This window comes from Coregonus lavaretus (assembly GCF_964263955.1).
Source record: "Coregonus lavaretus genome assembly, contig: HAP1_SCAFFOLD_3187, whole genome shotgun sequence".
NCBI lineage: Eukaryota > Metazoa > Chordata > Actinopteri > Salmoniformes > Salmonidae > Coregonus > Coregonus lavaretus.
The window spans coordinates 1-67,294 of NW_028165344.1; the positions used below are offsets into that span (position 1 = coordinate 1).

Sequence of the window (67,294 nt, forward strand, 5' to 3'; positions counted from 1 at the left end):
AGACCATCAATTTCCAATGATATTAAAGTACAATTCTGAACATTACTGATATACTGAGTGGCAAGTCAAGATATCTGCTGGGTTTTTATTGTTTGGTTAATAGCACCACCTGCTGGACAGGTTTAATGTTGCTTGACTGAGCAGGATGGGAGAATAAAAGATGCCAAACTTAGGGTCGGTTTCCCGGACATCTCCATTGAACATGCTTTTTACTCTAGGACTAGGCTTCATCTGTGTCCGGGAAACCGGCCCATATAGTTCAATTAGCAAGTAAGTAACACTACCTGTTCCATGATACTGAGGAAAATGACATTGAGACAGAGAACCAATTGAGAAAAAAAATCAATGGTTCTGAATGACAACCAACATACATTAACAGCATACATCATGATTAATGTGAATATATAAGATTAAAACATTGCACTTAAAAAAATATGAATGCATTGAATTGTAATTCACAACATCTTCTGAAGATCAAATCAATCAAATCATTGTACATAAAAACAGAGCAGAATGAATCATCACATCTGGGGACCATCACCATCAGCATGACTAGTATCTATGTGGACCCTACTACAGTTTAACCAGCTCAGCTATAGACTACACCAGCATGACTAGTATCTATGTGGACCCTACTACAGTTTAACCAGCTCAGCTATAGACTACACCAGCATGACTAGTATCTATGTGGACCCTACTACAGTTTAACCAGCTCAGCTATAGACTACACCAGCATGACTAGTATCTATGTGGACCCTACTACAGTTTAACCAGCTCAGCTATAGACTACACCAGCATGACTAGTATCTATGTGGACCCTACTACAGTTTAACCAGCTCAGCTATAGACTACACCAGCATGACTAGTATCTATGTGGACCCTACTACAGTTTAACCAGCTCAGCTATAGACTACACCAGCATGACTAGTATCTATGTGGACCCTACTACAGTTTAACCAGCTCAGCTATAGACTACACCAGCATGACTAGTATCTATGTGGACCCTACTACAGTTTAACCAGCTCAGCTATAGACTACACCAGCATGACTAGTATCTATGTGGACCCTACTACAGTTTAACCAGCTCAGCTATAGACTACACCAGCATGACTAGTATCTATGTGGACCCTACTACAGTTTAACCAGCTCAGCTATAGACTACACCAGCATGACTAGTATCTATGTGGACCCTACTACAGTTTAACCAGCTCAGCTATAGACTACACCAGCATGACTAGTATCTATGTGGACCCTACTACAGTTTAACCAGCTCAGCTATAGACTACACCAGCATGACTAGTATCTATGTGGACCCTACTACAGTTTAACCAGCTCAGCTATAGACTACACCAGCATGACTAGTATCTATGTGGACCCTACTACAGTTTAACCAGCTCAGCTATAGACTACACCAGCATGACTAGTATCTATGTGGACCCTACTACAGTTTAACCAGCTCAGCAGTACCATTGAGAGAAAACCCAGGATAGAGGGGCTGAGTGAATGTGGTCTGGACTCTGTGGAGGAGGGTCATTGTGTCAGAGACACTGTAGAAGGACAGAGTACCTGCCTTGTGATCCAGGTACACTCCTACTCTGGAGGACTGAGGGCCTGATACTTTAGTCCCAACATTATTGTGTCTGAACCAATAACTACCACTATAACACTGTAAACAGCAGGACTTGTTATTATCTCCAAATCCACCATCTGTCCCTGTTCTGCTGATGTCTTTATATGAGACTGCTGTAACAACCCACTCCCCACTCCACTCCACCTCCCAGTAACAGCGTCCAGACAGACCCTCTCTACACAGAACATGATAGTAGTTGTTGAATCTGTCTGGATGAACAGGATATGGTTGGACTTGGCCTGTATAGGTCACCTTTCTGTTCCCTTCAGACAGAGAGAGGCGTGTGTGTGCTGTGTTTGGGTCCAGTGTGAGCTGACAGGAATCTGGGAGAAGAGCAGAGCAGAGACCAATGAGGGGAGTTAGAACAATAAGTTAAGTCAGATACTGTATCTACCCTGTCTTTGATTAGAGCACAGCAGAGATCAAATCAGAGAAATATGAGGAGTCAGATAGATACCCAGTCTTTGATTAGATCTACTATTGCTATATATTTCTAGAGGGATTGTTAGGAGTGTCAGTAAAAAGAGACTGTTAGTTACTTCAGAATAAAGAGACTCACATTGTAAGAACTGTTCTCTGGTCTTGGGCTCTGGAGGCAGTACAACATCCACTATATTCACTACAGACACACAAACACATTCACAGAGAGAGGGAATGTTATCATCATACCAAATTCCACATGTATATGACTAGTAGGGAACTTTCAATGGTCTAAAGTTGATGATCTTATTATTTTCAACACACCTGTAGTGGAGATCTTGGTCCATTCTCCTTTAAGGACGTCTTCTAGTTTCTCTCTCAGTTCAGACACAGTCTTACTCACATCTCCAAAGTACTGAAGAGGACGGACAACGATGCTGGGTAAGTCTGAAGATACACTGGTACCGGAGAGAGACTGATAACTCTGGAGAGAGAGAGAGAGAGAGAGAGAGAGAGAGAGAGAGAGAGCAGAACCAAATGATTGAGAGTTTTAATTTCATATCACATGTATCAAGGCAGTTGAGTTACCTGGAGGAAATGGATGTGATCCTCTGTGTGTGAGAGCTGCTCCAGCTCAGTGCTTCTCTTCCTCAGCTCAGCTATCTCCTGCTCCAGTTGCTCCAGGAGTCCTTCAGCTTGACTCACTTGAGCCTTCTCTTGGGCTCTGATCAGCTCCTTCACCTCAGAGCGCCTTCTCTCAATGGAGCGGATCAGCTCAGTAAAGATCTTATCACTGTCCTCCACTGCTGCCTGTGCAGAGCTCTGTTAAGAGAGAGAGAGAGAGAGAGAGAGAGAGAGAGAGAGAGAGAGAGAGAGACTGACTTGTCTTACTTTAATGAGCCATCCTCATTACACTAACACCCCCACCCCTAAAAGCACATAGCGTGCCACCACAACCTCCACACAATCACATTATCCAGTACCCAACACCACAGTACAATACACCAACCAGCACCACATTCCAACCGTCCATCCAACCCCTCCTCTCCAGCCGTACAGACAGCCCCCCTGAGCCCCCATACCTCCTGAAACATCTCCACACTGTTGATCATTTTGTACAACTCAAACTCAACCCTAAGGCGTCAACAGTAATGGCATTACCCTGGCAACACAGAAAAAACATGATGAACAGTCTGTCATTGCAGAAAACGGACACCCCTCCCCAACTCCCAGGTCAACCCGAGCCAACCAGCTATTGGTGTCCAGGGCTCCATGTAATACCCTCCACTGGACGACCCCTGACCTTTCCAGCACTGGGAGCTTATAGAGCCCCTCCACCTATACCCTGCCATGCTCTCAGCCCCCACAACCCCCTGCCACTGATGCCCCTTCACTCCCACTAAGCTCAGAGTGTTAAAAGTCAGTAAGTCCTCCAGACTCTCCTGCCAGTCCCCAGTCTCTGCTGTCACTTGCAGTGGTGGAAACGGTGGTGGCCCCTCCTCAGGCTGCTCCAGCCCTCAGTACTGCAGCATAGAAATCAGAGACCCCTGCTGTATTGAGTCTCTCCTGCCGCATGATGAAGATCTGCTGATCCAGCCCCAAACCACCAGCCCTCCTCAACAGAGCACATGCTGGTTCCCTCCAGCCCACCTCCGTACGGTACAGTATCCTCTGCTCCGCTTTGAGTCAGAACGATGGAACTGTCCCTGGTGAATGCCCCTCCCTACCCAGACTGGCCTACTGAGCCCTCCCCACACCTTGACCATACATGAAGCCCCAGCGTACAACATTTGAACACAGGCCACAAAATTCTCCCCACAACCAAAACTACACATTGAACAGATATTCATGGTCCACCCTATCAAAGGCTTTCTCCTGATTATGAACCGATTGTCTGTGATTAGGGGTCCTGATACACAGTTTCCCGTCCATCTTATAGTCCAAACAGAGCAATGCCACAGGCCTCCAGTTCTTTATGTCGCTCAAATCCCCTATTTTGGGCAGGAGAGTCAAAGCCTCCCGTCTACAGCTTAGCGACAGCTCCCCCACCCCGACGCACTCACACAACACACGTTCTGTCCAATAATTCCCCAGAACTTTTTATAAAGATCCACAGGCAGACCGTCTGAGAGACGGCAGCTGAGAGTTTGTGAAAGGCCAGGGAAATGTCTATTTGATTTATCTGTGACAGAGAGAGTTTGGAAAGGTCTGTGAGCAGAACCTGAGAACACCCAGGATCACAGAGTTATGCCCTCTATAAATCAGAGTACAACTCCACAGCCGCAGCCTCATCTCCCCACAACAGAAGTTACCCACCCATCAGGCTCCCTCATCTCCCCACAACAGAAGTTACCCACCCATCAGGCTCCCTCATCTCCCCACAACAGAAGTTACCCACCCATCAGGCTCCCTCATCTCCCCACAACAGAAGTTACCCACCCATCAGGCTCCCTCATCTCCCCCACAACAGAAGTTACCCACCCATCAGGCTCCCTCATCTCCCCACAACAGAAGTTACCCACCCATCAGGCTCCCTCATCTCCCCACAACAGAAGTTACCCACCCATCAGGCTCCCTCATCTCCCCCACAACAGAAGTTACCCACCCATCAGACTCCCTCATCTCCCCACAACAGAAGTTACCCACCCATCAGGCTCCCTCATCTCCCCACAACAGAAGTTACCCACCCATCAGGCTCCCTCATCTCCCCACAACAGAAGTTACCCACCCACCAGGCTCCCTCATCTCCCCACAACAGAAGTTACCCACCCATCAGGCTCCCTCATCTCCCCCACAACAGAAGTTACCCACCCATCAGGCTCCCTCATCTCCCCCACAACAGAAGTTACCCACCCATCAGACAAACGTAAAACAAGGGATTTTCTTGGTTTCCCCACTCTGTTTTTCCAACCCCTCTGGTGAAACAGAGAACTGAGCCCTGTACTATAATATAATATAATGTGCCATTTTGCAGACACTTTTATCCAAAGCGACTTACAGTCATGCGTGCATATATATATATATTATTTTTTTTGTGTATGGGTGGTCCCGGGGATCGAACCCACTACCCTGGCGTTACAAGCGCCGTGCTCTACCAGCTGAGCTACAGAGGACCAGGTGCAGACACATTTATGAAAGCAAAGACAAGGTCATTATTTGGGCTCTAAACACTAACAACCTACCCTTACACACCTCTTTTGCTACCCCTGCACTAAGATTTCTGCCATGGCATTTAAATGTTTTTGGTTGACATATTCCCCCAGTCTTTGCCGCCGTTCATGTTAAGGAAGTCTAACCGTGAAATCTCCATAAGAGGTGGGAGGGAAATCACCACAATCAGAAACCAGTAGAGAAGCCCATAAAGCCGCCATGCCAGAAAAAAACATCAATTTAAGCAGATTCTGAAGACATGCCCTTAAGAACCCATGACACATTTTCTCAGCCTATACCGCTTCCTGGGTGAGAGGACACTAAACCCCTCATTCTTCATCACGTGTTGTACTGACCTTACAAACCTTCCAGGATCAATCAAATAAGACTCCAGCAGAACCTTCTTTTTCCCCTTTAGTCTCCATCAGGAACCTAGAAAGTTCTCTCACCGTATATACTGGGCCCTCAGCCTGACTGGCTGTCAGCTCTGGATCCAATGAGCCGTCTGAAAACGAGACGCCTTGTCCTCCGCTCCCACAGACTCACCTCCCCCCTCTTCCTCCTCCTCCATTGGCACGGTACCGTCCTCCTCCTCCCCAGTCTCTGCCCCCCTGCACTTCCCCCCTGATCAGAGCATCTTCCCCAATGACAGGCAATATTTCCTGGGATGAGCCCACCAAGCCTTCGCCCACCGGAGTCTCTGTTACTACAGAAACCTGCCTCAGCTCATGTAGCCCAGCTGCAACCCTCCCCACCACCGCTTTCTCCACGGCCTGCGCACCACCACTTGGCCATGCACTACTACCGTGTAGCTCAGTTGGTAGAGCATGGCGCTTGCAACACCAGGGTTGTGGGTTCGTTTCACAGGAAAACTCCTCCTGCCTGAGCTTTTTACTGTCCCTTTCCACACTGCTAACGCAAGAGGAAGGACTGAAAAAGCATTTAACACATTACTGTGAAGTAATATAATGATGAGTCATGTTTATTATTACCTGTTTTTATGGTAATGTTTAGAAATTATACTTAATTACTATAATGATTATCAATACGCCTGAACATTAATTCAGTCACCTCTGGTCGACAAAAACGTATTTTCCTAGTATATTAATTGTCAAATTCATCAACCAGCATCGAGCACTCTGCCTTCTCAGGCAAGCGAGGGGCATGTTGAGGTAAATATGCTAACCGCAACGGTTGCATTATGTCATTTATTGGTGGGCTGGAAGATGCAGTGTTTTTTCTTTTCTATTCAGAGGCTATTTACTCCCAATATGAGATAATTTTATATAGAAGGTTTTTATAATGCATGTTTACTAGGGTTGAGGTTAGCGCATCTGAGTAGGGATTATTTGGGTTCAATACCTGTCCTACCTATCAATCATATTGCTGCTTGTAGCCTATAACTGATGATCCCCACACTAGAAACACCCAAAACTATCTGTGCTAGCAAACCCTGCGTTCCACCCCTCCCCTGTGTAACCTTGACGTTTGTTAAGAAACAAATACTTGTCTACGAAAAGAGACATGTTTAACGGATTCCGCTTGGCACCCAGCCGAGAGCACACGGAAACCACTTGCAAATTTACCAAAACTAACCAACTACTTGCGGTCTGTTCGGAAGCAATAAACGGAGGCAGATTAGCCACCACAACTCTTATCGAAAGAGGCGACATCTGCACCAACACACCCCTCACAACAAGACAAACCTTTTTCATTAACACAACCACCGCCTGGTTCATTCTGGATGCAGAGTCCAGATGTTCCGCTCCAACCTGTTCGCCGACCATGAGCAAAACTTCCTCCACACCTTTCTCCGGAACGGACCCGAAGCGACAGCGTTTCTTCTCCACTCGGTTGAGGCCATCACGCCGCCCTAACAAACTACCCCTACTCCCCCCTCAACTCTAAACGATAAACAGTGGAAACCAATAAACAAACCCTCCACCATGAGAAAATACATTCAGAAAATACGCAAGAACCAAAAGAAAAAAGAATAGTAGCCATCCTCAAGAAACACAAATCTCTCACACAAACAACTTCTTCTTCTATGATATAATGGCGGTCCACAAACCAACGTTAAAGGTGCATGCCGCCACCTACTGTGCTGGAGTGTGTGGTCAATCACGGTTTCCAACATTTCTGAATCCTCCTACCTAACTCAGTACTTCTGAGAAAATAAAGAAGAGCCCTACTAACTTCTAATAGACCCTCCACCATCCCCAAAATCCCTTCCAACCCCCCCAACCTCAAACCGTTACAATACTGTACATAGACATAATGTAACGGTTCTTCTTCTTTGGTGTTTAACGGCGGTTGGCATCCAATATGTTGCATTACCGCCCCCAACTGGACTATAATATAAATCCATTATACTTTGTGACACAAAATGGGAAAAGGGGAAATTATAATAATAATAAAAAAACACCCTTCCAACTAACCCTACACTCATTAAATACCCACTACCCCATTCCACTACTTTGACCCTATCTGCTCCTGCACCATGCCAACGGCCTGGGAGGACGGGACACCACCACTCAACACACCCTGTAACTCTTCTGAAGTCTAATCTTGTATGCCCAAATACTACTCTGCAGCTGCCACCACAACATCTATTTTCTGTGATTTACGTTCCATTTCTACGGTACAGTTGATAACCATTGCTATGAATGCTAAGAAGCTAACTTTACTGAAGCATATATCACTCGTTGGCCTATCCCTCTGTGCTGGCACAGATCTACTACTCACAGGGATCCTCTCAGGATCTCTCACCCTTGACCCATCCTCCTCTACTTCCTTCACTGCCTCAGCATACGACACCTTCTGCACTACTCTGACTCTAGCCACCTCAACCTGCCTCTCTCGCACCGGACACTTCAGATCCCCAGCAACATGGGCATCCCAACAGTTGACACACACAACTTTATCGACCGAAACTACACAATCCTCTATCCCATGCCCTCCTGCACACTTCCCACATCTTGGAATCTCCCTCCTACAAACTGCTGCAACATGACCATAAACGTTGCACCTGAATCAGCACAGTGGATTCGCCACAAAAGCTCTTTCAGGATAACTGATATATCCTAACATTACTTTGTCGGGTAAAGACTCAAAACTCAAAAGGACTGACAGTGACTCCTCTGTTTCACCACGCTCACCACCGGGTCTGCGTCCCACCAAACGAAACACAAACAAATATCACTACAGGTTACCTTCACTGATTCAACTGCACCCAACTCCTTTCCCACCCACCCTGAAACCACAAACGGATCTGCCAAAAGGTATGGATCCACTTTGTCCAACAATGTATCTCCTACTGCACCAGATTCTTCTTTATCATGTCCATTGATGCCAGGCTCTGGTTCTGAGCTCTTCACCACACCTTCTACCTCACTTAACTCTCCCTCATTCATTTCCATTTCACCTCCAGAACTCAGTCTGGCGAATGGCTCACTCTGTTTGCACTTGAGTTATAACATTTGAAAGTCTCTATTCCATTGAAACTTTTGTGAGTGTAATGTTTACTGTTAATTTCTGGTTGTTTATTTCACTTTTGTTTATTATTTATTTCACTTGCTGTGGCAATGTAAACATATGTTTCCCATGCCAATAAAGCCCTTTGAATTCAATTCAATTCAATTGAGAGAGAGAGAGAGAGAGAGAGAGAGAGAGAGAGAGAGAGAGAGAGAGAGAGAGAGAGAGAGAGAGAGAGAGAGAGAGAGAGAGCTCCATGTTAATGTATAGGGGACATGAGTCGGTCATGGTTACTCATGGTTATGTGATGAGGTGGCCCCGCCTTCGACTTCAAAATCAGTGTCGGCCCTCAGCCCAATAGGGAATGTCCTCTTGGTGAAACGGTCAAGATGTTGGTTTCTCCCTCAGTAGACCCGGGTTCATATTCCGCCGGTTACATTAAGCAGTCTATTCTCTGAAAGGGGTCCAGACAGCCTGTTCCCAACAGTGGAGCCAGTGGGATTGGATAGGGGCATCTCTCTCTCTCTCTCTGACTGGAGGAGAGAAGTGAAATGCTGTGTCTCCTCTGGTCAACAATACTCACCTTGAGACACTCCACAGCCTGTTGGAGCTCCTTCAGCTCCTTCTCTCTCTCCTGGAATCTCTGCTGGACTTTCTGCTGACTCATCCCCAGCTGCCTCTGTGGAGAATCACTCTTCAATGAGCTATCAAGCTTTATTTGTCCAGTAGATCAATAGTATAGTAATGGGACATAGGGCACATTGAAGATAGGGATTAAAATGTTGAGGAAGTGTCTGTGTGAAATTATATTATTAAGTTGTTATGTGAATGATTATAGTTTTAACAGTGCACAAAACACGGGAGCTGATTGGGTGTTTGATAACGAATGATAATGGTGTTTGACTTTAGAAAATGGTGATACATTTGGAGAATCTGGGTTAGCATATCTATATAATCAAGGTTTGTGTTCATATTTGTTCTGCCGTGGATCGATATCACTTGAATGATCTCATATTCAAACAACCTTAATTCCTACTGTATCTTTAATTATTTGTTTATCAGACAGTCACCAACAAGTAGTTCTGGTCTTACCTGTTTCTCAGTCCTCTCTGCTGCAGCTGACACTGTTTCATGGCCTTTATGTTCATCCATCACACACAGCAGACAGATACACTGCTGATCGGTACGACAGAAAACCTCCAGCAGTTTGTCATGATCAGAGCAGATCTTCTCCTGTAGTTGTGCGGTGGCTTTGACCAGCTTGTGCTTCTTCAAAGCAGGAGATTCATAGTGAGATTGGAGGTGAGTCTCACAGTAAGAGGCCAGACACGCCAGACAGGACATGAGGGCTTTCTGATTTCTGGTCCCAGTGCAGACATCACACGCCACATCTCCAGGTCCAGCATAGCACAAAGCAGGAGGGGGAGCAGCCTGGAGTCCTGTCTTCTTCAGTTTCTCCACCAACTCAGCCAACATTTTATTTTTCCTCAGATTAGGCCTTGGAGTGAAGGTCTCTCTGCACTGAGGACAGCTATAGACCCCTTTCAGAACATCCTGATCCCAGCAGCCCTCAATACAGCTTCTACAGTAACTGTGTCCACAGGGAATAGCCACTGGCTCCTTCAGTAGATCCAGACAGACAGAACAACAGAACTGGTCCTGGTCCAGCAAAACTCCCTGCTGAGCCATTTGGACGGTTGTTCACTCTCACACAGACAGACGACACAGAGAATCAGATAAGTTTCGTTTCCACAGAAGAGAGTTTGTGAGAGGGGGAGGGACTTCCTGGTTCTACCAGAGGGGTGGGGTTAGAGGGAGGGAGGGGTTAGAGGGAGAGTGAGAGAGAGAGAGAGAGAGAGAGAGAGAGAGAGAGAGAGAGAGAGAGAGAGAGAGAGAGAGAGAGAGAGAGAGAGAGAGAGGGAGAGAACTGTACACAATGTTAATAGAGACAAAGATTTGTGTTCCTAGGTTAGAGCCCTTAATATGGAATACATTAAATAGAGTGGTTAGAATACATAAAGGGTAACAGTTTCTATGAAGTACATTTGTATAATGCTTTTAATTAATTTTGTAATGCCTTAAACTTGTGCTATGACACTAACTATAACCATCCATAATAACTAATACGTGGTTGTAAAACTGTACAATGTGTTATAGATAATTAGCTACAATGGGGGAGGGGGGACTTGAAATGGATACAATGTACTGTAGCTGAAATGAATACCGTATGTATTGACTGATCATTGAGAATGATGTAACACTTTACATTACAGTGTGTTTATTGGTGTGTAATTATTCCTGTTAGTCCAGTGGTGTAAAAGTACTGTGATGCCTCATTCTTCCACTGTACTAGCAGCAGTAACCCTAGCCAGTAATAAGGCTACTGGAATGGAAAGTGTTACAGGAAATATAAAGGAAGGATTTATACACGTCATCTATGATATACTCTATGTAATGATATGTCTATGTCTTCTATATGGTGTTCTATACTGTATGTAATGATATGTCTATGTATTCTATATGGTGTTCTATACTGTATGTAATGATATGTCTATATCTTCTAGATGGTGTTCTATACTGTATGTAATGATATGTCTATGTCTTCTAGATGGTGTTCTATACTGTATGTAATGATATGTATATGTCTTCTATATGGTTTTCTATACTGTATGTAATGATATGTCTATGTTTTCTATATGGTGTTCTATACTCTATGTAATGATATGTCTATGTCTTCTATATGGTGTTCTATACTGTATGTAATGATATGTCTATGTCTTCTATATGGTGTTCTATACTGTATGTAATGATATGTCTATGTCTTCTATATGGTGTTCTATACTCTATGTAATGATATGTCTATATCTTCTAGATGGTGTTCTATACTGTATGTAATGATATGTCTATGTCTTCTAGATGGTGTTCTATACTGTATGTAATGATATGTATATGTCTTCTATATGGTTTTCTATACTGTATGTAATGATATGTCTATGTCTTCTATATGGTGTTCTATACTGTATGTAATGATATGTCTATGTCTTCTAGATGGTGTTCTATACTGTATGTAATGATATGTCTATGTCTTCTATATGGTGTTCTATACTGTATGTAATGATATGTCTATGTCTTCTAGATGGTGTTCTATACTGTATGAATTCTGAGGATTTTAAATGTGAATCTATAATCATGCTTCCCTTTCAATGTCAATGTGTATTTGTAACATTCTAACCCTGTTTACAATAGTGCTTTGACGAAGAAGCTTTCTCCAAAACGTGTCAGCAAGTAATATCACTGAAGGGAATTAATCTGCCGTCCTGCACCTTATTTTACAAACAGTGAGCAGGAGAGGGTGGTGACCTGGGGGATCTGAGGTACTGGAATGCATAAAAATATATATATCCTTTATGATAAAGCATTGCATTCATATCATCACATTTGGGTAGTGGCATAGAGCAGTAGAGTAGAGGCACTTCCAGAAGTTGGACACATGGGGGACATTTTTAGTAGCTTAATGGCCGAGAAAATGTTGGCCTTTTAGAAACGCATTTCATGCAATTCTATGTGATTTTACATGACGAGACTTTGGAGTATTTGTTAATACCACACAAATGATGGAAATGGCAGGCTACACTGACAAACTGAGAATCAGAGATCAATAAAAACGACCTTGTCTTGAATCCATCAATAGCCGAGGCCTAGGTGTGTGGAGACACATATTGTAGGCTACAATATGAGGAGGAAATTATAGTCCTAAAAATGCTTTCCATTTTCACTGACTCACCCAACGATGCACAGCTCCCTCACTGGTGATGGCCGATGCACTCGTGCCAAAAGCCTATCTCTCTCTCTCTCTCTTTTGTAAAACAATATTTGGAAGTTGATCCAATATTTTGGTGGCCTCCAGCATAGAGTCTAAATAAATGATGAAGTGCAACGCTTGAGAGATGAGAGTTCAGGCTCCTGTCTATCAGAGCAGAGAGGGAGAGAGATCATAGAAAGTGAATCTCATTCTAGTTATGTGAGAGATACAGGCGTGCTTCTCACACAGCCACTGTCACGCGTCGGCCACGCGTTTGTCTCCAACATATACTATGCCCACATACTCAAGTGTAGCTGTGGGGCTTACAAGTCTGAATTTCTTACAGCCTAATTTTCAAGACATCAATGTACAGCAACATTTTTAGGTGTCACTGCAGAACACCCTCCATATGCATATGAACAGATACTCAGAGGTGGGGCTTACAAGACTCACATTTCATATACTCAGAGGTGGGGCTTACAATACTCACATTTCATATACTCAGAGGTGGGGCTTACAATACTCACATTTCATATACTTTTCAAGACATCACTGTAGGACAAACATTTGATTTGATATCAGAATATACTTCAAATAAAATAAATCAATGTATGCTACAGCAGAACACATATTATAGTATATAGGCCTCCTGCCTATCTGATAATATGAAGCGCATATTCAGATTAACTTCACAGGACAGAACAAGTTTGTAAAGTTTTCCAGAACCTTCCACAACACGGCCATTTCCTGGTGCGTCTTCTCCTCCCTATCTCTTGTTTTGCTCCTGGTGTCTGTGACACATCTGGGTCCTTTAGCAATCCATGACCTCACATAGGGGACTGGGTTGAATTTGGTCAGGGGTGGGCCAACAAGGTTCAGAAAGAGTAGCCCTGATATGGTGGAGGTATGCAGAGAGGCGCGGGTTGAGGTGCAAATCAGATTCATTTGAGAAAATCCCTGCTGGCCTTCTGCACTGGAGATGGGGATGGTGCTGACCACCATCAACATCTCTTTAAGTCCATCTGGAGATGGGGATGGTGCTGACCTCCATCAACATCTCTTTAAGTCCATCTGGAGATGGGGATGGTGCTGACCTCCATCAACATCTCTTTAAGTCCATCTGGAGATGGGGATGGTGCTGACCTCCATCAACATCTCTTTAAGTCCATCTGGAGATGGGGATGGTACTGACCTCCATCAACATCTCTTTAAGTCCATCTGGAGATGGGGATGGTGCTGACCTCCATCAACATCTCTTTAAGTCCATCTGGAAAGTCTCCTTTATCATTACCATCAGTGTCCCTGTACTGCCTGTAGGCCCGTATGACCGTACGTGGACTGCCAATGCCAAACCTCTGGCAGAGAGATTCTATCACTGTTTCTCCATACAGTGCTCCTGCATCCTCTGGCCAGTATTGAGCATAAAGCACCTTCAGCTCCTCTATGAACTGGCTGTATCCTGTATTGTCCACTGGTGACTGCCCTGTGTGCAGTAATAACACCATCACTTCCCTGGTGACTGCCCTGTGTGCAGTAATAACACCCTCACTTCCCTGGTGACTGCCCTGTGTGCAGTAATAACACCCTCACTTCCCTGGTGACTGCCCTGTGTGCAGTAATAACACCATCACTTCCCTGGTGACTGCCCTGTGTGCAGTAATAACACCCTCACTTCCCTGGTGACTGCCCTGTGTGCAGTAATAACACCCTCACTTCCCTGGTGACTGCCCTGTGTGCAGTAATAACACCATCACTTCCCTGGTGACTGCCCTGTGTGCAGTAATAACACCCTCACTTCCCTGGTGACTGCCCTGTGTGCAGTAATAACACCCTCACTTCCCTGGTGACTGCCCTGTGTGCAGTAATAACACCCTCACTTCCCTGGTGACTGCCCTGTGTGCAGTAATAACACCATCACTTCCCTGGTGACTGCCCTGTGTGCAGTAATAACACCATCACTTCCCTGGTGACTGCCCTGTGTGCAGTAATAACACCCTCACTTCCCTGGTGACTGCCCTGTGTGCAGTAATAACACCATTACTTCCCTGGTGACTGCCCTGTGTGCAGTAATAACACCATCACTTCCCTGGTGACTGCCCTGTGTGCAGTAATAACACCCTCACTTCCCTGGTGACTGCCCTGTGTGCAGTAATAACACCCTCACTTCCCTGGTGACTGCCCTGTGTGCAGTAATAACACCCTCACTTCCCTGGTGACTGCCCTGTGTGCAGTAATAACACCCTCACTTCCCTGGTGACTGCCCTGTGTGCAGTAATAACACCATCACTTCCCTGGTGACTGCCCTGTGTGCAGTAATAACACCCTCACTTCCCTGGTGACTGCCCTGTGTGCAGTAATAACACCCTCACTTCCCTGGTGACTGCCCTGTGTGCAGTAATAACACCCTCACTTCCCTGGTGAAAGTCCTGTGTGCAGTAATAACACCATCACTAATAGTAATAATTGTGTAGTCTCTCTTTTGGAGCTCGAGTGACAATTCAGATAGTTGTTGAAGTGCATAGTTCCCCATACTGACCAATCCCCTGTCTACAACACACAGACTCCCTCTGTTCTATGGGGTGTCCCTCTAAAACGGCTCCCTCTGAAACTGAATAAACATCCTCTCAGGTTCCACTTGAAAACATTAGCAAAGTCATAATTCATCATACACTACAAAGTGCTTGTGAAGAGCCGGGTAATTTCTCATTTTTTGGGCCATTGTTTGGGCATGTTCAAAACCCTTTATTCTGAGGGCTCTTTGTTGGTTTTTTACCTCTGAAGCAGAACATGTTACTGTACATTCCACCCACTCCTTTGCTAGTTTCAACCCTCCAGTCTTTTCTGGGCCCAAGCTCCCTACCTTTTTGCATGTTGTACAGCCCAGCTTTGAATTTTGCATAAATTTGCTTGGTCTTGAACTGAGCCTCTGTCCAAATTGCACCTGCTCCGGGCACTGCCACCCCCCCCCCCCCCCCCCCTGCACTTCGTCGGTGGATGGACATATGTAGAAATAAGAGAGCAGGTCTGAAATCAGTGGGGAAGGATTAGGATGATTGCACAGAAGGATCCCCGCACTTTTACATGATGGTGTTTCTAGGAGGTGGGAGAAATAACCAGGAGGCAACTTGATTTAACTCTGATCGCTTTTTTAAATGTTTACAGTTTAAACAGTAAACAAATTGTATAAATAATGCGTGAGGTACCGGAGCCGGGCAAATAGGTGCTGGAACAAATGAGGTCAAATCTGAGAGGTGCCAGATCCGGCTCAAATTAAGCACTGGAACCCAGGTCTGGAGTGTATGACGATGGTGTATTGGTACTGAATATACCAGAGATGGAGACAAGACTGATTGGAACAGAACCAGTGAGACCCAGACCAAGACTCAACCACTAGAGACCTCTAGACCCATGTGTCCAACCTGTTAGGAGACCAATAGTTTAAATGTGTCTCACCTGTAAGGAGACCTAGACCAGTTTAAATGTGTCTTACCTGTAAGGAGACCTAGACCAGTTTAAATGTGGACAAATGAGCCCCAGAGTGTGAACATTAATGCTAGTGTGATGATGATGCTGTCAGTACAGCATAGTGTGGTGAGTTTCAGAGTTGGTCATGAGTCCTCATAGGGGATGGTTTCATTCTATGGAGTAGCAGTGGTCTTCATGACATTGTGCATGTTTTAGATCAAATCCATTGCGGTGAACTGCACAGACTCACTAATCTACAAATCCCCTTGCATCTTAAATAATGACTCACTAAGGGGGCTTTCACACTAAATTGGTTTGGAGCTGGGGGGTTTTTTCGAACTTGTTTGGACTGGTGTGAACACCATTCGCACTCGGGAGCGCACCAAACAATGCACCTAGGTTGGCTCCAAAGGAGTGGTCTCGTTCCGTTTCCATTCATACCCCTTGGTGCTGTAGTACCGTGGTGTGATTTGCTGCAGGTGTCAACGCAGTCCGGACCAAACACAGGAAAAGATCCAAGCATACAGTATTATTGGTTGTTTGACTGTGAGCATTTGATCAAATGCACTCATTATAATATATTGATATCTCTGAAACATGTTGTGAATAGCAGTACATTGATGAGCGCATCTGTAAGGGGCTTAATACAGTTGTATTCCAGACACTAGGTGGCAGCCCACGGGGAATAAAGAAGAAAAGTTAAAGTGGACTGGGGGAGAGGAAGAAAAACTAACAACAAATGCTGTTACAGTATCTCACAAAAGTGAGTACACCCATCACATTTTTGTAAATATTTGAGTATATCTTTTCATGTGACATCACTGAAGAAATGACACTTTGCTACAATGTAAAGTAGTGAGTGTACAGCTTGTATAACAGTGTACATTTGCTGTCCCCTCAAAATAACTCAACACACAGCCATTCATGTCTAAACCGCTGGCAACAAAAGTGAGTACACCCCTAAGTGAAAATCTCCAAATTGGGCCCAATTAGCCATTTTCCCTCCCCGGTGTCATGTGACTCGTTAGTGTTACAAGGTCTCAGGTGTGAATGGGGAGCAGGTGTGTTACATTTGGTGTCATCGCTCTCACACTCCCTTATCTGGTCACTGGAAGTTCAACATGGCACCTCATGGCAAAGAACTCTCTGAGGATCTGAAAAAAAGAATTGTTGCTCTACATAAAGATGGCCTGGGCTATAAGAAGATTGGCAAGACCCTGAAACTGAGCTAAGATTCAACCACTAGAGACCTCTAGACCCTAAATAGAGTGGTTAGAATATATAAAGGGTAACAGTTGCTCACCTGTAAGGAGACCTAGACCAGTTTAAATGTGTCTCACCTGTAAGGAGACCTAGACCAGTTTAAATGTGGACAAATGAGCCCCAGAGTGTGAACATTAATGCTAGTGTGATGATGATGCTGTCAGTACAGCATAGGGGTAGTACAGCATAGCATCTCCTCCCTTTCTGCATCCTTTGACTCTCTGTGTCCCCTATCCTCCCGGCCGGCTCGGTCCTCCCCTCCAGCTCCGTGGCTTGATGACTCATTGCGAGCTCACAGAACAGAGCTCCGGGCAGCGGAGCGGAAATGGAAGAAAACTAAATTCCCTGCCGACCTGGCATCTTTTCACTCCCTCCTCTCTACATTTTCTTCATCTGTTTCTGCTGCTAAGGCCACCTTCTACCACTCTAAATTCCAAGCATCTGCCTCTAACCCTAGGAAGCTCTTTGCCACATTTTCCTCCCTCCTGAATCCTCCCCCCCCCCCCCCCCCCCTCCTCTCTCTCTGTGGATGACTTCGTCAACCACTTTGAAAAGAAGGTTGACGACATCCGATCCTTGTTTGTTAAGTCTAATGACACTGCTGGTCCTTCTCACACTGCCCTACCCTATGCTTTGACTTCTTTCTCCCCTCTCTCTCCAGATAAGATCCTGCGACTTGTGACTGCAGGCCGCCCAACAACCTGCCCGCTTGACCCCATCCCCTCCTCCCTTCTCCAGACCATCTCCGGTGACCTTCTCCCCTACCTCACCTCGCTGATCAACTCATCCTTGACCGCTGGCCATGTCCCTTCCGTCTTCAAGAGAGCGAGAGTTACTCCCCTTCTCAAAAAACCAACACTCGACCCCACTGATGTCAACAACTACAGACCAGTATCCCTTCTTTCTTTTCTTTCCAAAACTATTGAGCGTGCCGTCTTTAGCCAACTCTCTTGCTATCTCTCTCAGAATGACCTTCTTGACCCAAACCAATCAGGTTTCAGGACTGGTCATTCAACTGAGACTGCTCTTCTCTGTGTCACAGAGACTCTCCGCACTGCTAAAGCTAACTCTCTCTCCTCTGCTCTTGTCCTTCTAGACCTGTCTGCTGCCTTTGATACTGTGAACCATCAGATCCTCCTCTCCACCCTCTCCGAAATGGGCATCTCCGGCGCGGCTCACTCCTGGATTGCGTCCTACCTGACCGGTCGCTCCTACCAAGTGGCGTGGCGGGAAGCTGTCTCCGCACCACGTGCTCTCACCACTGGTGTCCCCCAGGGATCGGTTCTGGGCCCTCTCCTTTTCTCCCTATACACCAAGTCACTTGGCTCTGTCATATCCTCACATGGTCTCTCCTATCATTGCTACGCTGACGATACACAACTAATCTTCTCCTTTCCCCCTTCTGATAACCAGGTGGCGAATCGCATCTCTGCATGTCTGGCAGACATATCAGTATGGATGACGGATCACCACCTCAAGCTGAACCCTGGCAAGACGGAGCTGCTCTTCCTCCCGGGGAAGGACTGCCCGTTCCATGATCTCGCCATCACGGTAGACAACTCCGCTGTGTCCTCCTCCCAGAGTGCGAAGAGCCTAGGCGTGACCCTGGACAACACCCTGTCGTTCTCCGCCAACATCAAGGCGGTGACCCGCTCCTGCAGGTTCATGCTCTACAACATTCGGAGAGTGCGACCCTGCCTTACACAGGAAGCGGCGCAGGTCCTGGTCCAGGCACTTGTCATCTCCCGTCTGGACTACTGCAACTCGCTGTTGGCTGGGCTCCCTGCCTGTGCCATTAAACCCCTACAACTCATCCAGAATGCCGCAGCCCGTCTGGTGTTCAACCTTCCCAAGTTCTCTCACGTCACCCCCCTCCTCCGCACACTCCACTGGCTTCCAATTGAAGCTCGCATCCGCTACAAGACCATGGTGCTTGCCTTTGGAGCAGTGAGGGGAACGGCACCTCTGTACCTTCAGGCTCTGATCAGTCCCTACACCCAAACGAGGACATTGCGTTCATCCACCTCTGGCCTGCTGGCTCCCCTTCCTCTGCGGAAGCACAGCTCCCGCTCAGCCCAGTCAAAACTGTTCGCTGCTCTGGCACCCCAATGGTGGAACAAGCTCCCTCACGACGCCAGGACAGCGGAGTCACTCACCACCTTCCGGAGACATTTGAAACCCCACCTCTTTAAGGAATACCTGGGATAGGCTAAAGTATTCCTTCTAAACCCCCCCCCCAAATTGTAAAGTGGTTATCCCACTGGCTATAGGGTGAACGCACCAATTTGTGAGTCGCTCTGGCTAAGAGCGTCTGCTAAATGACGTTAATGTGCTCTTGAGCAAGGCACTTAACCCTAATTGCTCCTGTAAGTCGCTCTGGTTAAGAGCGTCTGCTAAATGACTTAAATGTAAAATGTAAATGTAATGTAAATGGGGTGGTGAGTTTCAGAGTTGGTCATTAGTCCTCATAGGGGATGGTTTCATTCTATGGAGTAGCAGTGGTCTTCATGACATTGTGCATGTTTTAGATCAAATCCATTGCGGTCAACTGGACAGACTCACTAATCTACAAATCCACTTGCATCTCAAATATTGACTCACTAAGTGGTCCAGATCAGTGATTCTGTGCCTCTCCTTGATCAGACTGATCCCCTCCAACACACTGATGACGGTTTGTTCCTATAGAACTGAGTCAAGCAGGGCCAAACTGGGCTGGCTAACACTACAGAGCTGAGTCAAGCAGGGCCAAACTGGGCTGGCTAACATAACAGAGCTGAGTCAAGCAGGGCCAAACTGGGCTGGCTAACACTACAGAGCTGAGTCAAGCAGGACCAAACTGGGCTGGCTAACACTACAGAGCTGAGTCAAGCCAAGCAGGGCCAAACTGGGCTGGCTAACGCTACAGAGCTGAGTCAAGCAGGGCCAAACTGGGCTGGCTAACACTACAGAGCTGAGTCAACCAGGGCCAAACTGGGCTGGCTAACACTACAGAGCTGAGTCCAAGCAGGGCCAAACTGGGCTGGCTAACGCTACAGAGCTGAGTCAAGCAGGGTCAAACTGGGCTGGCTAACACTACAGAGCTGAGTCAAGCCAAGCAGGGCCAAACTGGGCTGGCTAACACTACAGAGCTGAGTCAAGCCAAGCAGGGCCAAACTGGGCTGGCTAACACTACAGAGCTGAGTCAAGCAGGCCAAACTGGGCTGGCTAACGCTACAGAGCTGAGTCAAGCAGGGCCAAACTGGGCTGGCTAACACTACAGAGATGAGTCAAGCCAAGCAGGGCCAAACTGGGCTGGCTAACGCTACAGAGCTGAGTCAAGCCAAGCAGGGCCAAACTGGGCTGGCTAACACTACAGAGCTGAGTCAAGCAGGGCCAAACTGGGCTGGCTAACACTACAGAGCTGAGTCAAGCAGGGCCAAACTGGGCTGGCTAACACTACAGAGCTGAGTCAAGCAGGGCCAAACTGGGCTGGCTAACACTACAGAGCTGAGTCAAGCCAAGTTCTGGAACCATCCTTGAAAGGACAATGTGTAAAGAAAATATCCTAGCCAGTACAGTCCAGTTGTGGACAGCTCTGTTGTGTGAATCTTGTTTCTCCATACCTCTAAATGCCATCTTTCTAGATGGTGCCATTTTCAAATAAAATAAAATAAAATGTAATTAAATTTGTCACATGCGCCGAATACAACAGACCTTACCGTGAAATGCTTACTTACAAACCCTTAAGCAACAATGCTGTTCAAGAAATAGAGTTAAGAAAATATTTACGAAATAAACTAAATTTAAAAAACGAATCAAATCAAAAAGTAACACAATAAAATGACATAACAATAATGAGGCTATATACAGGGGGTCATTCTTGAGGTGGAGTAGCTCTGCCAGTCAATGTGTGGGGGTACAGGTTAGTTGAGGTCATTTGTAAAGTGACTATGCATAGATAAACAGCAAGTAGCAGCAGTGTTAAATCAAAAAGGAGGGGGGGGGGGGGGGGGGGTGAGTTCAATGTAAATAGTCCGGGTGGCCATTTAATTAATTCTTCCCCCATTCGTTTGGGATTGAGACCTGCAGTCACCTTGATTTAAGACCACTTTTGAGAAGTGTTCCACAGGCAGTAAATCTATTGTAGAATAAATGGAACCTGGATCCATTTCATTCTATTAACATGGCTTGTGTGTGTTATAGCAGTAATGGGGTTAAACTGATATTAAAATGACAACTCCATAGGTGGGTACCAGGTCAGGGGAGTTCATCTCTGCTCCCAGCATCCCTGGGACAGTACTGATCAACATAGCTGACCTGATGCAGAGGTGGACCAGTGATGTTTTCCTCTCAGTGGTGAGACTTGCCCTTCCATTTGATACACTGTTAACTCATAAGATCATACAAGATGTTACAGGCTTATTGCATGTGGAAACAGAGAGAGAGAGAGAGAGAGAGAGAGAGAGAGAGAGAGAGAGAGAGAGAGAGAGAGAGAGAGAGAGAGAGAGAGAGAGAGAGAGAGAGAGAGAGAGAGAGAGAGAGAGAGAGAGAGAGAGAGAGAGAGAGAGAGAGAGAGAGAGAGGCAGAGAGGCAGAGAGAGAGACAGAGAGAGAGAGAGAGAGAGAGAGAGGACATCAGGTAAAGTTCTGGAGATGAGGGAATATGTGTGCAGAAAGAAACCCTCCAGTATGGTTAACCCCAGTTAGGCCCAGAATGGACTATCAATACAAGTGACCATTTAGAATGTGACCCAGTTCAATGGGTCTTAACAGAACTGGGGGATGTCAGCCATGAAGTTGTCTAAACACAACTGGAATATAATTTGTTTGTGATTCATTGTTAATGGATTTTCCATTAGGAACACAGGGGGAAAACCTAACACAACAACACACATAACACACAACCAATAAAAACAAAGGGGGAAGAAACCACTAAAGTCATTACCATATTGTCATTTTCTAATGACAGGGAGAAAACATGTAAAATCTAGAAGACTACTTTAGATCAGGTCAGAAGAAGGCTAGTGCACTACGTAGGGAACAGGGTGTCATTTGGGCCAGAGTCAGTAACTCCCCTGGGTATGAATTGTCTCTCTATCTTATCTGTCTCCTATATGATGTTCTCCTCTCCTCCTCTCTTCTCTCCTCTATTCACTCTATTCTATCATCCACACCACATGCCAGCTTCAACACAATCCATTTACAAGTTAAAGACACACCTTGGAATAAATAGCAAAGGAAAACTACTACTAGATGGATTTTTCATTTCCCATCACCATGAATCATATTTAATAACGGAACAGTAGCAGACCTAAATTCATCTGTTCCTGACTCTGGGTAGTGGATTAAAAAGACCATCCATCTCCAATGATATTAAAGTACAATTCTGAACATTACTGATATACTGAGTGGCAAGTCAAGATATCTGCTGGGTTTTTATTGTTTGGTTAATAGCACCACCAGCTGGACAGGTTTAATGTTGCTTGACTGAGCAGGATGGGAGAATAAAAGATGCCAAACTTAGGGTCGGTTTCCCGGACATCTCCATTGAACATGCTTTTTAGTCTAGGACGAGGCTTCATCTGTGTCCGGGAAACCGGCCCATATAGTTCAATTAGCAAGTAAGTAACACTACCTGTTCCATGATACTGAGGAAAATGACATTGAGACAGAGAACCAATTGAGAAAACATTTCAATGGTTCTGAATGCCAACCAACATACATTAACAGCATACATCATGATTAATGTAAATGTAGCCAATTAAAACATTGCATTTGATAAAAATACGTTAAGTTTTAATTAAACTCTGAAGATTAAATCAGTCAGACAAAAATAATTGTACAGAAAAACAGAGTATTATATCTGGGGACCATCACCACCAGCATAACTAGTATCTATGTGGACCCTACTACAGTTTAACCAGCTCAGCTATAGACTACACCAGCATGACTAGTATCTATGTGGACCCTACTACAGTTTAACCAGCTCAGCTATAGACTACACCAGCATGACTAGTATCTATGTGGACCCTACTACAGTTTAACCAGCTCAGCTATAGATTACACCAGCATGACTAGTATCTATGTGGACCCTACTACAGTTTAACCAGCTCAGCTATAGACTACACCAGCATGACTAGTATCTATGTGGACCCTACTACAGTTTAACCAGCTCAGCTATAGACTACACCAGCATGACTAGTATCTATGTGGACCCTACTACAGTTTAACCAGCTCAGCTATAGACTACACCAGCATGACTAGTATCTATGTGGACCCTACTACAGTTTAACCAGCTCAGCTATAGACTACACCAGCATGACTAGTATCTATATGGACCCTACTACAGTTTAACCAGCTCAGCTATAGACTACACCAGCATGACTAGTATCTATGTGGACCCTACTACAGTTTAACCAGCTCAGCTATAGACTACACCAGCATGACTAGTATCTATGTGGACCCTACTACAGTTTAACCAGCTCAGCTATAGACTACACCAGCATGACTAGTATCTATGTGGACCCTACTACAGTTTAACCAGCTCAGCAGTACCATTATTGAGCCAAAACCCAGGATAGAGGGGCTGAGTGAATGTGGTCTGGACTCTGTGGAGGAGGGTCACTGTGTCAGAGACACTGTAGAAGGACAGAGTACCTGCCTTGTGATCCAGGTCCACTCCTACTCTGGAGGACTGAGGGCCTGATACTTTAGTCCAAACATTATTGTGTCTGAAACAATAACCACCACTATAAAACTCTAAACTCCAGGACTTGTCATTGTGTCCAAATCCATCTGTTCTGCTGATGTCTTTATATGAGACTGCTGTATAAACACCCCCCCCACTCCACTCCACCTCCCAGTAACAGCGTCCAGACAGACCCTCTCTACACAGAACCTGGTAGTAGTTAGTGAATCTGTCTGGATGAACAGGATATGGTTGGACTTGGCCTGTATAGGTCACCTTTCTGTTCCCTTCAGACAGAGAGAGGAGTGTGTATGCTGTGTTTGGGTCCAGTGTGAGCTGACAGGAATCTGGGAGAAGAGCAGAGCAGAGACCAATGAGGGGAGTTAGAACAATAAGTGAATTCAGATACTGTATCTACCCTGTCTTTGATTAGAGCACAGCAGAGATCAAATCAGAGAAATATGAGGAGTCAGATAGATACCCAGTCTTTGATTAGATCTACTATTGCTATATATTTCTAGAGGGATTGTTAGGAGTGTCAGTAAAAAGAGACTGTTAGTTACTTCAGAATAAAGAGACTCACATTGTAAGAACTGTTCTCTGGTCTTGGGCTCTGGAGGCAGTACAACATCCACTATATTCACTACAGACACATTCACAGAGAGAGGGAATGTTATCATCATACCATATTCCACATGTATATGACTAGTAGGGAACTTTCAATGGTCTAAAGTTGATGTTCTTATTATTTTCAACACACCTGTAGTGGAGATCTTGGTCCATTCTCCTTTAAGGACGTCTTCTAGTTTCTCTCTCAGTTCAGACACAGTCTTACTCACATCTCCAAAGTACTGAAGAGGACGGACAACGATGCTGGGTAAGTCTGAAGATACACTGGTACCGGAGAGAGACTGATAACTCTGGAGAGAGAGAGACATTTACATTTTTACATTTTAGTCATTTAGCAGACGCTCTTATCCAGAGCGACTTACAGTTAGTGAATACATATCTTTTTATACTGCCCCCCCGTGGGAAACGAACCCACAACCCTGGCGTTGCAAACGCCATGCTCTATCAACTGAGCTACATCCCTGCCGGCCATTCCCTCCCCTACCCTGGACGACGCTGGGCCAATTGTGCGCCGCCCATGAGTCTCCCGGTCGCGGCCGGCTGCGACAAAGCCTGGATTCGAACCAGGATCTCTAGTGGCACAGTTAGCACTGCGATGCAGTGCCTTAGACCACTGCGCCACTCAGGAGACACAAGAGACAGAGACAGAGACAGAGACAGAGACAGAGCAGAGCAGAACCAACTGATTGAGAGTTTTAATTTCATATCACATGTATCAAGGCAGTTGAGTTACCTGGAGGAAATGGATGTGATCCTCTGTGTGTGAGAGCTGCTCCAGCTCAGTGCTTCTCTTCCTCAGCTCAGCTATCTCCTGCTCCAGTTGCTCCAGGAGTCCTTCAGCTTGACTCACTTGAGCCTTCTCTTGGGCTCTGATCAGCTCCTTCACCTCAGAGCGCCTTCTCTCAATGGAGCGGATCAGCTCAGTAAAGATCTTATCACTGTCCACCACTGCTGCCTGTGCAGAGTGCTGTTAAGAGAGAGAGAGAGAGAGAGAGACTGACTTGTCTTACTTTAATGAGCCATCCTCATTACACTAACACCCCCCCTCCTAAAAACACATTGCGTGCAGGTCCACAAGCAGAACGCCTGGAAGCTGCGGAGGTGCACTAATTTGCGTGCACTAATTTAAAATAACTAACTTGCGCTGCAGGTCCACAAGCAGACCACCGGGGGCGTTGAGAATGGCCAATTTAAGCCATAGAGAGGATGCCACCAAGTTGTTGATGATCAGCACCGCCCCTCTGTATGCCACTTGGGAGATGAGCCACCTCCACTTCGTCAGCCTCGACACCACCGCTTGTGACACTCCTTCCCAGTTCTTCCTATCCCAACCCTCCGAGCCCAGATACACCCCAAGCATCTTGAGCCACTCACAGCCCCACTGCAACCCCCCTGGAAGCTGCGGAGGTGCCCTGTCCCTCCATGCCCCACATAACAGAGCCTCACTCTTGCCCCAGTTTACCTAAGCAGAAGACGCCCCCTCGTACACCCTCAAACTATTCTCCAGGGCCTGTAGGTTCTGCTCATCCCTAACCAACACAGACGTCATCAGCGTATGCTGACACTGCTATGCCTGTCCCCAACCCTATGCCTGGCTCCCACACTCCCTGTAGCCTCCTGCGTAGCAGGCCCAGAAAGGGCTCAATAACAAGAGTGTATAGCTGCCCTGACAGAGGGCATCCCTGGTGAATGCCCCTCCCTACCCAGACTGGCCTACTGAGCCCTCCCCACACCTTGACCATACATGAAGCCCCAGCATACGACCGCGACATTACGTGGTCCTCTGTAGCTCAGCTGGTAGAGCACGGCACTTGTAACGCCAGGGTAGTGGGTTCGATCCCCGGGACCACCCATACACAAAAATGTATGCACGCATGACTAAGTCGCTTTGGATAAAAGCGTCTGCTAAATGGCATATTATTTATATTTATTTATTTAACATTTGAACACAGGCCACAAAATTCTCCCCACAACCAAAACAACACATTGAACAGATATTCATGGTCCACCCTATCAAAGGCTTTCTCCTGATTATGAACAGATTGTCTGTGTTTGAGCGTCCTGGTACACAGTACGTTTGGTCCTTGTGTACAATAGAGTCCAGGTGGGACTTGAGTCTGTTAACGAGGACCTTGGTAAAGACCTTATAGTCCAAACAGAGCAATGCCACAGGCCTCCAGTTCTTTATGTCGCTCAAATCCCTATTTTGGGCAGGAGAGTCAAAGCCTCCCGTCTACAGCTTAGCGACAGCTCCCCCACCCCGACGCACTCACACAACACACGTTCTGTCCAATAATTCCCCAGAACTTTTTATAAAAATCCACAGGCAGACCGTCTGAGAGACAGCAGCTGAGATTTTGTGAAAGGCCAGGGAAAGGTCTATTTGATTTCTCTGTGACAGAGAGAGTTTGGAAAGGTCTGTGAGCAGAACCTGAGAACACAAAGGATAATAATAATAATGATAATATGCCATTTAGCAGACGCTTTTATCCAAAGCGACTTATAGTCATGTGCATACATTTTTACATATGGTCCCGGGGATCGAACCCACTACCCTGGCGTTACAAGCCGTGCTCTACCAGCTGAGCTACAGAGAACCACAGAGTTCTGCCCTCTATAAATCAGAGTACAACTCCACAGCCTCATCTCCTCACAACAGAAGTTACCCACCCATCAGGCTCCCTCATCTCCCCCACAACAGAAGTTACCCACCCATCAGGCTCCATCATCTCCCCCACAACAGAAGTTACCCACCCATCAGGCTCCCTCATCTCCCCACAACAGAAGTTACCCACCCATCAGGCTCCCTCATCTCCCCACAACAGAAGTTACCCACCCATCAGGCTCCCTCATCTCCCCACAACAGAAGTTACCCACCCATCAGACAAACGTAAAACAAGGGATTTTCTTGGTTTCCCCACTCTGTTTTTCCAACCCCTCTGGTGAAACAGAGAACTGAGCCCTGTACTATAATATAATATAATATAATGTGCCATTTTGCAGACGCTTTTATCCAAAGCGACTTACAGTCGATAATATATATATTTTTTGTGTATGGGTGGTCCCGGGGATCGAACCCACTACCCTGGCGTTACAAACGCTGTGCTCTACCAGCTGAGCTACAGAGGACCAGGTGCAGACACATTTATGAAAGGTCATTATTTGGGCTCTAAACACTAACAACCTACCCTTACACACCTCTTTTGCTACCCCTGCACTAAGATTTCTGCCATGGCATTTAAATGTTTTTGGTTTACATATTCCCCCAGTCTTTGCCGCCGTTCATGTTAAGGAAGTCTAACCGTGAAATCTCCATAAGAGGTGGGAGGGAAGTCACCACAATCAGAAACCAGTAGAGAAGCCCATAAAGCCGCCATGCCAGAAAAAACATCAATTTAAGCAGATTCTGAAGACATGCCCTTAAGAACCCATGACCCATTTTCTCAGCCTATACCGCTTCCTGGGTGAGAGGACACTAAACCCGTCTGAAAACGAGACGCCTTGTCCTCCGCTCCCGCAGACTCACCTCCTCCCTCTTCCTCCTCCTCCATTGGCACGGTACCGTCCTCCTCCTCCCCAGTCTCTGCCCCCCTGCACTTCCCCCCTGATCAGAGCCTCTTCCCCAATGACAGGCAATATTTCCTGGGATGAGCCCACCAAGCCTTCGCCCACCGGAGTCTCTGTTACTACAGAAACCTGCCTCAGCTCATGTAGCCCAGCTGCAACCCTCCCCACCACCGCTTTCTCCACGGCCTGCGCACCACCACTTGGCCATGCACTACTACCGTGTAGCTCAGTTGGTAGAGCATGGGGCTTGCAACGCCAGGGTTGTGGGTTCGTTTCCCATGGGGGGACAGTATGAAAATGTATGCACTCACTAACTGTAAGTCGCTCTGGATAAGAGCATCTGCTAAATGACTAAAATGTAAAAAATTTATTATCCTCCCTCCTGGTACCCCTGCCATTTATTTTGCAATTCTGAGTAATCACTACTTTAGTAAGGATTTTTCAAGGAAAAACACTTTATTCAGTACTACTGCAGTTGCTTAATAATTCCAATAGATGGCAGCATAAGACCATGAATGACATTTCAGAAGATTAGTTTAGTTCTCTCCCTGGATACACCACCACTCCACCTCACAGGAAAACTCCTGCCTGAGCTTTTTACTGTCCCTTTCCACACTGCTAAAGCAAGAGGAAGGACTGAAAACACATTACTGTGAAGTAATATAATGATGATTCATGTTTATTATTACCTGTTTTTATGGTCATGTTTTGAAATTATACTTCATTACTATAATGATTATCAATAAGCCTAAACATTAATTCAGTCACCTCTGGTCGACAAAAACGTATTTTCCTAGTACATTAATTGTAAAATTCATCAACCAGCATCGAGCACTCTGCCTTCTCACGCAAGCGAGGGGCATGTTGAGGTAAATATACTAACCGCAACGGTTGCATTATGTAATTTATTGGTGGGCTGGAAGATGCAGTGTTTTTTCTTTTCTATTCAGAGGCTATTTACTCCCAATATGAGATAATTTTATATAGAAGGTTTTTATAATGCATGTTTACTAGGGTTGAGGTTAGCGCATCTGAGTAGGGATTATTTGGGTTCAATACCTGTCCTACCTATCAATCATATTGCTGCTTGTAGCCTATAACTGATGATCCCCACACTAGAAACACCGAAAACTATCTGTGCTAGCAAACCCTGTGTTCCACCCCTCCCCTGTGTAACCTTGAAGTTTGTTAAGAAACAAACACTTGTCTATGAAAAGAGACATGTTTAACGGATTCCGCTTGGCACCCAGCCGAGAGCACACGAAAACCACTTGCAAATTTACCAAAACTAACCAACTACTTGCGGTCTGTTCGTAAGCAATAAACAGAGGCAGATTTGCCACCACAACTCTTGTCGAAAGAGGCGACATCTGCACCAACACACCCCTTACAAAAATCCCACTCGCAACAAGACAAACCTTTTTCATTAACACGACCACCGCCTTGTTCATTCTGGATGCAGAGTGCAGATGTTCCGCTCCAACCTGTTCGCCGACCATGAGCAAAACTTCCTCCACACCTTTCTCCGGAATGCACCCGAAGCGACAGCGTTTCTTCTCCACTCGGTTGAGGCCATCACGCCGCCCTAACAAACTACCCCTACTCCCCCCTCAACTCTAAACGATAAACAGTGGAAACTAATAAACAAAAACCCCACCATGAGAAAATGAATTCATTAAATATGCAAGAACCAAAAGAAAAAAGAATAGTAGCCCTCCTCACGAACCACAAATCTCTAACACAACCAACTTCTTCTTCTATGATATAATGGCGGTCCACAAACCAACGTTAAAGGTGCATGCCGCCACCTACTGTGCTGGAGTGTGTGGTCAATCACGGTTTCCAACATTTCTAAATCCTCCTACTTAACTCAGTACTTCTGAGAAAATAAAGAAGAGCCCTACTAACTTCTAATAGACCCTCCCCCATCCCCAAAATCCCTTCCAACCCCCCCCCAACCCCATCCAACCTCAATGACCCTACACTTCAATCTTTCCCTCTCTTCAACATACTTACAACAATATAACAACACATGCTCCACCGTTTCATCGACCATACCCTCCAGACACAAACCATTCCCATGCTTGCCAACCAGATGTAATGACGAGTTCAATGTACAATGTCCTAAGCGCAATCGAGTAAACACCACATCTTCCTTCCTAATCTGACTTTTGAATCTTGGTCCATCGACCTTTCTGTAAAACTGTAAACTATTCATATAAATGCCGGCCCTTGTGCTCAGAGTACCATCTCTTCTGCCACACATCTATCAAAATGGCTCTGATCTTACATTTGGCCTCACCTCTACCCAGTGGAACATTAATATCAATTATATCTCGTTTCAAAGCTCTTTTAGCTAACTGGTCTACAATTTCATTCCCTTCCACACCCGAATGTGCTGGGACCCAGCAGAATCTCACTACTACACCCATTCTCTCAATTCTCCATAATAACATTAATACCTCCAATAGCAGGTCACTCCTATTAGATTTACCAGATGATAAACTATTAAATACAGACAGAGAATCTGACCATACTATAATTCTAACAGGTTGTACGTCCTCCAACCACTGGAGGGCAACTATTATCGGCAACAGTTCAACTGAGTATACTGACAGTTCATCTGTTAGTCTTCTACATATCTGCACATCAAATTCAGGAACGTAAACGCCTGCTCCTGTGAGCCCACTATCTGGGTCCTTGGATCAGTCTGTGAAAAGCATTAAAAATGCATAAAAACCTCTACCAATGTAATTGTCAACCAGTTTCACTATATCACTGACTTCTGACCAATCTTTCCTTTTCTCTACCAAGGTTAGATCAACAACAGGGTCTGAGAGTAACCATGGAGGAACATCCCCTATCACCACAGAAGGGCCAACCTCCAACTCCCTCAAACCACTCTCATCAGCAAGCTTTCCAACTGTCCAACCAAAACCACTGCCTTGTCTACTAGTATATTCCCAACAGTCATCTAGAACAGTAGCAGTGGGATGCTCAACCTCACTGCCTTTCAACCCAATAAGATAATGACCATTTTTACGCTGTATATCCAAAGGCATCTCACCTGCCTCCACCAGTAAGGCACATACATATGTTGATTTAAATGCACCAATACATATCCTTAAAGCTATATACTGGATTCTGTCCAGCTTCTGAAGCCAAGTTTTGCCTTGTTCGATAAACTATACACCCGTAATCAATTGTCGTCCTGATCAGAGCTCTATAAATATCCTTCAACGATTGGTTATGAATGGGGTGCTGACAGACAGAGACCCATACAACCAACTACTGCAAAAGTGATGGAATGAGAGAGGCAGAGACACTGTACATTGCCATAATGTAACGTTTCTTCTTCTTTGGATTTTAACAGCGGTTGGCATCAAATATGTTGCATTACCGCCCCCAACTGGAATATAATATAACTCTATTTTACTTTGTGATACAAAATGGGAAAAGGGGAAAGGAACATTTAATTAAAAACCTTCCAACTAACCCTACACTCATTAAATACCCACTACCCCATTCCACTACTTTGACCCTATCTGCTCCTGCACCATGCCAACGGCCTGGGAGGACGGGACACCACCACTCAACACACCCTGTAACTCTTCTGAAGTCAAATCTTGTATGCCCAAATAGTTCTCTGCAGCTGCCACCACAATATCTATTTTCTGTGATTTAATTTCCATTTCTGCGGTACAGTTGATAACCATTGCTATGAACTCTAAGAAACTAACTTTACTGAAGCATATATCACTCGTTGGCCTATCCCTCTGTGCTGGCACAGATCTACTACTCACAGGGATCCTCTCAGGATCTCTCACCCTTGACCCATCCTCCTCTACTTCCTTCACTGCCTCAGCATACGACACCTTCTGCACTACTCTGACTCTAGCCACCTCAACCTGCCTCTCTCGCACCGGACACTTCCAATCCCCAGCAACATGGGCATCCCAACAGTTGACACACACTTTATTCACCAGAACAATCCTTTATCCCATTCTCTTCCGCACACATAAAACATCTTGGAATTTCCCTCCCACAAACTGCTGCGAAATGACCATAAACGTTGCACCTGAATTTATGGATTTGGCACAAAAGCTTGAATCAAGATAACTGATATATCATAACATGACTTTCTCTGGTAAAGACTCATAACTCAAAAGGACTGACTCCTCTGTTTCACCACGCTCACCACCGGGTCTGCGTCACACCAAACGGCGGGAATCACAAACACCAGGAATCTTCATCTTCAATTTCTCCACCTCCACACTTAACGCTACCCCAGAAATCACTCCTTTCAATGGTGCCCTGTTCCTAAGAGCAAAGCAAGAAACAGATCTTGACCCAAGTTGCGTGACACGGAGCGCCCACTCCCTCTGGTCAGAAGAAACACAAACAAATATCACAAGTCCACTACAGGTTACCTTCACTGATTCAACTGCACCCAACTCCTTTCCCACCCACCCTGAAACTACAAATGGATCTGCCAAAAGGTATGGATCCACTTTCTCCTACAATGTAACTCCTACTGCACCAGATTCTTCTTTATCATGTCCATTGATGCCAGGCTCTGGTTCTGAGCTCTTCACCAAACCTTCTACCTCACTTAACTCTCCCTCATTCATTTCCATTTCACCTCCAGAACTCGGTCTGGCGCACGGCTCACTCGGTTTTCACTTGAATTCTAACATTTGAAAGTCTCTATTCCATTGAAACTTTTGTGAGTGTAATGTTTACTGTTAATTTCTGGTGGTTTATTTCACTTTTGTTTAGTATCTATTTCACTTGCTGTGGCAATGTAAACATATGTTTCCCATGCCAATAAAGCCCTTTGAATTCAATTGAATTGAGAGAGAGAGAGAGAGAGAGAGAGAGAGAGAGAGAGAGAGCTCCATGTTAATGTATAGGGGACATGAGTCGGTCATGGTTACTCATGGTTATGTGATGAGGTAACCCCTCTTGCGACTTCAAAATCAGTGTCAGCCTAATGGGGAATGTCCTCTTGGTGAAACGGTCAATATGTTGTTTTCTCCCTCAGTAGACCCGGGTTCATATCCCGCCGGTTACATTAAGCAGTCTATTCTCTGAAAGGGGTCCAGACAGCCTGTTCCCAACAGTGGAGCCAGTGGGATTGGAGACGGGCCCCCCTCTCTCTCTGACTGGAGGAGAGATGTGAAATGGTGTGTCTCCTCTGGTCAACAATACTCACCTTGAGAGACTCCACAGCCTGTTGGAGCTCCTTCAGCTCCTTCTCTCTCTCCTGGAATCTCTCCTGGACCTTCTGCTGACTCATCCCCAGCTGCCTCTGTGGAGAATCACTCTTCAATGAGCTATCAAGCTTTATTTGTCCAGTAGATCAATAGTATAGTAATGGGACATAGGGCACATTGAAGATAGGGATTAAAATGTTGAGGAAGTGTCTGTGTGAAATTATATTATTAAGTTGTTATGTGAATGATTATAGTTTTAACAGTGCACAAAACAGGGGAGCTGATTGGGTGTTTGATAACGAATGATGATGGTGTTTGATAAGGAATGATAATGTTGTTTGACTTTAGAAAATGGTGATACATTTGGAGAATCTGGGTTAACATATCTATATAATCAAGGTTTGTGTTCATATTTGTTCTGCCGTGGATCGATATCATTTGAATGATCTCATATTCAAACAGCCTTAGATCCTACTGTATCTTTAATTCTTTGTTTATCAGACAGTCACCAACAAGTAGTTCTTGTCTTACCTGTTTCTCAGTCCTCTCTGCTGCAGCTGACACTGTATCATGGCCTTTATGTTTATCAATTGTACACAGATAACAGATACACTGCTGATCGGTACGACAGTAAACCTCCAGCAGTTTGTCATGATGAGAGCAGATCTTCTCCTGTAGTTGTGCGGTGGCTTTGACCAGCTTGTGCTTCTTCAAAGCAGGAGATTCATAGTGAGATTGGAGGTGAGTCTCACAGTAAGAGGCCAGACACACCAGACAGGACATGAGGGCTTTCTGCTTTCTGGTCCCAGTGCAGACATCACACGCCACATCTCCAGGTCCAGCATAGCAGAGAGCAGGGAGGGGGAGCAGCCTGGAGTCCTGTCTTCTTCAGTTTCTCCACCACCTCAGCCAACATGTTATTTTTTCTCAGAGTAGGCCTTGGAGTGAAGGTCTGTCTACACTGAGGACAGCTATAGACACCTTTCAGAACATCCTGATCCCAGCAGCCTCAATACAGCTTCTACAGTAACTGTGTCCACAGGGAATAGCCACCGGCTCCTTCAGTAGATCCAGACAGACAGAACAACAGAACTGGTCCTGGTCGAGCAAAACTCCCTGCTGAGCCATTTGGACGGTTGTTCACTCTCACACAGACAGACAACACAGAGAATCAGATAAGTTTCGTTTCCACAGAAGAGAGTTTGTGGAGGGGAGGGACTTCCTGGTTCTGCCAGAGGGGTGGGGTTAGAGGGAGAGAGAGAGAGAGAGAGAGAGGAGAGAGAGAGAGAGAGAGAGAGAGAGAAGAGAGAGAGAGAGAGAGAGAGAGAGAGAGAGAGAGAGAGAGAGAGAGAGAGAGAGAGAGAGAGAGAAGAGAGAGAGAGAGAGAGAGAGAGAGAGAGAGAGAGAGGAGAGAGAGAGAGAGAGAGAGAGAGAGAGAGGAGAGAGAGGAGAGAGAAGAGAGAGAGAGAGAGAGAGAGAGAGAGAGAGAGAGAGAGAGAGAGAGAGGAGAGGAGAGAGAGAGAGAGAGAGACGGAGAGAGGGAGGACAGAAAAACTGTACACAATGTTAATAGAGACAAAGATTCTGTGTTCCTAGGTCAGGGCCTTAATGTGGAATAAATTAAATAGAGTGGTTAGAATATATAAAAGGTAACAGTTTCTATGAAGTACATTTGTATAATGCTTTTAATTAATTTTGTGATGCCTTAAACTTGTGCTATGACACTAACTATAAGAAATGAATACCGTATGTATTGACTGATCATTGAGAATGATGTAACACTTTACATTACAGTGTATTTATTGGTGTGTAATTATTCCTGTTAGTCCAGTTATGTAAAAGTACTGTGATGCCTCATTCTTCCACTGTACTAGCAGCAGTAACCCTAGCCAGTAATAAGGCTACTGGAATGGAAAGTGTTACAGGAAATATAAAGGAAGGATTTATACATGTCATCTATGATATACTCTATGTAATGATATGTCTATGTCTTCTATATGGTGTTCTATACTGTATGTAATGATATGTCTATGTCTTCTAGATGGTGTTCTATACTGTATGTAATGATATGTCTATGTCTTCTAGATGGTGTTCTATACTCTATGTAATGATATGTCTATGTCTTCTATATGGTGTTCTATACTGTATGTAATGATATGTCTATGTCTTCTATATGGTGTTCTATACTGTATGTAATGATATGTCTATGTCTTCTATATGGTGTTCTATACTCTATGTAATGATATGTCTATGTCTTCTATATGGTGTTCTATACTGTATGTAATGATATGTCTATGTCTTCTATATGGTGTTCTATACTGTATGTAATGATATGTCTATGTCTTCTATATGGTGTTCTATACTCTATGTAATGATATGTCTATGTCTTCTATATGGTGTTCTATACTCTATGTAATGATATGTCTATGTCTTCTATATGGTGTTCTATACTGTATGTAATGATATGTCTATGTCTTCTAGATGGTGTTCTATACTGTATGTAATGATATGTCTATGTATTCTATACTCTATGTAATGATATGTCTATGTCTTCTATATGGTGTTCTATACTGTATGTAATGATATGTCTATGTCTTCTATATGGTGTTCTATACTCTATGTAATGATATGTCTATGTCTTCTATATGGTGTTCTATACTGTATGTAATGATATGTCTATGTCTTCTATATGGTGTTCTATACTGTATGTAATGATATGTCTATGTCTTCTATATGGTGTTCTATACTGTATGTAATGATATGTCTATGTCTTCTATATGGTGTTCTATACTGTATGTAATGATATGTCTATGTCTTCTAGATGGTGTTCTATACTCTATGTAATGATATGTCTATGTCTTCTATATGGTGTTCTATACTGTATGTAATGATATGTCTATGTCTTCTATATGGTGTTCTATACTGTATGTAATGATATGTCTATGTCTTCTATATGGTGTTCTATACTCTATGTAATGATATGTCTATGTCTTCTATATGGTGTTCTATACTGTATGTAATGATATGTCTATGTCTTCTAGATTGTGTTCTATACTGTATGTAATGATATGTCTATGTATTCTATACTCTATGTAATGATATGTCTATGTCTTCTATATGGTGTTCTATACTGTATGTAATGATATGTCTATGTCTTCTAGATGGTGTTCTATACTGTATGTAATGATATGTCTATGTATTCTATACTCTATGTAATGATATGTCTATGTCTTCTATATGGTGTTCTATACTGTATGTAATGATATGTCTATGTCTTCTAGATGGTGTTCTATACTGTATGTAATGATATGTCTATGTCTTCTAGATGGTGTTCTATACTGTATGTAATGATATGTCTATGTCTTCTAGATGGTGTTCTATACTGTATGTAATGATATGTATATTTCTTCTAGATGGTGCTCTATACTGTATGTAATGATATGTCTATGTCTTCTATATGGTGTTCTATACTGTATGTAATGATATGTCTATGTCTTCTATATGGTGTTGTATACTGTATGTAATGATATGTCTATGTCTTCTAGATGGTGTTCTATACTGTATGTAATGATATGTCTATGTCTTCTATATGGTGTTCTATACTGTATGTAATGATATGTCTATGTCTTCTATATGGTGTTCTATACTGTATGTAATGATATGTCTATGTCTTCTATATGGTGTTCTATACTGTATGTAATGATATGTCTATGTCTTCTATATGGTGTTCTATACTCTATGTAATGATATGTCTATGTCTTCTATATGGTGTTCTATACTGTATGTAATGATATGTCTATGTCTTCTAGATGGTGTTCTATACTGTATGTAATGATATGTCTATGTATTCTATACTCTATGTAATGATATGTCTATGTCTTCTATATGGTGTTCTATACTGTATGTAATGATATGTCTATGTCTTCTAGATGGTGTTCTATACTGTATGTAATGATATGTCTATGTCTTCTAGATGGTGTTCTATACTGTATGTAATGATATGTCTATGTCTTCTAGATGGTGTTCTATACTGTATGTAATGATATGTCTATGTCTTCTAGATGGTGTTCTATACTGTATGTAATGATATGTCTATGTCTTCTATATGGTGTTCTATACTCTATGTAATGATATGTCTATGTCTTCTATATGGTGTTCTATACTGTATGTAATGATATGTCTATGTCTTCTATATGGTGTTCTATACTGTATGTAATGATATGTCTATGTCTTCTATATGGTGTTCTATACTGTATGTAATGATATGTCTATGTCTTCTATATGGTGTTCTATACTGTATGTAATGATATGTCTATGTCTTCTAGATAGTGTTCTATACTGTATGTAATGATATGTCTATGTCTTCTATATGGTGTTCTATACTGTATGTAATGATATGTCTATGTCTTCTATATGGTGTTCTATACTGTATGTAATGATATGTCTATGTCTTCTATATGGTGTTCTATACTGTATATAATGCTAAAGGTCCAGCATGACAGTGAGCAGGAGGAGCAGCCTGGAGTCCTGTCTTCTTCAGTTTCTCCACCAACTCAGCCAACATGTTATTTTTCCTCAGATTAGGCCTTGGAGTGAAGGTCTGTCTGCACTGAGGATGTCACACCCCACATCTAAAGGTCCAGCATGACAGTGAGCAGGAGGAGCAGCCTGGAGTCCTGTCTTCTTCAGTTTCTCCACCACTTAGGCGAGCACAGCACACCTGTTCAAAATAGGTCTTGGGGTGAAGGTATGTCTGCACTGCACTCAATCTGGTTTATTTAGTACCCCAGCGCAGGTTAAGTAGTGGAAAGAACATGTTGGGTTATTTTGACCCAGACAGTTTGGTTGCGTGAATAACCCAATATGTTGGGTTGTTAGTATTAACAGAACACGGGTTAATTTAACCATCAGTTGGGTATTTTTTACTCTCATGCTTGGTTGACCTAGCAACTGGGTCTGTTTTAATGTCATGCTTGGTTGACCTAGCAACTGGGTCTGTTTTAATGTCATGCTTGGTTGACCTAGCAACTGGGTCTGTTTTAATGTCATGCTTGGTTGACCTAGCAACTGGGTCTGTTTTAATGTCATGCTTGGTTGACCTAGCAACTGGGTCTGTTTTAATGTCATGCTTGGTTGACCTAGCAACTGGGTCTGTTTTAATGTCATGCTTGGTTGACCTAGCAACTGGGTCTGTTTTAATGTCATGCTCGGTTGACCTAGCAACTGGGTCTGTTTTAATGTCATGCTCGGTTGACCTAGCAACTGGGTCTGTTTTAAATTCATGCTTGGTTGCCCTAGCAACTGGGTCTGTTTTACTGTCATCCTTACTGTAGGTTATTTTAAGGCGTTTACATACTGTAAACTCAATGTTTCCTTATTAAATTCTTCTATAATATGTAGAGTATTTATTACATATTATAATAAGGTATACCACTGTATTATAGCCCAACAATGAGACATACGTGGACTTTTAGGAAACTTTATAAGCATAATTGAAGCTACAAAAATGTCAATGTTCAACCTTAACATGTGCTAACTACGCAACAGACCAGATGAGCAGGAATTATATTTACTCTCATGGGTGGCTAAAAATAACTATCTGAAAGCCACACCCCTACTAAACTATGCCTACAGTCTTCTGATCTGACCTGCTGGGTCATATCTCAATAACCAAGCAACAATAACCCAACACCCAGCATCCATAACCCAGCAGTTTTTAAAGAAAACAACCCAACTAAGTGACCCAACGCCTGCAACCCAGTATTTGGGTCAACCAAACAACCCAGTATTGTTTAGAGTGTGGGGACAGGTGTAGACCCCTTTCAGATCATCCTGATCCCAGCTTTCTTTAATACAGCCCATACAGTAGCTGTGTCCACAGGCAGTAGTCACCGGATCCTTCAGTGGATCCAGACAGACGGAGCAACAGAACAGTTCTAGATTGTCAGCCATTTTAGTGCTTTCACCTGAAGGTTGAGCAACAGGGTGTCAAAAATGACTTTCTGTTTCATGGAACTCTACACCAGAGGACAGGGAGTGGCTTCCTCTTGACTGTGTACTCTGTATCTACAGGTTTTTGGGGGATGGAAGTCAAGCTAAGAAGATGACGTTGCATACAGCTGTGTCCACAGGGAATAGTAACTGGATCCTTTGGTAGATCCAGACAGCAGAGTGGATATTTTAAAAGGGCCTCTGCAATGTCCATACAACAAACTGCACAGCAGAGTATCAGAGATAACTTTTAATTTCTTTGAAAATCTGAGTGGCGGGGGAGGCCTTTTAGATCTGTTTGGAGACGTTAGTCCTGGATGGATGCACTGAGGTATATAGGGATGGAAGCCATAGTGACGTGTTTATTTTTTTATTTTTTTCATTTCACCTTTATTTAACCAGGTAAGCCAGTTGAGAACAGGTTCTCATTTACAACTGCGACCTGGCCAAGATAAAGCAAAGCAGTGCAATAAAAACAACACAGAGTTACATATGGGGTAAAAAACATAAAGTCAAAAATACAACAGAAAATATATATACAGTGTGTGCAAATGTAGCAAGTTATGGAGGTAAGGCAATAAATAGGCTATAGTGCAAAATAATTACAATAGTATTAACACTGGAATGCTAGATGTGCAAGAGATTATCTGCAAATAGAGATACTGGGGTGCAAAATAAATAACAATATAGGGATGAGGTAGTTGGGTGGGCTAATTTCAGATGGGCTGTGTACAGGTGCAGTGATCGGTAAGGTGCTCTGACAACTGATGCTTAAAGTTATTGAGGGAGATAAGAGTCTCCAGCTTCAGAGATTTTTGCAATTCGTTCCAGTCATTGGCAGCAGAGAACTGGAAGGAATGGCGGCCAAAGGAGGTGTTGGCTTTGGGAATGACCAGTGAGATATACCTGCTGGAGCGCAGACTACGGGTGGGTGCTGCTATGGTGACCAATGAGCTAAGATAAGGCGGGGATTTGCCTAGCAGTGATTTATAGATGGCCTGGAGCCAGTGGGTTTGACGACGAACATGTAGTGAGGACCAGCCAACAAGAGCGTACAGGTCACAGTGGTGGGTAGTGTATGGGGCTTTGGAGACAAAACGGATGGCACTGTGATAGACTACATCCAATTTGCTGAGTAGAGTGTTGGAGGCTATTTTGTAAATGACATCGCCGAAGTCAAGGATCGGTAGGATAGTCAGTTTTACGAGGGCATGTTTGATAGCATGAGTGAAGGAGGCTTTGTTGCGAAATAGGAAGCCGATTCTAGATTTAACTTTGGATTGGAGATTCTTTATGTGAGTCTGGAAGTTGAGTTTACAGTCTAACCAGACACCTAGGTATTTGTAGTTGTCCACATACTCTAGGTCAGACCCGTCGAGAGTGGTGATTCTAGTCGGGTGGGCGGGTGCCAGCAGCGTTCGATTGAAAAGCATGCATTTAGTTTTACTAGTGTTTAAGAGCAGTTGGAGGCTACTTAAGGAGTGTTGTATGGCATTGAAGCTCGTTTGGAGGTTTGTTAACACAGTGTCCAATGAAGGGCCAGATGTATACAAAATGGTGTCGTCTGCGTAGAGGTGGATCTGAGAGTCACCAGCAGCAAGAGCTGGTAACCAAATATAAGGTTGTGGTAAAACATTACAACGTTTTAAAGGTTCCATAAATGTACAGTGACCTATTCAGAAGCCACAGTGGTGAATTATGAATATGTCAAATCAAAAGTTTTCTTTCATTTTCAGTCATGTAAAATGATCATAAATTGTAAAGAAACATGTGGATGCAGTGGGGTGCAAATACCTCTGTAGAATTAATTAAGCGAAAAATGGCGGTGGAAACGGCTTTATGCATAAATATTGATAGAATAACCATCATATTGAAGTAAACTTGGAGTCACACGATGATATGTGGTGTGGTCCTCCCACTACGACTCAGGAAACCATGCAGTTTATTAAGCTACAGATGAAATAAGTTATGCTGAACTTCACAGGGTGGTGAAAGTGCACAGTGAAGAGCTTGATGCTCCTTTCCAATAAATATCGAGGGTCTTTTTGTCCATAATAATGTCATCATGTAGGCAGCCTGTCCAGAGAGGGCACGTTCACTATATAATGCACAACCAAATCTGACAAAACCATCGGTAGAGTTGAAAATGTGATGGAAACCCATTTAACAGAAAGTTTTTTACCGGTTTTTGTATTTTCCCAAAAATATATTTGTATGTGCATTACATCATCATGCACAGCCATTTATCCTCAACAAGTCAATTTGATGGAAACATCTCTGCTGGTAAAATTCAAGTTTTTATGAAGATTTTACAATATTCACATGAAAATCTGTCGCCAGTCGAATGGAAACAGATTTTCATGCGAATTTTCAAAAATCTGCATAAAAACAATATCCTCATCTATAAACAATATCCCAATAGAATTGAATGGTAAATTACGTATTGAATCATTTTGGAGTCACTTGTATTGTAAATAAGAACATAATATGTTTAAGTGGCTCCAAAATGACACAATACATTATTTACCATTCAATTCTATTGGGCACAACATCATCTGAAACACAACCGAAACACACTGCAAATGCATCCAACAAGAGTCCCAAGCTTGATGTAGTCATAGCCTGCTAGGAATATGGGACCAAATACTAAACTTTTGACAAAGTGTAATACACTATAAGTGAATGTGTCCAAATACTTATGATCAGAGCCTGAAGGTACAGAGGTGCCATTAAACCCCTACAACTCATCCAGAATGCCGCAGCCCGTCTGGTGTTCAACCTTCCCAAGTTCTCTCACGTCACCCCCCTCCTCCGCACACTCCACTGGCTTCCAGTTGAAGCTCGCATCCGCTACAAGACCATGGTGCTTGCCTATGGAGCAGTGAGGGGAACGGCACCTCTGTACCTTCAGGCTCTGATCAGTCCCTACACCCAAACGAGGGCATTGCGTTCATCCACCTCTGGCCTGCTGGCTCCCCTTCCTCTGCGGAAGCATAGTTCCCGCTCAGCCCAGGCAAAACTGTTCGCTGCTCTGGCACCCCAATGGTGGAACAAGCTCCCTCACGACGCCAGGACAGCGGAGTCACTCACCACCTTCCGGAGACATTTGAAACCCCACCTCTTTAAGGAATACCTGGGATAGGATAAAGCAATCCTTCTACCCCCCCCCCCCCCCCACACACACAGCGGAGTCGCTCACCCCCTTTCGGAGACATTTGAAACCCCACCTCTTTAAGGAATACCTGGGATAGGATAAAGTAATCCTTCTACCCCCCCCCACCCCCCCCCCCCACACACACAGCGGAGTCGCTCACCACCTTCCGGAGACATCTGAAACCCCACCTCTTTAAGGAATACCTGGGATAGGATAAAGCAATCCTTCTACCCCCCCCCCCCCCACACACACAGCGGAGTCGCTCACCCCCTTTCGGAGACATTTGAAACCCCACCTCTTTAAGGAATACCTGGGATAGGATAAAGTAATCCTTCTACCCCCCCCCACCCCCCCCCCCACACACACAGCGGAGTCGCTCACCACCTTCCGGAGACATCTGAAACCCCACCTCTTTAAGGAATACCTGGGATAGGATAAAGCAATCCTTCTACCCCCCCCCCCCCCCACACACACAGCGGAGTCGCTCACCCCCTTTCGGAGACATTTGAAACCCCACCTCTTTAAGGAATACCTGGGATAGGATAAAGTAATCCTTCTACCCCCCCCCACCCCCCCCCCCCACACACACAGCGGAGTCGCTCACCACCTTCCGGAGACATCTGAAACCCCACCTCTTTAAGGAATACCTGGGATAGGATAAAGTAATCCTTCTACCCCCCCCCCCCCACCCCACAGCGGAGTCACTCACCACCTTCCGGAGACATTTGAAACCCCACCTCTTTAAGGAATACCCGGGATAGGAAAAAGTAATCCTTCTACCCCCCCCCCCCCACCCCACAGCGGAGTCACTCACCACCTTCCGGAGACATTTGAACCCCCCCCCCCCCCAAATTGTAAAGTGGTTATCCCACTGGCTATAGGGTAAACGCACCAATTTGTGAGTCGCTCTGGCTAAGAGCGTCTGCTAAATGACGTTAATGTGCCCTTGAGCAAGGCACTTAACCCCAATTGCTCCTGTAAGTCGCTCTGGATAAGAGCGTCTGCTAAATGACTAAAATGTAAATGTAAATGTATGACACCTACAAATGGAGGGCCTAGATAAATACAGTATATTTATTTCTAAACAGTAAAACAGACATGAATGAAAATACCCTCAAATAAAAGGTGACATTCTGTACTGTCGCCTCATATAAAACATTTAATATCAAATCTAAAATACTGGAGTATAGAGCCGAATTCATAGTTGAATAAATTTAAAAACCAAGGGTGGGTCAAAATTATTCAATAAAACAACTTGGCCATGAAGAAGTTTCAGTAGATTAGGAACTGCTTCCTATAAAGCTATGTGGTGTATAATGTAGCTGGACATTGTAAAGACTGCTTCCTATAAAGCTATGTGGAGTATAATGTAGCTGGACATTGTAAAGTCTGCTTCCTATAAAGCTATGTGGAGTATAATGTAGCTGGACATTGTAAAGTCTGCTTCCTATAAAGCTATGTGTAGTATAATGTAGCTGGACATTGTAAAGTCTGCTTCCTATAAAGCTATGTGGAGTATAATGTAGCTGGACATTGTAAAGTCTGCTTCCTATAAAGCTATGTGGAGTATAATGTAGCTGGACATTGTAAAGTCTGCTTCCTATAAAGCTATGTGGAGTATAATGTAGCTGGACATTGTAAAGTCTGCTTCCTATAAAGCTATGTGGAGTATAATGTAGCTGGACATTGTAAAGTCTGCTTCCTATAAAGCTATGTGGAGTATAATGTAGCTGGACATTGTCAAGTCTGCTTCCTATAAAGCTATGTGTAGTATAATGTAGCTGGACATTGTAAAGTCTGCTTCCTATAAAGCTATGTGGAGTATAATGTAGCTGGACATTGTAAAGTCTGCTTCCTATAAAGCTATGTGGAGTATAATGTAGCTGGACATTGTAAAGTCTGCTTCCTATAAAGCTATGTGGAGTATAATGTAGCTGGACATTGTAAAGTATGCTTCCTATAAAGCTATGTGGAGTATAATGTAGCTGGACATTGTAAAGTCTGCTTCCTATAAAGCTATGTGGAGTATAATGTAGCTGGACATTGTAAAGTCTGCTTCCTATAAAGCTATGTGTAGTATAATGTAGCTGGACATTGTAAAGTCTGCTTCCTATAAAGCTATGTGGAGTATAATGTAGCTGGACATTGTAAAGTCTGCTTCCTATAAAGCTATGTGGAGTATAATGTAGCTGGACATTGTAAAGTCTGTTTCCTATAAAGCTATGTGGAGTATAATGTAGCTGGACATTGTAAAGTCTGTTTCCTATAAAGCTATGTGGAGTATAATGTAGCTGGACATTGTAAAGTCTGCTTCCTATAAAGCTATGTGGAGTATAATGTAGCTGGACATTGTAAAGTCTGCTTCCTATAAAGCTATGTGGAGTATAATGTAGCTGGACATTGTAAAGTCATACACACAATTATATTACTTCTTATTGACATTCAACCTGGGAATGAAAATTTAAGAAATTAATGTACAAACATGTCTAAAACAAATCCTGCAACAAAGGACCAGGTGTGAATGTTCTGGGGGGTCTAAGTCTACCCCTAACCAGTTTGAATACACTGTTTGATTTCACCCCCAGACCCCAAAACACACCCCATTCAAAACAGTTTCAACAGCCCCCCACCCGATGCAACTCAATATTAAGAAGGCATACAGTCAGTGTACAGACCAATGCACTACCCCCAGGATCACAACAAGCCCCTCACACATTGGACCACACACACACAATGTGAATGGAAATATATTATTATATTTTTATATATTACAATCACAAGAAAGGGTGTTGGTTATTTTAGTTTTCCAAGTAACATTTCTTGGACATGTCCTTACTTTGAAAAGAAGCATGTTTGGTCTTGTTTGAATCAGCCTAATTCTCTGGTTATAAATAAAATAACCATGATTGGCAGAATGTTTAATTCACATCTCTGGCTATTAATAGATTGTGGAACTATGAAAAATAGGGAATAATGTTCCCAACACACCCACCTCACAGTTCCTACACAGACCCTGAGGCACCATGCAGGTCTGACACCAGAGGAGGCTGGTGGGAGGAGCTATAGGAGGACGGGCTCATTGTAATGGCTGGAATGGAATCAATGGAACGTATCAAACACAAAACACATGAAACCACATGTTTGACTGAGTTCCATTTATTCCATTCCAGACATCACAATGAGCCTGTCCTGCTATAGCTCCTCCCACCAGACTCCACTGCCTGACAACCATTCTATTGTCTTGAGGACTTTACAACCATTTGGTCTGATCAAAGACCAAGACACCCTTTCAAATAGATACATCCTCTCAGCCTTGATGACTAAACTAATCAAAGACTAACACACACACACACACACACCACAGTAATCTGATCATGGTGACTCCACAGTAATAACATTTATAACTCATAAGTCACCAGGTGTGATTTACCTTTTGACAGATGAAACCCTACATCAACTACTAATGACTTATGGGAGGAAGTGAGCATTTCACATATAAAGATATAATACAAGGATACTTCCTTTGTGTGTTGCACTTAGTCAATTGAAAATGTGCTTAAAATTTTGAAAAAACAGCCTTTTTGATGATCTGTTTTGAGTTTTGTATTAAGAGTTGTGAAATTTTACCACATACTTGTGAAAATAGTACAAAAGGGATTATAAAATCTATAATACATGGATACTTCCTTAAATGTACTTATTTTGTGTTATGCAGTTATGTTATTGAAACAGAATAAGTCTAATGAGAGAATAAATAAGTCAAGTCCAACCATTACCTCTCTCCTCTTTCACATCCCTCTATCATCACTCCATGGGTGTGTCCCAATAATCTCTCCTTCCTCCTGAAGTGTATCATTCCTTCACTACTCCTCTCAAATGTAAAAGCATTGGATTGGTGTTGGCATGGGGTAGAGGGAGTTTACATATACCAGTCATTTCCTTTTAAATCCATGAAGGGAAGTGGACAAGTTTACACTTAGAAAGGAGATAATAGTTCCACACCCCATGTGTCCTGATAACTACAGGAATGGAACCATATTGAGGTTGGCTGCTTTCTATACGGTTTGATGGGAGAGAGAGAGAGAGAGAGAGAGACAGAGAGAGACAGAGAGACAGAGACAGACAGAGAGACAGAGAGACAGAGAGACAGAGAGAGAGAGAGAGAGAGAGAGAGAGAGAGAGAGAGAGAGAGAGAGAGAGAGAGAGAGAGAGAGAGAGAGAGAGAGAGAGAGAGAGAGAGAGGACATCAGGTAAAGTTCTGGAGATGAGGGAATATGTGTGCAGAAAGAAACCCTCCAGTATGGTTAACCCCAGTTAGGCCCAGTATGGACTATCAATACAAGTGACCATTTAGAATGTGACCCAGTTCAATGGGTCTTAACACAAAAAAAAAAAAGACCATCAATCTCCAATGATATTAAAGTACAATTCTGAACATTACTGATATACTGAGTGACAAGTCAAGATATCTGCTGTTTTTATTGTTTGGTTAATAGCACCACCTGCTGGACAGGTTTAATGTTGCTTGACTGAGCAGTACGGGAGAATAAAAGATGCCACATTTAGGGTCGGTTTCCCGGACATCTCCATTGAACATGCTTTTTAGTCTAGGACTAGGCTTCATCTGTGTCCGGGAAACCGGCCCATATAGTTCAATTAGCAAGTAAGTAACACTACCTGTTCCATGATACTGAGGAAAATGACATTGAGACTGTCGTGTATTGAGATTATGACTATTTTGGAGGAACAAGGAATGTTGTTTAGGTTAGTATCAGAAGGCAATGTTTTAGGTGTAATACCACATACCACAGACAGGTGGGTTGTAGACAGGGGAGACTGGTGATTGGCCAGAAGAGGGGGCATCATTGTTTATAAATAGGGGGGAAAATGACGGAGAGGTTAGAGCAAGCAGCCATTCTGAGGCGTCTCTCCGGGTGTCATGTCACCTGTTACTCATGCTGAAGCTTGTGATCTGAATAAACCTTATGATCGACGTTCAGTATGAGCAGACTCTTTAATTAATGGTAACACCTACGATTGACGTATACTACAAATGGAGGCTCCGCTGAGATATTGATTGCATCGTTATTGGTCCCTTTCCTGGATTCGTGAGTTGACTATTGTTCAAGCCGGCTAAAGGTGAGATTATTCACAAACTTTGGACACTAGTCATTTCGTTGATTGGGGAGAGGGCTTTGACGGTGTACAGTTAAAAGTACTTGGGTCGTTATTGAGGTATGGTGTTGCTGTTAACTGGGAGTCTGAACGAAAATATTCTAAATTTGGTTGATGTGTAAACGCTGTTTACAACAATGGATTGTACAAATGGATTGGTAGAGAATAATGTTGGAATACGTATGCCTTTTTAGGGCACCGTGAATCTGGAAAAGACCTCGAAACGAGGCGACTTGTAATAATAATTATTATTATTATTAAGTGGGCTACAAATCCTGGGCTTAGTTAGACTGAATCAGGTTGATTTCTTAAGCGGGAATTATGAAGTGAATTGGTGTATTTATGTTATACTCCGCCTCTGGTCGACGGGAAATTGGTTTGGGGATAACCGCTTGATATGAGATTCATCTTTCAAGGCAGCATAAAGTTAGAAGGAGATATTATTGATAATCATGGAAAATGATTGGGCCGCGGTGCGGGGTGTTCATTGGTATAGCTAGTAGGCTGCAGTTAGCTGGAGGTTGGTGTTAATGCTGGATTGTTTCAGGCCACGTGGTGCCTCGTTGCTAAGGCTTGATTGTATGGTTCGGGTCACGTGGTACATCGTGGCGAAATGCTAAATGCTAAGGCTTGAGGCTAAAGGCTAATTTTTGTAAGGCTAAAGTGTGAATCATGCTACATCATGGTGGCTGAGGTGGATGCTAGTGCTAATTGGGTTTTGTGTCACGATGTACCGTAGGCTAAGCTAACTGCTAAGGTTGAATGCTAATTGTGTTGCGGGCTATATGCTAACGGATATCCTTAGAGATTCCGTTGCGACGGGTGAAAGTCTCTTAAACTTGTTTATGTGTTTGTAAGTCAGGTTATATGTTTTGTGAGCGCTGGTAAATGTTGTTTGATTATAAGGGGGAAATGGGAATTACAGCTGGACTGTTATTATGTTTGGGGAGAGAGAAGAGAGAATCTTTCTTCCACGGTGAAAAGTATTTTTGAATGGTTATGCGCATGCGTTTAATTTTGCGACACTACACTACAGAAAGGGGGAGTTTATGACACGAGATTAGGACACGTTTTGGTTTATGGCACTAAATCTACGACATGCGGTCGACGAAACAAAATGGTGGCGTAAGGTCATATGTTTGTTTGGGGTTTCTTGTTCAGGGGTTTAAGGGCTACCGGAAGAGAGAGGTGAACACGACTCTTTTAAAATCGTTAAAGTAACTGTTATGTGAACGTTAAACTATTTGGCGAGATGTAGTACATTTATAGATCAAATATATGTTGACGGAGTATAATTAATTAAAATAAGACTATTAAAATTAAATGAAATGTTTTGGAGCGATCTATGTAATAAAGGATATTTGCGCATGCGTGGGATTTCTGTAAAACAACACATTGGTTAAACTGCAGGGGGAGACAGAGGAACCCAGACGACGGAACAAATAGGCCCAGGGAGAGTTTAACACGAATCTTATAAGTTTATAAACGGCGGTGGGTTAAGATGAAACTTGTTTTGGGACCTATTAAATTTATAAACTAAATATATGTTGACGAAGTATAATGCATTGAATGTGGATAACTTGATTAATTGCATAAACTGCTGAAATCTTGTGTGTTTCTATGTTTTTTGAAATATGAGAGGAACATGGAATGGCGAGACGAGAGAGAGGAGGGGTGACGTCACATGACGTGACATCACATGATGCAGGAGAGGATCGGATCAGGCTAGTACACAAAATCATCCTAACCAGATATGTGATGTTATGACAATTTTACATCGGCTTGGCAAATACTATTTCATTAAAAATTGCATTTTGGAGGCTATGTGCATCACTGGGGTTTGATTACAGATGTGTTGAGAATCAAGGATGGATTGAGGATTATTCTTTAAATTTATGATAATTAGGGGTTATAGAGCAAGGGGTTAAAGGCTTTGTTTATGGGTATTTTAGTCTGAAGATTACTAACTTGCATTTACTTGCATTTGATGGGTTGTGGTAATATACTCAACACTAATTGATAAATTGGTGATATAGGAATAAAAAATTGGTTTTAACTTATTCATAATTTTTAATTGAGTTTTTAATGGGTTTTTATTTTTAATTAAAGGGTTTTTGAATAAGGCATTTAATTGAATGTTTTTAATATTCATATTTTATTTTATTTAATTTTTTTTTGGGAGGAGGAAAAAAAGGTTTGAAGGTTGTTAGGGTTATATTAATAATTTAAGGGGGGAAGCCTATATAACTTATACAGTCTAGAATAAGATAGTTCACAATAAAGGAATATAAAAGGGTGTTACAATGGGGAAAAAGATATCAGGACTATGAGAGTCATTTCACGGGTGGAAATAGGGGTAATCCTTTAATTAAAGTGTTGCTAGGTTATCCGGCAAGTGAAACAAAAGTTGCCCTTCATTCTCAAACAAAAATTGATAAAATATGTCAGCGATAAGATAGGTTTAAAAAGTAGAGCTTAGGGATGTTTATTCTCAGCTTATAATGATCATCTAGCAGGGTGATTATGGCATCAGAGATGAAGACGAATACGAGCAGAAACAACGATGAAGATGAATTCAGAAGACGGAAGAAAATGGGATGTCTGGGAACTTAAGGAGATGAGGAGGATGAAGATGAGTGATTGAGAGAGGTCATGGGGGAATATGACTCTGATCAGAAGGAAGTGGCAAGAGAGGAAAGAAGGATACTGGAGACTTGATCTCTGATGAAAGTTGAACGAAGGAGACAAGAGATTCGAGTTCTGATGAAGAAAGTGATGAAGATTTGGAGATTAAAGGTGTTGTATGTTCAAGAGGATTTTATCCTACAATGACTGGCAAAGAAGAAATAGGAGATATAGACCGAGGCGTATCAGGCCTGGAGGAAGAGACGACTTTGGGAGAGGTAAGGGAGCTAGAGGAACAGCTCGAGACGCTGAAGATATAGAAGAGACAAGGAGAAAACCTGCGGAGAACATTTTTAATCCCAAGAATTGAAGAAGAACACATTGAGGTCAAGAAGAGCCCACTAGTAAGAAGATGATGGAAGATGATATTTCGAGGACAGAACTTGGAACTAAGGTTGAAGAATACTGATATGTCAACGATGAGAAGAACCGGACGAAGAAAACTCAAGCAAATACAACTTATAACTGGTGGTGGAGAAGAAGAAAATAAGTGTTGGTTATGAAGAATCAGAGTGAATCAAATCAACAATCACTGTTACAGCTTCAACTGAACAATATCAAAGGCAATTGTACCAACCAAGGGGGGACCAGATGTTCCATATAGACTGTCAGTTTCTGGACAGACACAGAATTGGAGAAGAAGAAACAGAGGAAGATCAACGAGCAAGTGAAGATCACCGGTGCTTCAGGTGAACACTAAATATTCTAGAGTGCCGAGAATATCCGGAAGGGGTGCATTGCTGAGAGCATCGATTAGAGAAGAAGAGGAAATAGCTAACAGTTGAAACAACTGACCATTAGAAGTGATAGTGAATAGGGGAAAAACTTATCGGGGTTCAGTCTAAAAAGGTTAAACATATCACTCTGTAAAATAAACTAATTAGGTTAGGATAGGGATTGGAAGTAGTAAAATAGTTTAATTACTCTTAGGGAATCAATTGAGCTCTGCTATAAAAGTCAAAGAGGAAGTAAAAGAGACATACTAATATTAGAAGATGCTGTTATGGCAGTGTTGGGAAGAGATGCATGGTGTAAATTTAAGTGTTCAATCAGAGGCATACTGACTGTCTGGTAGAATATTTTAAGAAGTAGGGTTTTTTGGGAACCATTTGCTTAAAAGATAAATATCATAGGAAGGATGATAATGTATTAGATTACCTGTTAGACAATCTGTCTGGGAAAAAACTTAATAGGGGTGACTGTTATTTTGGGTTACATTCTTACACTAAGAGATTTGAGGTTAGGCTAAAAGGTGTTTAGTCGGTTTTGCCAAGTCTGTGTGTAATGAGTCAGAAGCAGGTGGGGAACTTTCCCAATCACATATTCTGAAATTTGGTGGTAAGAGATTTTGTCAATAAGTCAGGGGAAAAGGTTTTAAATGTTATGAGAGAAAAGATTAGATTAAAATAGGTTAGGAGAACTAGGGGTGAAGGAACTCTGAGACAGTAAGCTAAGTTTTAAAGTTAGTAGTGAGAGAGAACAGTAATGAATGACACTGTCCAGTAGGGAGATCAAGGTCATTATAGGTGTATTTTGTTATAATCAGGAGGTTTAAAGTTTAGAGGTAGAACTGAAAGGGGGAAAAAGTGACACTAGTGGGGATGGATGGAAGTACAAGGAAGGAGTTCAAAGTCTTATGGGAAAACTAGGAGTAAATAAGGACATTAACACTTCAGTTTATTAGAACAACAGGGAGAAGCAATTTAACTCTTTCAACATTGATAGGTATTAAAGTCATAAATATATCGCATTTGATTATAAGGGAACCAATACAGCACCAATTTGAGGGGAAAACACTTATTAGGGTTTAGGCTGGGGATGTTTCTCTCATGTGGAGAGATAATTATGGAGAATAAGTATTGTTATCAGGACCAGGAGTAAAAGGAGGTATAGTTTAGAAGAGGGTTAGGAGTGACTGTTCACTTATGTTGCGTAATATTATAGAGAAAGTACTTATTTAGGGCAAGCATTAGAATTTATTTCAGTTAGGAATTATTGGTTAAAGGGCAATGTAATTCATGGTTAAAGGGCAATGTAATTCATAAAGTAACGCTTATAATGGAAGATTTGAAGTCTGTAGAAGTTTTCACAGTCATTGAGGGAGTTCAGGAGGAGTAGAACTGAATGGACAGTAGTCACTCCAACAGTGAATAATACACATAGGATATGGGAAATTTTGCATTAGAAGTAATTAGGGTTAATACAGCAGCTAAATCAACTACTTTAATGGTAACTTTGGAAGGGATTAATGATACGATGGTAATAGCAAATGTAGGAAGGATGACAACAACTTTTCTGAAATTGAAGGAGGCAGCAAGAGAGACTCAGGGGTTTAGGTTATTACGAATAGGGTTATAAAAGGAGAGCCGATATTAATAGAAACAATATAGATTAATCTGAAATGGAGAATAGAGATTCGTCATGGAAGCTACAGTATGGGGTCTTTTGATTTTGATGACAGAGGGGGGGGGCATCTGATCAGTGCTGCTCGTTCCTCTGTTGTGAAAATTAGAGATAGATTAACTCATTCTGTAAGAATCAGTGAGGAATCTTGAGGGTCCATGTCTGTTGAGAATTCCATCCAGGACCTGTTAGACGGTTGCGCAGCCTCTGTCAGGTGTGGATCAGTTTTGAGCTTTGTCATAACTGTGGAATTGGCAACAGTCATTGACAGATAAAATAATGTTGTTGTCAAAACAGTAGGGTTTAAGTGTTCTTGGGTAAATGGATTACCCTATGGGAATTGTTAGATGTAAAGTCAGGTAACAGTGGAAACCTTAAGTATTCAGGTGCAATATTGAGGGCTAAAAGTTGTGTTTGTTCTAATAAAACATATGAGGTAAGGGGTATGTTTATGGAAAGATCAGATTGGGATGTTAGATGATAACTTTGGATAAGCATGACCTTAAGGGTAGTAATGACAAATAATAGGTTACTTTTTATATATCAGGTAGTAAGAAGAGCAGGACTTTGATGGTTAAAAGATTAGCTTTTGACTGACAATGTGACTATGGGAATTTTAGAGGATAAGGGGAAATTATGATAGAGTATATTCTTACCCTATGGGGATAGGATGTTGTTACAGGTCAACGTTGAAGCTTCCATATGAGGTTTTACCATTATAAGAGGGATAGCATTGGACACAGCTAAATCTAGGGTTAAAAGGGTGACATTGCATTTACATTTTGGTCATTTAGCAGACACATGGCGACATGTCATAGTCTTCAAGCCTATCATTGAAGAATAAGTTTAAGGGAGAAGGGGGGACTTCATTCATGGTATGGTGTAACATTTGGGAAGATAATATTGATAAATATTAGTGTATTACTGTGAGTCCAGATAGTTCAGATAATATCACTGGGGTTATAGATGCATTATAAGGGAAGCATTTGAAAGGATTTGGTTGCAAGATCAATTAGGCCAGTAGGGGCAGTGATGGGTCAGATTCTAGTTTAAGCTTTGATAACACTGTGTGATGTTTGTACTGACTTTTGAGAAAGTTATGAGATTGAGATAGGTTGGAGAAGTGGTGCCTGGAGACAACACTCAGATGCCGGTGTGGACTGTTCCTGATCTGGATAAAGATGGACAAGTGGAACTGAGGGATAAATATCATTTTGGATTATTTGATGATTTTTCAAATTGTTTTTTCAATATTAGTATGATTTTTAGTATGATTTATGAATCAAAGGGGGGAATGGATAATGTGATTCATGCATCATTTATGTATCATTTTTTAAATTCTTAGGTGAAATGGAGGTTTAATTTGAAAGTGGTTGTTTTGCAAAGGATACTGTTTGGTCGTTTATTTTCTTGTCATTCCAGAAGCATGTGGGAGAAGCATGTGGAGATTGGAATACTCAAACAAAGACAATATGACTGGAGGAGAGGAAACAAGGATGGTGTGGCTGATTCCATCATCAACAAGTCCATTGGAAGAGGACACTATAGGAAGAGGAAGTGTAGTGGACTACATTCCAGTGTCTGCAATGAAATATAGACATGTGTAATACATAATTGTGTCATATTCTTAGGTATTGATTTTAGTAGAATTATGTTTGATGTTATTGAATGCAGATGAGGATCGTAGATGCTTTTGTTTATTTCGATGGGGTTAGGGACAGAGGGTTACGCAGGGAGAGATTCCCTTTCAGGTCCTATGGGTTGACCAGCCTGAGAGTGGATATTTATGGATAGGATTTTGTTTACATGGGTATTTAATTACATCATAGTTTCAAATGCATTTACATGAGTTATGAGGTTATCTGGAGTACCGACGGTGGTTGCCTGGGGCAGAGGGACGGTGAGAGAATTTTACTGTCTTGATTGATATGGATGGATGGCTGCTGGACAGTTTTTCGCTCTCACACTCCATAGAGATTTCTTCATAATTCATAGTAATGTGTTCATACTTCAGAAACAGTTGTTCATAATTCATAGTAATGTGTTCATACTTCATAAATAGTTGTTCATATGTCATAGCAATGTATTTACACTCCATAAACAGGTATTTCATAGAAAGGTATTTACACTCAAGAGGAGAATGGGTTTGGTTTAATGTTAAAGATACTCAATGAGATAAATGGTTACTAGTCATAATCCTATTCTGTTTGGTTTCGAGACGTTTAGTTCGTCTCGAAGGGGGGAATATGTCGTGTATTGAGATTATGACTATTTTGGAGGAACAAGGAATGTTGTTTAGGTTAGTATCAGAAGGCAATGTTTTAGGTGTAATACCACATACCACAGACAGGTGGGTTGTAGACAGGGGAGACTGGTGATTGGCCAGAAGAGGGGGCATCATTGTTTATAAATAGGGGGGAAAATGACGGAGAGGTTAGAGCAAGCAGCCATTCTGAGGCGTCTCTCCGGGTGTCATGTCACCTGTTACTCATGCTGAAGCTTGTGATCTGAATAAACCTTATGATCGACGTTCAGTATGAGCAGACTCTTTAATTAATGGTAACACCTACGATTGACGTATACTACAAGACAGAGAACCAATTGAGAAAACATTTCAATGGTTCTGAATGACAACCAACATACATTAACAGCAAACATCATGATTAATGTAAATGTAGCCAATTAAAACATTGCATTTGATAAAAATACGTTATTACGTTTTAATTACACTCTGAAGATTAAATCAGTCAGACAAAAATAATTGTACTGAAAAATTCAGCATTTTTATCTGCGGACCATCACCACCAGCATAACTAGTATCTATGTGGACCCTACTACAGTTTAACCAGCTCAGCTTTAGACTACACCAGCATGACTAGTATCTATGTGGACCCTACTACAGTTTAACCAGCTCAGCTATAGACTACACCAGCATGACTAGTATCTATGTGGACCCTACTACAGTTTAACCAGCTCAGCTATAAACTACACCAGCATGACTAGTATCTATGTGGACCCTACTACAGTTTAACCAGCTCAGCTATAGACTACACCAGCATGACTAGTATCTATGTGGACCCTACTACAGTTTAACCAGCTCAGCTATAGACTACACCAGCATGACTAGTGTCTATGTGGACCCTACTACAGTTTAACTAGCTCAGCTATAGACTACACCAGCATGACTAGTATCTATGTGGACCCTACTACAGTTTAACCAGCTCAGCTATAGACTACACCAGCATGACTAGTATCTATGTGGACCCTAAAACAGTTTAACCAGCTCAGCTATAGACTACACCAGCATGACTAGTATCTATGTGGACCCTACTACAGTTTAACCAGCTCAGCTATAGACTACACCAGCATGACTAGTATCTATGTGGACCCTACTACAGTTTAACCAGCTCAGCTATAGACTACACCAGCATGACTAGTGTCTATGTGGACCCTACTACAGTTTAACCAGCTCAGCTATAGACTACACCAGCATGACTAGTATCTATGTGGACCCTACTACAGTTTAACCAGCTCAGCTATAGACTACACCAGCATGACTAGTATCTATGTGGACCCTACTACAGTTTAACCAGCTCAGCTATAGACTACACCAGCATGACTAGTATCTATGTGGACCCTACTACAGTTTAACCAGCTCAGCTATAGACTACACCAGCATGACTAGTATCTATGTGGACCCTACTACATTTTAACCAGCTCAGCTATAGACTACACCAGCATGACTAGTATCTATGTGGACCCTACTACAGTTTAACCAGCTCAGCTATAGACTACACCAGCATGACTAGTATCTATGTGGACCCTACTACAGTTTAACCAGCTCAGCAGTACCAGTGAAAATAAAATTTAAACGAAACCCAGGATAGAGGGGCTGAGTGAATGTGGTCTGGACTCTGTGGAGGAGGGTCATTGTGTCAGAGACACTGTAGAAGGACAGAGTACCTGCCTTGTGATCCAGGTACACTCCTACTCTGGAGGACTGAGGGCCTGATACTTTAGTCTCAACATTATTGTGTCTGAAACAATAACCACCTCTATAACACCGTAAACTCCAGGACTTGTCATTATCTCCAAATCCACCATCTGTCCCTGTTCTGCTGATGTCTTTATATAAGACTGCTGTAACACACCGCCCACTCCACTCCACCTCCCAGTAACAGCGTCCAGACAGACCCTCTCTACACAGAACCTGACAGTAGTTGGTAAATCTGTCTCGATGAACAGGATATGGTTGTTCTTGGCCTGTATAGGTCACCTTTCTGTTCCCTTCAGACAGAGAGAGGCGTGTGCCTGCTGTGTTTGGGTCCAGTGTGAGCTGACAGGAATCTGGGAGAAGAGCAGAGCAGAGACCAATGAGGGGAGTTAGAACAATAAGTGAAGTCAGATACTGTATCTACCCTGTCTTTGATTAGAGCACAGCAGAGATCAAATCAGAGAAATATGAGGAGTCAGATAGATACCCAGTCTTTGATTAGATCTACTATTGCTATATATTTCTAGAGGGATTGTTAGGAGTGTCAGTAAAAAGAGACTGTTAGTTACTTCAGAATAAAGAGACTCACATTGTAAGAACTGTTCTCTGGTCTTGGGCTCTGGAGGCAGTACAACATCCACTATATTCACTACAGACACACAAACACATTCACAGAGAGAGGGAATGTTATCATCATACCATATTCCACATGTATATGACTAGTAGGGAACTTTCAATGGTCTAAAGTTGATGTTCTTATTATTTTCAACACACCTGTAGTGGAGATCTTGGTCCATTCTCCTTTAAGGACGTCTTCTAGTTTCTCTCTCAGTTCAGACACAGTCTTACTCACATCTCCAAAGTACTGAAGAGGACGGACAACGATGCTGGGTAAGTATGAAGATACACTGGTACCGGAGAGAGACTGATAACTCTGGGGGAAGAGAGAGAGAGAGAGGGAGAGAGAGCAGAACCAAATGATTGAGAGTTTCACATTGAGTTTTAATTGCATATCACATGTATCAAGGCAGTTGAGTTACCTGGAGGAAATGGATGTGATCCTCTGTGTGTGAGAGCTGCTCCAGCTCAGTGCTTCTCTTCCTCAGCTCAGCTATCTCCTGCTCCAGTTGCTCCAGGAGTCCTTCAGCTTGACTCACTTGAGCCTTCTCCTGGGCTCCGATCAGCTCCTTCACCTCAGAGCGCCTTCTCTCAATGGAGCGGATCAGCTCAGTAAAGATCTTATCACTGTCCTCCACTGCTGCCTGTGCAGAGCGCTGTTAAGATAGAGAGAGAGAGACTGACTTGTCTTACTTTAATGAGCCATCCTCATTACACGAACACCCCCACCCCTAAAAGCACATTGTGTGACACCACAACCTCCACACAATCACATTATCCAGTACCCAACACCACAGTACAATACACCAACCAGCACCACATTCCAACCGTCCATCCAACCCCTCCTCTCCAGCCGTACAGACAGCCCCCCTGAGCCCCCATACCTCCTGAAACATCTCCACACTGTTGATCATTTTGTACAACTCAAACTCAACCCTAAGGCGTCAACAGTAATGGCATTACCCTGGCAACACAGAAAAAATATGATGAACAGTCTGTCATTGCAGAAAACGGACACCCCTCCCCAACTCCCAGGTCAACCCGAGCCAACCAGCTGCACCGCTTTGAGTCAGAACGATGGAACTGTCCCTGGTGAATGCCCCTCCCTACCCAGACTGGCCTACTGAGCCCTCCCCACACCTTGACCATACATGAAGCCCCAGTGTACAGTATTTGAACACAGGCCACAAAATTCTCCCCACAACCAAAACAACACATTGAACAGATATTCATGGTCCACCCTATCAAAGGCTTTCTCCTGATTATGAACAGATTGTCTGTGTTTGAGCGTCCTGGTACACAGTACGTTTGGTCCTTGTGTACAATAGAGTCCAGGTGGGACTTCAGTCTGTTAACGAGGACCTTGGTAAAGACCTTATAGTCCAAACAGAGCAATGCCACAGGCCTCCAGTTCTTTAAGTCGCTCAAATCCCCTTTTTTGGGCAGGAGAGTCAAAGCCTCCCGTCTACAGCTTAGCGACAGCTCCCCCACCCCGACGCACTCACGCAACACACGTCCTGTCCAATAATTCCCCAGAACTGTTTATAAAAATCCACAGGCAGACCGTCTGAGAGACAGCAGCTGAGAGTTTGTGTAAGGCCAGGGAAATGTCAATTTGATTTCTCTGTGACAGAGAGAGTTTGGAAAGGTCTGTGAGCAGAACCTGAGAACACCCAGGATAATAATAATAATAATAATATGCCATTTAGCAGACGCTTTTATCCAAAGCGACTTACAGTCATGTGCATACATTTTTACATATGGGTGGTCCCGGGGATCGAACCCACTACCCTGGCATTACAAGCGCCATGCTCTACCAATTGAGCTACAGAGGACCACAGAGTTCTGCCCTCTATAAATCAGAGTACAACTCCACAGCCTCATCTCCTCACAACAGAAGTTACCCACCCATCAGGCTCCCTCATCTCCTCACAACAGAAGTTACCCACCCATCAGGCTCCCTCATCTCCCCACAACAGAAGTTACCCACCCATCAGGCTCCCTCATCTCCTCACAACAGAAGTTACCCACCCATCAGGCTCCCTCATCTCCCCCACAACAGAAGTTACCCACCCATCAGGCTCCCTCATCTCCCCACAACAGAAGTTACCCACCCATCAGGCTCCCTCATCTCCCCACAACAGAAGTTACCCTCCCATCAGGCTCCCTCATCTCCCCCACAACAGAAGTTACCCGCCCATCAGGCTCCCTCATCTCCCCACAACATAAGTTACCCTCCATCAGGCTCCCTCATCTCCCCCACAACAGAAGTTACCCACCCATCAGGCTCCCTCATCTCCCCACAACAGAAGTTACCCACCCATCAGGCTCCCTCATCTCCCCACAACAGAAGTTACCCACCCATCAGGCTCCCTCATCTCCCCACAACAGAAGTTACCCACCCATCAGGCTCCCTCATCTCCCCACAACAGAAGTTACCCACCCATCAGGCTCCCTCATCTCCCCACAACAGAAGTTACCCACCCATCAGGCTCCCTCATCTCCCCCACAACAGAAGTTACCCACCCATCAGGCTCCCTCATCTCCCCACAACAGAAGTTACCCACCCATCAGGCTCCCTCATCTCCTCACAACAGAAGTTACCCACCCATCAGGCTCCCTCATCTCCCCACAACAGAAGTTACCCACCCATCAGGCTCCCTCATCTCCCCACAACAGAAGTTACCCACCCATTAGGCTCCCTCATCTCCCCACAACAGAAGTTACCCACCCATCAGGCTCCCTCATCTCCCCACAACAGAAGTTACCCACCCATCAGGCTCCCTCATCTCCCCACAACAGAAGTTACCCACTCATCAGGTTCCCTCATCTCCTCACAACAGAAGTTACCCACCCATCAGGCTCCCTCATCTCCCCACAACAGAAGTTACCCACCCATCAGGCTCCCTCATCTCCCCACAACAGAAGTTACCCGCCCATCAGACAAACGTAAAACAAGGGATTTTCTTGGTTTCCCCACTCTGTTTTTCCAACCCCTCTGGTGAAACAGAGAACTGAGCCCTGTACTATAATATAATATAATGTGCCATTTTGCAGACGCTTTTATCCAAAGCGACTTACAGTCATGCGTGCATATATATATATATATATATATATATATATATATATATATATACATTTTGGTGTATGGGTGGTCCCAGGGGTCGAACCCACTACCCTGGCGTTACAAGCGTCGTGCTCTACCAGCTGAGCTACAGAGGACCAGGTGCAGACACATTTATGAAAGCAAAGACAAGGTCATTATTTGGGCTCTAAACACTAACAACCTACCCTTACACACCTCTTTTGCTACCCCTGCACTAAGATTTCTGCCATGGCATTTAAATGTTTTTGGTTTACATATTCCCCCAGTCTCTGCTGCCGTTCATGTTAAGGAAGTCTAACCGTGAAATCTCCATAAGAGGTGGGAGGGAAATCACCACAATCAGAAACCAGTAGAGAAGCCCATAAAGCCGCCATGCCAGAAAAAAAACCATCAATTTAAGCAGATTCTGAAGACATGCCCTTAAGAACCCATGACCCATTTTCTCAGCCTATACCGCTTCCTGGGTGAGAGGACACTAAACCCCTCATTCTTCATCACGTGTTGTACTGACCTTACAAACCTTCCAGGATCAATCAAATAAGACTCCAGCAGAACCTTCTTTTTCCCCTTTAGTCTCCATCAGGAACCTAGAAAGTTCTCTCACCGTATATACTGGGCCCTCAGCCTGACATCCCTCTGGATCCAATGAGCCATCTGAAAACGAAACGCCTTGTCCTCCGCTCCCGCAGACTCACCTCCCCCCTCTTCCTCCTCCTCCATTGGCACGGTACCGTCCTCCTCCTCCCCAGTCTCTGCCCCCCTGCATTTCCCCCCTGATCAGTGCCTCTTCCCCAATGACAGGCAATATTTCCTGGGATGAGCCCACCAAGCCTTCGCCTACCGGAGTCTCTGTTACTACAGAAACATGCCTCAGCTCATGTAGCCCAGCTGCAACCCTCCCCACCACCGCTTTCTCCACGGCCTGCGCACCACCACTTGGCCATGCACAACTACCGTGTAGCTCAGTTGGTAGAGCATGGCGCTTGCAACGCCAGGGTTGTGGATTCGTTTCCCATGGGGGGAACAGTATGAAAATGTATGCACTCACTAACTGTAAGTCGCTCTGGATAAGAGCATCTGCTAAATGACTAAATGTAAAAAATTTACTCTCCTCCCTCCTGGTACCCCTGCCATTTTTTTGCAATTCTGAGTAATCACTATTTTAGTAAGGATTAGTAAGGAAAAACACTTTATTCAGTACTACTGCAGTTGCTTAATAATTCCAATAGATGGCAGCATAAGACCATGAATGACATTTCAGAAGATTAGTTTAGTTCTCTCCCTGGATACACCACCACTCCCCCTCACAGGAAAACTCCTCCTGCCTGAGCTTTTTACTGTCCCTTTCCACACTGCTAACGCAAGAGGAAGGACTGAAAACACATTACTGTGAAGTAATATAATGATGATTCCTGTGTATTATTACCTGTTTTTATGGTCATGTTTTTAAATTATACTTCTTTACTATAATGATTATCAATACGCCTGAACATTAATTCCTGTGGTCCTCTGTAGCTCAGCTGGTAGAGCACGGCACTTGTAACGCCAAGGTAGTGGGTTCGATCCCCGGGACCACCCATACACAAAAAATGTATGCACGCATGACTGTAAGTCGCTTTGGATAAAAGCGTCTGCTAAATGGCATATTATTATTATTATTATTATTAATTCAGTCACCTCTGGTCGACAAAAACTTATTTTCCTAGTACATTAATTGTCAAATTCATCAACCAGCATCGAGCACTCTGCCTTCTCAGGCAAGCGAGGGGCATGTTGAGGTAAATATGCTGACCGCCAAGGTTGCATTATGTCATTTATTGGTGGGCTGGAAGATGCAGTGTTTTTTCTTTTCTATTCAGAGGCTATTTACTCCCAATATGAGATCATTTTCTATAGAAGGTTTTTATAATGCATGTTTACTAGGGTTGAGGTTAGCGCATCTGAGTAGGGATTATTTGGGTTCAATACCTGTCCTACCTATCAATCATATTGCTGCTTGTAGCCTATAACTGATGATCCCCACACTAGAAACACCCAAAACTATCTGTGCTAGCAAACCCTGTGTTCCACCACTCCCCTGTGTAACCTTGAGGTTTGGTAAGAAACAAACACTTGTCTACGAAAAGAGACAACATGTTTAACGGATTCCGCTTGGCACCCAGCCGAGAGCACACGGAAACCACTTGCAAATTTACCAAAACTAACCAACTACTTGGGGTCTGTTCGGAAGCAATAAACGGAGGCAGATTAGCCACCACAACTCTTATCGAAAGAGGCGACATCTGCACCAACACACCCCTCACAACAAGACAAACCTTTTTCATTAACCCAACCACCGCCTTGTTCATTCTGGATGCAGAGTCCAGATGTTCCGCTCCAACCTGTTCGCCGACCATGAGCAAAACTTCCTCCACACCTTTCTCCGGAACGGACCCGAAGCGACAGCGTTTCTTCTCCACTCGGTTGAGGCCATCACACCGCCCTAACAAACTACCCCTACTCCCCCCCTCAAACTCTAAACGATAAACAGTGGAAACCAATAAACAAACCCTCAAACCATGAGAAAATACATTCAGAAAATAGGCAAGAACCAAAAGAAAAAAGAATAGTAGCCCTCCTCACGAACCACAAAGTCTCTCACACAACCAACTTCTTCTTCTATGATATAATGGCGGTCCACAAACCAACGTTAAAGGTGCATGCCACCACCTACTGTGCTGGAGTGTGTGGTCAATCACGGTTTCCAACATTTCTAAATCCTCCTACCTAACTCAGTACTTCTGAGAAAATAAAGAAGAGCCCTACTAACTTCTAATAGACCCTGTTGAGCCAGGGTGTGTTCTTTCTGTTGTGTTTATTTCTATGTTGGCTAGAGTGACTCCAATCAGAGGCAACGAGTGTCAGCTGTCGTTGGTTGTCTCTGATTGGGAGCCATATTTAAACTGTCTGTTTTCCCTTTGTGTTTGTGGGTTCTTGTTCCAGTTGGTTTGGTCATTGTTACCGGAGGACGTTACGAGTCGTTTGTTGTTTCTATTATCACTAAAGATAATAAAGTTAACCATGTTCGTTCATCACGCTGCGCCTTGGTCTATTCAATACGACGATCGTGACACTTTCAACCCAATAAGATAATGAATTTTTGTTACGCTGTATATCCAAAGGCATCTCTCCTGCCTCCACCAGTAAGGCACATACAGATGTTGATTTTAATGCACCAATACATATCCTTAAAGCTATATACTGGATTCTGTCCAGCTTCTGAAGCCAAGTTTTGCCTTGTTCGATAAACTATACACCCGTAATCAATTGTCGTCCTGATCAGAGCTCTATAAATATCCATCAACGATTGGTTATGAATGGGGTGGCTGACAGACAGAGACCCATACAACCAACTACTGCAAAAGTGATGGAATGAGAGAGGCAGAGACACTGTACATTGCCATAATGTAACGTTTCTTCTTCTTTGGAGTTTAACGGCGGTTGGCATCCAATATGTTGCATTACCGCCCCCAACTGGACTATAATATAAATCTATTTTACTTTGTGATACAAAATGGGAAAAGGGGAAAGGAACATTTAATTAAAAACCTTCCAACTAACCCTACACTCATTAAATACCCACTACCCCATTCCACTACTTTGACCCTATCTGCTCCTGCACCATGCCAACGGCCTGGGAGGACGGGACACCACCACTCAACACACCCTGTAACTCTTCTGAAGTCTAATCTTGTATGCCCAAATACTTCTCTGCAGCTGCATCACAATATCCATTTTCTGTGATTGACAATCCATTTCTGCGGTATAGTTGATAACCATTGCTATGAACTGTAAGAAGCTAACTTTACTAAAGCATATATCACTCGTTGGCCTATCCCTCTGTGCTGGCACACAGATCTACTACTCACAGGGATCCTCTCAGGATCTCTCACCCTTGACCCATCCTCCTCTACTTCCTTCACTGTCTCAGCATACGACACCTTCTGCACTACTCTGACTCTAGGCACCTCTACATGCCTCTCTCGCACCGGACACTTCCGATCCCCAGCAACATGGGCATCCAACAGTTGACACACACAACTTTATCCACCAAAACTACACAATCCTCTATCCCATGCCCTCCTGCACACTTCCCACATCTTGGAATCTCCCTCCTACAAACTGCTGCAACATGACCATAAACGTTGCACCTGAATCAGCACAGTGGATTCGCCACAAAAGCTCTAACAGGATAACTGATATATCCTACCATGACTTTGTCGGGTAAAGACTCAAAACTCAAAAGGACTGACAGTGACTCCTCTGTTTCACCACGCTCAACACCGGGTCTGTGTTGCACCAAACGAAACACAAACAAATATCACTACAGGTTACCTTCACTGATTCAACTGCACCCAACTCCTTTCCCACCCACCCTGAAACCACAAATGGATCTGCCAAAAGGTATGGATCCACGTTCTCCTACAATGTAACTCCTACTGCACCAGATTCTTCTTTATCATGTCCATTGATGCCAGGCTCTGGTTCTGAGCTCTTCACCACACCTTCTACCTCACTTAACTCTCCCTCATTCATTTCCATTTCACCTCCAGAACTCAGTCTGGCGAATGGCTCACTCTGTTTGCACTTGAGTTATAACATTTGAAATGTCTCTATTACTTTGAAACTTTTGTGAGTGTAATGTTTACTGTTAATTTCTGGTGGTTGATTTCATTTTTGTTTAGTATCTATTTCAATGTAAACATATGTTTCCCATGCCAATAAAGCCCTTTGAATTAAATTGAATTGAGAGAGAGAGAGCTCTATGTTAATGCAGAGAGAGAGAGAGAGAGAGAGAGAGAGAGAGAGAGAGAGAGAAAGAGAAAGAGAGAGAGAGAGAGAGAGAGAGAGAGAGAGAGAGAGAGAGAGAGAGAGAGAGAGAGAGAGAGAGAGAGAGAGAGAGAGAGAGAGAGAGAGAGAGAGAGAGAGAGAGAGAGAGAGAGAGAGAGGGCTCCATGTTAATGTATAGGGGACATGAGTCGGTCATGGTTACTCATGGTTATGTGATGAGGTAGCCCCGCCTTCGACTTCAAAATCAGTGTCGGCCCTCAGCCCAATAGGGAATGTCCTCTTGGTGTAACGGTCTAGATGTTGTTTTCTCCCTCAGTAGACCTGGGTTCATATCCCGCCGGTTACATTAAGCAGTCTATTCTCTGAAAGGGGTCCAGACAGCCTGTTCCCAATAGTGGGGTCAGTGGGATTGGATAGGGGCATCTCTCTCTCTCTCTCTGACTGGAGGAGAGAAGTGAAATGGTGTGTCTCCTCTGGTCAACCAATACTCACCTTGAGAGACTCCACAGCCTGTTGGAGCTCTTCAGCTCCTTCTCTCTCTCCTGGAATCTCTGCTGGACTTTCTGCTGACTCATCCCCAGCTGCCTCTGTGGAGAATCACTCTTCAATGAGCTATCAAGCTTTATTTGTCCAGTAGATCAATAGTATAGTTAATGGGTCATAGGGCACATTGAAGATAGGGATTAAAATGTTGAGGAAGAGTCTGTGTGAAATTATATTATTAAGTTGTTATGTGAATGATTATAGTTTTAACAGTGCACAAAACAGGGGAGCTGATTGGGTGTTTGATAACGAATGATAATGGTGTTTGACTTTAGAAAATGGTTATACATTTGGAGAATCTGGGTTAGCATATCTATATAATCAAGGTTTGTGTTCATATTTGTTCTGCCGTGGATCGATATCATTTGAATGATCTCATATTCAAACAGCCTTAGCTCCTACTGTATCTTTAATTATTTGTTTATCAGACAGTCACCAACAAGTAGTTCTGGTCTTACCTGTTTCTCAGTCCTCTCTGCTGCAGCTGACACTGTATCATGGCCTTTATGTTCATCCATTGTACACAGATAACAGATACACTGCTGATCGGTACGACAGAAAACCTCCAGCAGTTTGTCATGATGAGAGCAGATCTTCTCCTGTAGTTGTGCGGTGGCTTTTGACCAGCTTGTGCTTCTTGAAACCAGGAAATTCATAGTGAGGTTGGAGGTGAATCTCACAGTAAGAGGCCAGACACACCAGACAGGACATGAGGGCTTCTGCTTTCTGGTCCCAGTGCAGAAATCACACGCCACATCTCCAGGTCCAGCATAGCACAGAGCAGGAGGGGAGCAGCCTGGAGTCCTGTCTTCTTCAGTTTCTCCACCAACTCAGCCAACATGTTATTTTTCCTCAGATTAGGCCTTGGAGTGAAGGTCTCTCTGCACTGAGGACAGCTATAGACCCCTTTCAGAACATCCTGATCCCAGCAGCCCTCAATACAGCTCCTACAGTAACTGTGTCCACAGGGAATAACCACCGGCTCCTTCAGTAGATCCAGACAGACAGAACAACAGAACTGGTCCTGGTCCAGCAAATCTCCCTGCTGAGCCATTTGGACGGTTGTTCACTCTCACACAGACAGACGACACAGAGACTCAGATCAGTTTCGTTTCCTCAGAAGAGAGTTTGTGGGACTTCCTGGTTCTGCCAGAGGGGTGGGGTTAGAGGGAGGGAGGGGTTAGAGGGAGAGAGAGAGAGAGAGAGAGAGAGAGAGGGGGGAGAGAGAGAGAGAGAGAGAGAGAGAGAGAGAGAGAGAGAGAGAGAGAGAGAGAGAGAGAGAGAGAGAGAGAGAGAGAGAGAGGAGAGAGAGAGAGAGAGAACTGTACGCAATGTTAATAGAGACAAAGATTTGTGTTCCTAGGTTAGGGCCCTCAATATGGAATACATTAAATAGAGTGGTTAGAATATATAAAGGGTAACAGTTTCTATGAAGTACATATGTATAATGCTTTTAATGAATTTTGTAATGCCTTAAACTTATGTGCTATGACACTAACTATAACCATCCAT

At 43.6% G+C, this 67,294-nt stretch overlaps 2 pseudogenes across 2 annotated transcripts; both read right to left on the bottom strand.

The window, feature by feature from the left end:
• Window positions 1-72: 72 nt before the first annotated feature.
• LOC311115941 (tripartite motif-containing protein 16-like) lies at window positions 73-34,214 on the bottom strand (annotated as a pseudogene). Its single transcript has 9 exons — window positions 33,815-34,214; window positions 33,283-33,378; window positions 25,240-25,467; window positions 9,767-10,366; window positions 9,258-9,353; window positions 2,639-2,872; window positions 2,375-2,534; window positions 2,190-2,249; window positions 73-1,953 (listed from the first exon to the last, which is right to left on the bottom strand). The product of its transcript is annotated as a tripartite motif-containing protein 16-like (transcript).
• Window positions 34,215-46,888: 12,674 nt separating this feature from the next.
• LOC311115942 (tripartite motif-containing protein 16-like) lies at window positions 46,889-66,839 on the bottom strand (annotated as a pseudogene). The gene is made up of 8 exons: window positions 66,241-66,839; window positions 65,732-65,826; window positions 57,726-57,959; window positions 57,460-57,619; window positions 57,275-57,334; window positions 55,988-57,038; window positions 55,278-55,800; window positions 46,889-47,139 (listed from the first exon to the last, which is right to left on the bottom strand). The product of its transcript is annotated as a tripartite motif-containing protein 16-like (transcript).
• Window positions 66,840-67,294: the final 455 nt, after the last annotated feature.